Source organism: Mya arenaria, chromosome 13 (assembly GCF_026914265.1).
Source record: "Mya arenaria isolate MELC-2E11 chromosome 13, ASM2691426v1".
Classification (NCBI taxonomy): Eukaryota; Metazoa; Mollusca; class Bivalvia; order Myida; family Myidae; genus Mya; species Mya arenaria.
In genome coordinates this window covers 4735011-4807099 of record NC_069134.1, presented here as the reverse complement: position 1 = coordinate 4807099, position 72089 = coordinate 4735011, and the positions used below count along the sequence as shown (strand labels likewise).

The following is a 72089-nucleotide window of genomic DNA, read 5'->3' as shown; positions in this document are numbered from 1 at the left end:
GCTGCTGTTTATTTTTCATTATTATGTTTCAAACATTATTGAGTAATATGATAACAGAAATATGTTACTGATGCAATGGAGGGAACGATTATTATACACATTAGGTTGGCATTTCTTTCTCATTTTCTTTTAGTCGGGCAGTATCATCAGCCTCGAACCATTGGGCATTTATAGGTGCATGGCCGTTTATTTTAACTTGAACTTAAACAACAATAGAGAACGGAGAACACATTGTCATAGCTCAACTCATTTTTCTACTCTAAAGAACGATGTAACTCAAAATTACTTATCTATTTACTCTTTTTAAAATTTATTTTTTATCTTGTGCATTATGCAGATGAACAAGCCTGTTCAGTATTCTGAAGAATATAATTTCGAGAGCACAACATGATCCTGACTAATAACTAAAAGTAATAATTTGAACTCGAGTACAATTTTCTCTCCAGAAACATTTCCAACAGGGTATATGGTTTAATTTGCCCCTTATATACCATAGTGGAGCATCTTCTTACCGTGTACTATATATATATAGGGGTGGAAATGACTCCGTGTCTGAATTGCAGCTGTAAATTATATGAATATGTAACAGTGGCTTAGTAACAAGTTGAAAAATAACATTCAGAAAAAGTTTTTCCATTGTTCTCAGACAGAGTTATTCCTAATCGGTGGTGAAACAGAAAGAAATTACCCTGTTCATTTTATTTCAATGTCTTCGCGACTTTAAAGATCTACGGAACTCGACGGGCTGTATGAATTAAATCAGATATTTACACCAGTGTTATGCATTAACTTAATGAGAACACGAATAAAGCGGGGCTTAATTTAAATAAATCGTACTGAATTAAGATAAAATAATTGCATTTATGCGTTCGCTTTTATTGTAACAGTTTTAAGGAGATTCCAGCAAGGAAACTGTTTGTGCGGTGGGCATTTAAAAATCGATTTTTTTTTCGTAATATGTGGACTTTTCAATGCATTTCTTTAAAACAAGATAATACAACCGGTAACTGAAATCACGTGTTATTGTCTGCAAGTTATTCATGAATATTTGTCCAAATTGTTCGTGACTTAAAACCAGCGTGCATTCTACGCCAAATCGATAAATATTTCGATTTTCGAAATATATATGATGCTAAGCAGGCTATTCCGATTTTGTAGGATAATGTATTAAAGTAGCTTTAAAAATCATACATCAATACACAATTATCGACGTGACTAAATCCATTATCTTAATTCGGTGTGCTATCAAAGGAAAACGTTACAAAGCATTCATTTGAAGCTTAAAAATTACGTTATATGGGAAAATGATATATCAGATTTAATTCCACAAGTGTGAGCAGTAAAAACAAACTAGTACATTGATATATTGTCTGTGAAATTTAATTCATATTTCTGGAATATTAAATTTGCATCTTCCTTTAATTTCTCGTTGAAAGCAAAAGAGCATTTGTCTGAATTATAAGTTTAATTCAAAGTTCTAAGATCCTTTTGGAATTGTTTGACAAAACAAAAGATAATTACACTTGTAGAAAAAGGCGAATTAATATTACAATAATATTAATGAAATCAGAGCTTGTCGCTTTGCTTTGATGATTTATAATACTTTTTTCAGTTGATATTGGTTGAGGTATGGACATGCGTAAATAAGTCAAGATTTTGATGAAAGAAAGTTCCGAAATATTTCTTCATCACAAGTGTTTCAATGTGCCCATTGAGTCGAGGAGTACTTAAGGTGATTTCAAAATTAATATGAGGGTCTTTAATTTGATGCCGGCTTAGATAAAGCTTACATACTTCCGATTCCAATGGGGGTGCTAATGCCTCCCTATTATATACTTATACCGATATTGACATAAATAGTTTGTTGTTTTGTTGCATTTCTTGTCAAGTGGTTGCTTCGACTTGATCCTCCTTGAAACAGGCTTTTGGGTCAAATATCCCCTAGTTGAATTGTCCGTGTAGTTTAACTTTGGTGGATGACCACTGTTCAAAACTCTGGACTGTTACGAGGAACGAAAATAAGAGAACGATAATGTGCACCTCACTTCTTAAAGTTCCTGGACCGTTTGTTTCAAAACACTTTGTCATGCGTTACAGCCAATGCGGTTTGCTTACGGAGAATGCTTCAAAACTCGCAACTAAGCTTTTGCCCTTTAATGAAGCTAAACGAAAGCTAGTTTGGGATGCATTATGTGATATAAGTCAAACGTTGTTCTTAAAAATATTAAACATTAATAGCAAAGAACAGTGTGAGTTCATTTTAAAGTCTTCTCCATTTTAACGACGCAATTTCGCTGTGCAGATTATGACCTTAGCGCTGTGCCGATATCGTATTTATTAGCCTGTGCTTCAATGTCTTAATTACGATTTTCGTTAAGACAACCTTGCCACTGGCTGTAAACTAGAGCTGCGGCTAGTTTAGAAACTTATACTTGAGCTTGAATATGAATCGGTACCGTCTCTAAAACGTATTTACAAATTACTCGTACAATCTTTAAATATCATTGTGTGTTGACAGTACTGTTATCAATGTTGTGTTATATTTTCTGTATATGTATACATGTAAATTGCAATAATATATATACCCACTGTTGTAATTAATCTGCTGTATATGTATATCCGTTTTGCTCTCCAACTTGGAGGAATAAAAGCTATCTATCTATTTATCCGTCCGTCCGTCCGTCCGTCCGTTCAAAGATTATGATATTGTATGGATATTTCAAGCACAAAAAAGTCATGTCGGCCGATCAACTTCGTGAATTTGCAAATTGAGATATTGTGTACTTTATTTACGAGATTGTCTTTGCAAACAATAGCTGTATGTAGTTAATATGTATGTGGCGCGATTAATCTCATGCAGGCTTTATTTCTAAACGCACTCTCACTGATTCTTGGAAAATACTAAGAATACCAATATTAGATTTATTCAGTGAAACATACCGAGCCTTGGTTTCATTCCAAACGTAAGGAAACTCGCACAAAGAATTTAATACTAAAATAAATGATATGTGTAGTATTTATTTCCTTCAACACTGTATCTTAATTGAAACAGTATATGTTTTTTAATCACGCTTTTCGCCTACAGAATATCATTTCGTTCTAAAAATGATAATTGTTGGAATGATGACCATAGTCAAGGCCATAGGCGCATGCCGGAAATTTGTTGTCATAATACGTCAGCTGTAAATGGTTTACATTCTTATGAAATATGGGTAAGGTAATGATTTCCGAGCAAACACGTAAAATAGCTTAATGATGAGCAATTAAAAATCACCAAGTTTAATAAACGGATTGTACAACAGAAAAAAAAAACATTTTTTTTTAATATGCGACATAATATTAATAATAACAGCTGAGTGTCATAGATGGTATTATTTTTATTTGTATGTAGTTTTAATCATTAACAACGTTGTATATCGGTCAATGGTCAGCTCGCCATTTCTTAATTCAGAAAAAAAACAATGGAAGCTACAGGGACCAGCCACCATAACGGTTCATTCTGAAAACGAGAAAGTTTGCGGCCATTGTCAGATGTTCTAGCTACTTTAGCTTCTCAGAGGTCACTGCTGGCGACTTAATGTCATGAGAAATGTTACTGCGGGCGACGCGTTCCCTCCCTTAATGTCATGACAAAAGTCACTTTGGGCGACGCGTTCCCTCCCTTAATGTCATGACAAAAGTCACTTTGGGCGACGCGTTCCCTCCCTTAATGTTATGACAAAAGTCACTTTGGGCGACGCGTTCCCTCCCTTAATGTCATGAGACATGTTACTGCTGGCGAAAAGTTCTCTCCCTTAATGTCATGAGACATGTCACTACGGGCGACGCGTTCCCTCCTATAATGTCATTTGAAATGTCATTCCTGGCGACGCGATCTCTCCTGGCGATGCGATCTCTCCCTTGATAACACGAGAAAAGTCATTGCTTGCAATGTCATGAGAAATTTCACTGTGGTGACGCGTTCCCACCCTTAATGTCATGAAAAAGTCACAGCTGTAGACACGTTCTCTCCCTGAATGTCATGAGAAATGTCACTGCTGGAGATGCGTTACCTCCCTGAAAGTCATGAGTAATGTCAATGCTGGTGACGCGTTCCCTCCCTTAATCTCATAAGAAAATTCATTGCTGGAGACGCGTTCTCTCCCTTAATGTCATGATAAATGTCACCGCATGCGACGCGTTTTCTCCCTTAATGTCACGAGAAAGAAACTGCTAGGCGACGCGTTCCTTCCCTTTTTGTCATGAGAAAAGTCACTGCGGTCGTGTCGTTCTCTCCCAGTATGTTATTAGAAATGTAACTGCGGGCAACGCGCTCTCTCCCTTAATGTCACGAGATGAGTCACTGCGGGGCGAGGCGTTCTCTCTCTATGCCATGTCATCGCAAGCAATGACATAAAATGTCGTCCAATTCGCCGTTAAGCACCAAAATAAATTGAACTACATATTACATACGTCTGATGGACATTTAGAGTTAGTTAGCGGCATATCTTACAGACACGTTCAGGTTTTCTCAAATCATTCTGACCGGTAATTTTATGTGCAAGTAAAAACATAAATAAAAGGTTTTTGATTTTAACCTGTTTGCAGCAAGCAAGGAACCAAACAATGATTACATGTGCGCTAATTTGTAAAACTAGATATCTTTACGATTAACCGTGGTACTTACTAAGGTCGATTCCGTAGGCTTGAAGTGTAGGTTATAATCTGATTACCATTAATGCTCGCACTAAAAGCAAAAATGCCTGACTGACAGCAGAATATTTATATATCGTCTAAGCAAGACTACAAAGTGAGATAATGTCAGGAACGCTTTAGCAAGACACTCTATGTCTTTCGTCTTAAATAATACCGAACATTTAACTTGACATTTTGCTCTTACACTTTTTGGAAGAAAAAATACATTATATACTGGTATGTCAATGAACCGTGTAGTACAGCCGGGAAAACTAGTTGATGTTATTATTATAAGGAGTGCTCTCATCTTACTTAAATGACTGCATGAATATAAACGATTTGTAAATATATTTTCCCGTGAGTAATCTATTTAATACTTTAGGGTTTTATTTTCAGGTCACCAATTCATCCCTCCATGAAACGTCCATGATTTTTAAATGTTAGGCTACTATGATTGTCCCTGTAAAGGCCATGATTGTAAAATGTAAGGCTACTATGATTGTCCCTGTAAAGGCCATGATTGTTAAATGTTGGGCTACTAGGCTTGACCCCGAGAGTCCATGATTAATAAGTGTTAAGCTACTAGGCTTGTCATTGTTAAGTAAATAATGGTTAAATAAGAGGCCACCATGCTTTTCCCTGTAAAGTCCATGATTGTTAAATGTTAGGCTACTATGAATGTCCCTGTAAAGTCCATGATTGTTAAATGTTTTGCTACTATGATTGTCCCTGTAAAGTCAATGATTGTTAAATGTAAGGCTACTGTGAATGTCGTTTTAAAGTCCATGATTGTTAAATGTTAGGCTACTATTATTGTCCCTGTATAGTCTATGATTGATAAATGGTAGGCTTCTAGGTTTGTCCCTGTTCAGTCAATAATGTTAAATTAAAAGATTAAAGATTAAACAATTACCATGCGTTTCCCTGTAAAGTCAGTCCATGATTGTTAAATATTAGGATTCTAGGCTTGTCCATGTAAAGTCCATGATTGTTAAATGTTAGGCTACTAGGCTTTTCCCCGTAAAGTCCATGATTGTTAAATGTTAGGCTACTATGATTGTCCCTGTAAAGTCCATGTTGTTAAATGTTTGGCTACTATGATTCTCCCTGTAAAGTCCATGATGGTTAAATGTTTGGCGACTATGATTGTCCCTGTAAAGTCCATGATTGTTAAATGTTAGGCGACTATGATTGTCCCTGTAAAGTCCATGATTGTTAAATGTTAGGCGACTATGATTGTCCCTGTAAAGTCCATGATGGTTAAATGTTTGGCGACTATGATTGTCCCTGTAAAGTCCATGATTGTTAAATGTTAGGCTACTAGGCTTTTCCCTGTAAAGTCCATGATGGTTAAATGTTTGGCGACTATGATTGTCCCTGTAAAGTCCATGATTGTTAAATGTTAGGCTACTAGGCTTTTCCCTGTTAAGTCCATGATGGTTAAATGTTTGGCGACTATGATTGTCCCTGTAAAGTCCATGATTGTTAAATGTTAGCCTACTAGGCTTTTCCCTGTAAAGTCCATGATGGTTAAATGTTTGGCGACTATGATTGTCCCTGTAAAGTCCATGATTGTTAAATGTTAGGCTACTAGGCTTTTCCCTGTAAAGTCCATGATGGTTAAATGTTTGGCGACTATGATTGTCCCTGTAAAGTCCATGATTGTTAAATGTTAGGCTACTAGGCTTTTCCCTGTAAAGTCCATGATGGTTAAATGTTTGGCGACTAGGCTTTTCCCTGTAAAGTCCATGATGGTTAAATGTTTGGCTACTAGGCTTTTCCCTGTAAAGTCCATGATGGTTAAATGTTTGGCGACTATGATTGTCCCTGTAAGGTCCATGTTTGTACTAGGTTTGTTCCTGTTCAGTCAATAATGGTTAAATAATAGGCCATCATGCTTTTCCCTGTAAAGTCAGTCCATAATGGTTAAATGTTAGGCTACTGTGCTTGTCCGTGTAAAGTTTAATGTGTTATTTCAAAAGGTGCGTCAGGAACACGTTATAGTCGATTAATCTAGTTTGCCGTTTTTATATTTGATACAAGAAAAAGGGCAAAGAAAAAAATAATCAAGCTAATACAAGCTATAACCTGGTATCTGATCAAACAAGAGAAATAATAAATCCATTGGCGTTTTTGTTTCATGATAACAAAGTGTCCTCAGTTTTATCAGGACTATCAGACATTTTTCAAAGACATTTCCCTTCGTGCTTAATTAACGTTTCTCATGTTGGTTCTTTAGGCAATAAGAACTGAACCCCTTGGGAATATGAAGAACAGTTTGATACAATAAAAGACATGGATCTATTATGAACTGTGTTTAATGGCTCTACTTGGACCTCATATCGGCCATTACTGTCATCTATTTCTGACAAAAGAACTAACAATTTTCGAACTCAATCCGTTATTATTACACCGAGAAAAAAAATTAAAATCAAAACTCATGGAACAATACTAGCCTTGTGTCTGAACTTACTGAGATATTGAGAAAATAAGTTTGTTCAGCATTAAATCATTTCATTGCAAATGTATTGAAGCACTTCACGAACTCGTCGATAATAGATAAGGTACACATACTGTGACAGGACAAGAAATAAACAACTAAAATATACTAAATACGCATTTGACATAAAACTTAACGAATGATCTGTTTTAGAGCACAAGGCCTAAAAGACACTTAATCGAGAATAAAAACACATAATATACAAAACAACACTTACAGACCACACACACGATATGTATTAACATATGTATTAACATATGTTTGGGCTACCGCTTTGGTACAGTCGTTGAAACAGAAGCTCACTGGTATTTTAAACTGATATATATTCGCACCACCTCACACTTGTCCCAACAATCATCAATATTTTAAAAATAAAAAAGGCCTCAAAACTTGCTGTCGTTACTTTGAAGCAAGTTTTTGTCTCACTAATATTTATTTTACCATATTAAATTAGTAGTTCATTGTTCTGGTCTCGGCTAATTTCCTGCCCTAATCTATTAACAGATCTACCTCAGAGAGTATTTATTGTTACACCAATTACTTTTTAGCGAATATTTGAAATTCCAACAAAAAGACGTTTCGTCTACCTTAAATGTAAATTATAAAAAACGAGTTGCATTTATAGGATTAAAAAACTAGAAACAAAACAATATATATACTCTCATTTAAGTTGTCAAAGTCATTAACCTCAAAAAATGTAAAGCGAATATAAGGGTTCTGCAAAAGAAACTTTTATCGAATCATGAAAATTTTTAGTTGGTATGTCAACGTTTTAAGTGTAGCACATCCTATTTCCGCATTCCGTACCGCGACTGTTATTTTCATATACGCTCTCGGTGTGAAACCTTTTCTATAAACCTTATATATGACCAGTTTCTAAACTTCTTTTTACTTGTTCGATTAATTAAAATATAACGAAAACTATCAAAAGAAAAACACTATTTTGACAAACGGAAATTAAAATCTGATGCTATTACAGCGTGTTGGAATAAAATTGTCATTCCGTTCTATACGGTTTTAGAACAATGATAGATGGTTTTGTTTACGTGTAGACATTTGTGTTTGTATTGCAACCAAATTGACATTATTCTTGTTTCGTTGTCGTTTTGTAATCTGTGTACATTTTACCGCTGCCTTAGTTAAGTATATTGTACTTGTATTTACTGTACTAGGATGCTATTTCGATGTCACTGTACAATTAATGCGGAATTTTGATAAAAAAAATTTGGTTTCTCAATCCATGAAAACATCCTTACTAAAATTTGTATACCGATTCTTTTTCTTAATTAATACAGTACGAAACTGTGTCGTTTTAGTGAACAATGATTAATAAAATTCAGCCCAATATTCGCGGCCATGATTCTCTGCGAAGTCTTTATATTCCAATTGTGGCTTTTTCTTCTCTAATGGGTCATGGAACATTAGTCGTCGCTAGATGTAAATTCAACAATCAGCAGCGATTTATATAAGGCTGGATAAATTTTCCTCACGTTTTCACTTGTTTAGTTTGCCTATAAAATCAGTTGAGTGGATCAGTAGTAATTATTGAATCAATCAATTACCATTTTAGCTTTCTTTAACCAAACCAAAATAATAATCAGTTTAATGAATTTGGCGTTTGTCGATACTCATATGTTTCTAATTTGAAAATGATTTCAAACACGTGATGTCATTACCTAATGGATCAGTTGACACATTTATTGTGTTATCATACACACCCATATCTCGATAGGTTTCTAATAAGTGTGAAGTATTTCCAACGACAGCTACTAGTATTATTCATTATTTAATGATGGTTTAATTTCGAATTTATCTAAAGAGTGGATATCTTCGAGATATATAAAGTGCTTTAGTTTGTGCTAGCGAAAGATCTGAGGCACCTGTTATAATATCGCATAGTATTTTGTCCACACCTCTGTTGCTAATGTCAGGGGGGGGGGGGCAATCCTAATGATGCATGCTTTTTCTATTCGAACTATCTCATTTCCACAAAGACTGGGATGACGACAACCTCTATTTCTTTTATAGTTTGTTAATTTCCACAGGGGTACTTACAGCTCGGGGTAAGAGTATTGATGACTCATTCCAAAAGAAGGCTAAAGGGGCTAAGTCCCCTCGTAAAATTGTTTCCAAAGTCAATTATCTGATTTCTCCTGTTTTTGTGCAAATATCTTCGCATGTGTGATATAGAACTTAACATTCATCAATAAAGATCTTTATAGGCCTTTAGCCACTAGCGTCATTTGTTTTGTAAGCAATCAGGCATTCAGATGAATTGCTTCTTAATTCAATTTTCGTCTCGTGTTGAATGGACTATTCCTGGTTTCCATAAATAAGTCATTGACGTTCATTTGAGAAATTGATGCCATAATAGACATGATGATATTGACTTAAGGAATGAATTGCGGGGTATGAACGCAATTGGGCTGGACTAAGTATGTGGAGTCCGAATAGTTAATTATTAAATTAAAAAAAAAATGTTTAAAAAATAATTCATTTCAGTAAAATAAACCTACCAGTAACCTACCAGTAATCGTTTCGTACCCATTCTGTAAATCGAACGACCCGACTGTAACCGGAAACATTTTTCTTCAAATGACGTCACAATAACGCGGGAAAAGATCAACCACTTGAAATTACTTTTAAAGGTAAAATTGGAACACTTATGGCAACAATACATTTAAAATATAATAATAAATTAACACTTTCTAAAATGTTAATTTATATTTACGGGACCTGCTGACACAATACAAACAATAAAAAGATTAATAGTGTTCAAGTTTATTGTTATGCTATGAATTGCGATCCGAACATATCCGAAGATGCTGCGTTCATCGATTGATAAACGCAATTGCCCGATACATAAGGCAGTTCATTTAAGGAATGGAAGTTGAGGTGTAAATATAGTTTTATAAACTGACGTTGTGGGAAAAGGGAAAAAAGGATCAGTATCATTTTGTCTGAGAGACCCAACATTTGTTTTATATGTGTATGCTCTTACTTGACCACATATTCGCGTTGTGTGCCCAGAACCCTCACAAACTGAACCGTTTTAACAGTATTCTAACATTTATTATTACTACAGCATGTTTTCAAAATTATATAAAATGGGAAATAAAACAAATTGACGCATTTGCCAAAACAATGGCAAAGTGGCCGAATGATAAATCACATTAGCTCATGATTAGAAACAAATTGCCAACATATAAAATATCCACACTGCCAGTCTCAGGATTTAACTGTTTAAACAATTGACCAATAAACCTTGCATGAAACCTTTCATACAATCAAATTCACCCCTAATGCTGCTTTTTGATGATGACATACTCTTAACGTTTATGTAGACAATTAGTATTTGCATCAGTTATATTCAAATATTTATGCAATCAGTGTACGTAAACGGTTAAGAACAAGCAATGACTTTTCAAAGGATTTATGTTTAAATTTTACATATAAGAGATGAAGAGACCATTGAACGCGCGCAAATTCAATAACTAAATCTTCAAAACTGTTTTAGAACGGATTAAGAATAAACACAAGGAATAGCTCAAAACTATATTAAAGCACGTTACACACTTCATTTTAAAATAAATCATCTTTTACTGATGCATCCATTTGGCAGTCCACCAATGCAACATGTTTTGAATGCTCAAGTAGTTGCAGCACTATTTCTATGATCAGTGCTACATATCTGTTCTGCACCACGAAACTGTTATATGTAGAGTCAATCAGTTTGACAAAGCTTCAAAAACACCAATAGTGATTATCCTTGTGAATGATCTTTATCTGATCATGTCTGCTGCGTACATTTTGACAGTCGTGATGTTCCACGTTATGGCGTTGTTATTCATTCGTTTAATGTATGCAAACTTATTGACACGTGCTTAAGAAGTTGAAAATTAATATTTGATGAAAAAGAACGGTACAAGGATATCTTGGTTAAATCTCATTCCACTAAGAAATTAAATAAAAATAAATATTTTTACTGCGCAAGATACATTACAGAAAGTCGTTACATTCTGGCAATCAAAGGCAATTTTGATAAAAAAAAGTTCTAACTCTAAAAGACAATGATAAACAACGTACAAGGATGGTGATAAAATGTAATACACCAACAGCGTTCCGTGAGACACGCTGTTCTCACTTTTGTACAGTTTAGTATTAAATGTTTTTGCTGTTGTTGTTTTTCCTCAGATTCAGTTGCAATTAGTAACGTCACACATATCTAGGCAATTTAAAGCATTATTTAAATTAACGAAGATTCTCAGAATGTCCTTTGCTAAATATTAGGCTACCGGACTTGTCACTGTAAACTCCAACATGATATTTCTATGTATGCACGAATACAACCTGATCATTCATTAATCTGATTTGCCGATTTAATATCAGGATTCAGGTCAAAAGAAAAAGTAATTGATACATTGGCAGTTTTGCTCTATAGAAGTGTCCCCAGTATTATCAAGTCCATCAGACACTTTTAAAAGACATTTCCCCCTCGTGTTTAATAAACACCTCCTCGGCTGGTTTTTACAGCAATACGAACTGAACCATTTGGGAATACGATTAACTGTTTGATACAAGGAAAGACATGGTTATAGAATAAACTGTAGTGAATACCTCAACAGGGACCACCTCATGGTCGTCGTTGTCATATTTTTAGACAGTCGAACTAACAAATATAGAATTCAATTATTTATTATTAAACAAACATAAATCAATGGTAAAATAAGATTATACAAAAGGAACAATAGTACGTTTGTGTGTGGTACAGCATGTAAATTATAAGCATAAAAACTGTTTAAAATATATTATAGCACTCAAGGATTGGAGATAAAAATACACACAAACATGAAACCAATAATTATAATTTACAAAACTTAAAATTAATTAATTAGAATAATGTCTGGCAAATATTTATTTCTTCTAATTAGTTAATGGCATGGAAACATCATCGGTTCGATTGATTGGTGTATTTTATTGTTAACAGCTTTCCCGTTTAAGCCAAAATAATATATTAAAATCGAATTGCTACTAATTAACTATAGAAAACCGCAAATAAACGTTCGCCTAAAACATATGGTGCTTTAAGATTTAATTGCTTTTGGCGATAAATAAGAGGAAGAACAGCTAAAAAAGGTAATCAAATTGATTCTGTTTATCATGTACTTTGACTCTAGAGCATATGATCTATTCTCATTGTTATAGAAACTTCACAGAACCCAGAGACCAAATATCACTGTAACCTATTTATAATTTAAATTATTGGAACAAGAATCAAATGCTTTGAACATTTGACAAACGATCTAAGATTCAAACGCACACGCAATTGCTCCATTTATATCAATAAAGCTACAAACGTATTTATATAAAAATGCACGTAAGATTGGTTACCTCTTTGGAGCATTCCGTGAAACCAAAGACGTGCTCATGGGTTGGAACGGTCAGTATCATGGTAACGCATTCAAATAAACAGTATCGTGGTTTCGTCTTGAATCTATCAGTATCGTGGTACGAATCGGAACTGTCAGTATTGTCTATTCTTATCGGACCGGTCAGAATTGTGGTTTTACATTGAAATGGTCAGATTCGTGTTTCACATTGGTAGGCCAGTATCGTATTTTGTCTTCAAACGGTCCGTAACAAGTTACGCATTGGAACGGTCATCGTGGTTTCGCATTTGAGCAATCAATATCTTGCTTCACTTTTGAACAGTAAATTGTGACATCCAACAGGTTTTCCAGGACTTAGCCTTACACTTTTTATTATTATTTATATAAATGTCACAGCTACAGGATAAATTAGTTTATTTGACTTTATATTTATTTGCATACAACTATGACGTTAAAGAAAGTGCTATGTCACAAAAATTTGAACTAGGATTCATCGACGTTAAAGAGATATGTCTTGTTTATATATCTCGCAATAAATTAGGAAACTTTTCTCATATGCTTATACTCTCCTTTTTATATATGTACATTGAGTACATTGAATGCCAATTTATTTGTTCTGTATGTAAATATATATATACTGCGTGTAATGAAACTTCCGTTCTTGATGATGACTTTCCTAGTTTGAGAACGTAAGCGCCTTATAGATAGCGCAGTTTTAAGATATCAGTTAAACTCTCATAGTCTGATTGAAATGTTATATTATTAATCTTAAACATTATCAAAGGGCCGAAGGGCCATATATGTTAAATAATATTATTTTCGTCAAAAATTACCTTAAGAGTCTGATTGAAATGTAATAATATTACTTTTTAAACATTATCAAAGGACCAAAACGCCATAGTATAGAGTCCAAGTTATGTGACGATCACCAGCAATTGATTATATACTAGGCTTATTTATATACTAGACGATTTTGGTAGCATAAAAAATCTTGAACACCTAATGGTGTAATACCCTCGGGGATTAGCTAAATACTTAGTAGATACATATTTAAAACGATGAAACTCACTTTACTTCACGGGAGGTTGATATTTCGAATGTATTACATGTTATATATATTAGTATATTCTTTGTTTGTGGCACATGTCGCGTTAATTGATTATTATTTTACTTACTCACTAGTACTTATTATTTCGGCGGTAGTTGTGTAAACCTTTTTCTTTTTAAACATTACCCGTTAGTAAACGCAATCATTTGATTGGACATATTCCGCAACAACTTCCATAAAGACCTCTTAAACAATACCTTAAGCATACTCATTCAGAAAAGGCGCCACTGTTATAAACTGGCGACAACCATTCCGTAACTCATAAAATATGTTTTATGATATTTTTGGATCTTCTAACGTCCAGCGGAATTTGACAATTGTGTCAAAAAATGCGTGATGTGGACTCTTTTAATATCAATTTATATGCATAGCGCAATAGGATTTATATGAGCAATTTTCCAAAAAGCCACTGGAAAACGATTTGTCTGTGACAGTCTTGAATTGCTTCCTTCTATATTTTATACGCACGGAGCCTGAAGGAATGGCTCTCTTTAAACAGGCATAACGTATGGTAATGAAGGATCTTACGGATTGAAATTTTGTTGTTAAAGAAATTTTATTTAGTAAAACAATTGCTGTGCAACTTTGCATAGCAGGCACTTGTTATTTGATATTAAAATAACGAACAACATGGGATTGTAAATTTCCACCCAGCGCGTCTTCGAGATTTTTTTCTACTTGTCTCCTCTCATGCATAAACATACCATAGTCATTCGTATTATGTTCAATACAAGCTCTCTGGATTCGCATTCAGATCGAAAGAAGAGAACTTTATGTTATTAATTTATTGATGTTAGCATGACTTAAATCTCTTTCATCGTAAGAGTTAATAATGTTGGTGAAAGGTTAATATATTGTCATTCGATAAAAACATATACAAAATATAGATAAGTAAAATATTATACACTAAGAATACCGGAAAAGAGGTGGCAATGGAACTGTAGCGAAAAATGGGAGAAATTTATTTGAATGATTCATACAAAACAACGGAATTTGAAATAATAGATTGTGGTAATAGTAGCACTGTCATGTCGTACTCCACTTTCGATGATGAGTATTATGATTTTTACGAGGACTATGAATATGACGCCGACCCCGATCACGTGCCGCTGGACCAGATGATTCCAGTGGCCTTCACCTACGGCGTTACTATGTTTCTTGGACTGCTAGGTAACAGCCTAGTGATCCTGTCCGTGGCAAAGTTCAAGACCATGCAGAACGTGACCAACATGTTTCTGTTGTCCCTGGCAACGGCAGACCTTCTACTCGTCCTCATCTGTGTACCTGTCAAGGTAAGACTATGCATATGTAGGTCGTTTTGATGGTTTCTTTTATGAATTATTATTTTTTGACATTTAATAATGCAAATGGTTTCACGTTAATCTTTTAATCATCATGTAACACCTGCTATTACCACAAAACGTCAAAAATAAATTTCAAATATTTCTTGTTGTTTCTGAAAAATCAGGATTAAATGTTAAATAGAATATTCTAAAAACAGGTATTGCAATTTTATGGGTTTTCTTTTGCTATTTCTGAAAGGTTTTGTGCATACCAGATATATTCTTTCGAAATGCAACTGATGACTTGACTTGATTTAAATAATGCCAGCCACCAAACAAGACACTGGCAAAATCTTATCACGTAATTTTCAACGTTCTGCTTTAAAAGCTAATGGGATTGGGATTTATTTTAATTATGATAAGAACATGTGATTTACGGAAAGAAAATAGAAATGCCATAAAGTCATGGCTTGTCATGTCGAGTGGAATTGCGGAAGTACTTTTACCCTGCTTTCACGCCACATTCACGAGTATACAGCAGACGTTCATCGATAATACTGGCAAACAGGTCATCGCGGATATTTTAAGGGGTCATTGCAAGATAAAAAAGATTCCGTATCAAATATCAGTTTTCATTTCAACCCATTCACCGGTTTTAGTCTAGGATTGACTTTATGATGTCAAACTATAATCAGTCAACAATTGTAATTGACTAAACCTCTTAACAGATTGTATAAATATATCATCTATCCTGAGAACAACACATATCTTTCATATTTGATGTGTGTGAAAAGAAAGTAAAATGCATAATAAATGCATAATATCTTTCCTTCTTTATTAAGGCAATGATTTCCTTTACGTTAAAGGGAGATCATTATGTAGGAGAATTTAGAAAAAGATCCTTCCGTGGACAAAGAAGCTTTCCGCTTTCGAGTCGGCTACTTTAATATTTTGATTAAAGGTAATTACAACATAAGTATCGCAAACAGTTGAGTTCATCATGATTTGTTTATTTGTCATTTACGATTGTACTTAATTTGGGATTGTTTGGGTTAGAGTCAGGTTGTGCACAGAAAGTAGTTTAAACCTCCAGAAAATTACCTAACAATCCTTGATATACACCCTTGGCTATATATATTTCAATATAGGTAGTGGTTTATTTGTGGAGTTTTGTGCTGTTGTTTCATTTTTCTGGTTTGTATTTGTTTTGTTTTTTGTGTTCTGTATCGTTGACCCTGTGCCATTAAACGGGATTAATGCTTTAACTTTCGACTTCTTGACTTGTTTCTGTAGTTTTTCATATCAATACTGAGTTAAACAATTGTAGTTTGCAATAAGACAGGTGATAGTGCTTTACGTTCAGCATACGGGGGTCAGTGGTTCGAGCCCTGCACTCGGCAAATCTTTTGCCGGTATACACGTTAAAGCAATGGTACCGAGAATAATGCGTCAATACAAGAACGTCTTCTAACATGTTTCGATACCTGAAACTAAACAATCAGTTCTTCTTTATTTGAAAATATATCAACGATGAAAAAGTTTGTATAAACTACTATCTGCATGTAAATAATTGTAATAGAACATAATGAAGGGACATAAGTCACCAAATTATCTTCCCACATCCGTCAATATCTCAAAACAATGACATCGTAATTAAAAAAAGGATTTTGGATAGCTATAAAGCAATACTTCGTTTACATGATTTGATTGCGAATAAAACTCCATTGTATTCTACAAAAACAATAAGGTTGAGAAAGAAGGAGTTTTTGTTAGAAATTTCCGTTTTGGCAATTTGTAACATCCAAATAAAACAACAAGTGAAAACTTTAGGCCTGATCAAGGATGAGATTTATGAAATAGTATGTTTTGCTTCGTATTTATTCCTTCTAGAAATTAATCAGATAATTAATTTGCTATGTGTTTTTCTTGAAATTAAAGTAATTCCATTATATTAGTTCCTCCAGCATGAACAGTTCCTCACTTTTTTTAATTATTAATATCTGTATCATCTCAGGAAGTTTAACATTAATTGCAAAACCACACTACATATCGACAAGCGCTTTCTGCACCTAAATAACTAACAAGCAATCGTTCAGTAAATAGAATGTGTTATATCATAGTGTTTCTATTTCTTTCAAAATGTAGTTATAATTAATACAAAATTGCAATAAACAGATGAACCAACCAAAGGAATGTAGCTAGGAATGTTATTCCTAGTGAATATGTTAGCCGATGATAGGTTATTTTTTTGGTGCAAAGATATTGTTTTTGTCTCGTGTATTTCATCTGTAAAGGACTATTGATAATTTGCAAATAAACAATCTGTAGAGACAGGAATTGGGCTCTTGCTCAGTTATCGTAGACATAACGAATGTCTGCTGTACGGACACAACACATACTGCTACTGATACAATGCATTCCTCATTACAGAACACTTGTAGTTATCATGACATTGTTTATGGTGTTATTATTGAAATAATTACTATACTTATATTGTAATTCTCCGTGTTCCAGGTTGCAAAGACAAATTATAAAAATGCATTGAAATGTAAAAATAACGTTCGGTATTATATATGTTATCTCGCTGTGCAAATAGGAAATCGATATAATAAAAAATATTTTTTTAATAATTTATACACCCCGAAAGGTGAATCCTTCAGCAGCGCAATACAATGATCAATAAGAAATGTCATTTTTATTTATATTTCTCCAAAGAAGAGACTTCTTAAATAACAAAACATATAAGATTTGGGACCATAGCACATTTTGTTGGTGTTGTTTTTTTCGGAAACAGGGATTTACATAACTAAGAGTAGCGGTTCGATTTATTATTGCATGATACATCATGTTTAAAAAACAACAACTGACAAACTGGCCACATTTTTTGTCCACTGACAAAAGCGCATATCTCGTTTCAAATCTCGATTTACATGTAAACGTTAATTAATCTTGATCGACAGTAAATGCCAAAACAGATATCAACTAGAATGACAGCTGGTAATCATGCTGCTGAATGTTTCTTAGAATGGAAGAAACAACACGCACTGTAGTGTATGAAATGAATGTCGTGTGGAGGGTTTCATTTATACCAATAACAATGTAATTAACCCAGATGAGATGACAACGCAAGCCACCATGAGCCCATATCAATCAAACCATTGTGAACATAATACGGTGTGCAATGGACCTTGGTGGGAGGCTTTATTATAAAACCACGAAACGACATATTAGGGTTCCAGGAAAACAACGTGAAGACAGGTACAAGATACACGCATACACGAGGGGCAAGGCACACACGTCTAGAAGAGGCGACATGATGTTTTTGGTTTCTAACGATGACTGAATCGTATCTTTGAAAAGTATTTGCATTAGGTGCTCTGAATTGTTTCCCTCCGTCTGCAGATAAAGTTGGGATCTCTAATCATTGAAGTACTTGGGGTTTACCTTTTCGTTTTTTATTATTATTTGTTTTATTGATAAGATTCCTCAATTTAATGCATACTTTGATAAGATTTACCTTTTGCGTTTTATCTTTATTAAGAATTGTTGGGATAAGAGTGAGGTTTGTGCACATGAACTGGTTTAAACCCCCAGTAAATTTTCATTTTACTGACCGTTTCAAGGTGGTACCTAACAATTCTTGATAAACATATCAATTATATATATATATATATATATATATATATATATATATATATATATATATATTTGTAGAGTTTTGTGCTGATCTATGTTTCTTGTTTGTGAATTAATGTTCTATGTCTTTGGCGTTTGCCCATTGCCACTAAACCGGGTTTATGTTTAAACTTTTTGCTACTGAGCATGTTTCTGTAGCTTTTTGCATATATAATGAAATAGCATTGTATAATGTCATCATGTGTCAATAAAACCGTGAGAAACCCGGCATCATACACAAGTATAGGGACATTGTACACACGTCCAGTAGATACATCAACAATACATACAGATCAAGGAGAACGATGAACAAACCGGCAGCATACAACGAATATATAAAAGCCACGTAGTTAAAAATGGGTTCAGAACGCCGTCTTGCCTTTCGCTCTTCACTTAGGAATCGGAAGTTACGGTGTTTATAGATAGAGTGTGTCTCGTTTGTCCACCCTGGATCAATTGGTTTTATTTGAGACCGGTGACAATGTAAATATCAAACAGGTTTACGTAGAGAGTATTGTCAATAACAATATCAGTTGCCACTAGCTTTTTAAAGTTTCAAAAACAAAGAATCCTTTATAAAATGACTCGATATGCACTAAAATTTATTAAATTTACACAATTGTTTGATATTTTCATAAATGCCACAGATGTTTTAAATCATATATATCGTGGTTGGGCTACGGACTTCGTAATCAAACGCGTTCCATTTCAAAGGCAAGCCTATTGGGAGAACACTTGACAACATTCTAGGATACGTCAATATTGATGTCATCTACCGTTCTTGATTAAATCTCTTTTTAATGTAAGCTGACAACTATACAATTAAACTATGTCTTCGTCACGACACCCAGCATTACCAGGCAATATGTCTTTCGAAACGAACTGAGGAATCAGTTGTTCAAAATGAATTAAGTTTCTATACCGTTGTAGTGTTTCATTGTGTTTATCTCCTTCGAAGAGATTTTTTAAGTATTTCAAGGAAAATATAATTGAGTTTTCACGAAAAATAAAGACCAACATAATTGATATCGGTATTCATTTAAGAACTGATCGAAAAAATTCTTGCGCATATGCTGTATGAACGCAATCGGTCACGCGATCAAATTCAATGAAGCGCACTAGCTAACGACAACAGAATTGAAATAGAAGTTACGGACAAACATGATATTTTTTATGTCCTCTATCCATTAAACAAAAGTGCGGTGATTTTTGGCTGTTGTTTATGTTTAATTATTATGTTTCAGTTACTGACACAATGGAGGGAACTATTATTATACACATTATAAGATACTAAATACCTAACTTTTGTCATTTTTTATGATTTTGTTCACAATGACTCCAATTCAATCTTAAAGCCGTTTTGTATTCAATAATGGTTTTACTCTAGAGATGATTCATTAAGCGATCGTTTTATTTATCTGTTAAGAAAGTTTGATATAAACATTATTTTTAAAGAACTAAAAACGAAAGTAGTTCTTTATGGACATACTAGCCTCATCGACATACTTTCTAACAGGAAAAAATACCACAGAAACGGAACTAAAATATATTTTTTTCGTTATTATTTATCTAGGTTTTGCATTTCTTCCTCATTTGCTTTTAGTCGGGCAGTATCATCAGCATCGAACCATTGGGCATTTATAGGTACATGGCCGTTTTTTTACTAGAACTATAACAACTATAGAGAACGAAGAACACATTGTCATACCTCAACTCATTTTTCCATTCCAAAGAACAATGTAACTCAAAATTACTTATCTATTTACTCGTTTTTAATTTATTTTTATCTTGTGCATTTTGCTGATGAACAATTCTGTTCAGTATTCTGACTCCGTGTCTGAATTGCAGCTATTAATTATATGAATATGTAACAGTGTCTTAGTAACAAGTTGAAAAATAACATTCAGAAACAAGTTTTTCCATTTTTCTCACCAAAGATATTCCTAATAGGCGGTGAAACAGGAAGAAATTTCCCTGTTCATTTTATTTCAATGTCTTCGCGACTATAAAGATCTACGGAACTCGACGGGCTGTATGAATTAAAGCAGATATTTACACCAGTGTTATGCATTAACTTAATAAGAACACGAATAAAGCGGGGCTTAATTTAAATTAATCGTACTGAATTAAATTCAAATAATTGCATTTATGCGTTCGGTATAATTGTAACAGTTGTAAGAAGATTCCAGCAAGGAAACTGTTTGTGCGGTGGGCATTTCACAAATGAGGAACGCATCGTTAACTTTAAGAATCGAATTATTTTCGTAATATGTGGACTGTTCGATGCATTTCTTCAAAATCAAGTTAATTCAACCGGTAACTGAAATCACGTTTTATTGTCTGGGAGCTATTCATGAATGTCTGTCTTAATTGTCCAATGTGCATTCTACGCCATTTCGATAAATATTCCGAGTTTTTATATTTATGTTGCTGCTGAATATTCACGTTTTCATATTTTTATTTTATGTGTTCATCTTATCTCATAAAGATTTTTAAGTTTTTAATTTTAATGTAATAAGAATTACAATGCGAAGCTAAGCAGGAAAATCCGATTTTGTAGGATAATGTATTAATGTAGCTTTAAAAAATCATATATTAATATACCATTAACGATGTGACTAAATCCATTATCTTAAGTCGATGTGCTGTCTAAGGAAAACGTTTTATAGCATTTATTTGAAGTTTAAAAATGACGTTATATGGAACATTGATATATCAGGTTTAATTCCACAAGTGTTAGCAGTAAAAAAAACTAGTACATTGATATATATATTCTGTGAAATTTAATTCATATTTCTGAAATATTAAATTTGCATCTTCCTTTAATTTCTCGTTGAAAGCAAAAGAGCATTTGTCTGAATTATGAGTTCAATTCAAAGTTCTAAGGTTCCATTGGAATTGTTTGACAAAACAAAAGATAATTACACTTGTAGAAAAAGGTTTAATATTAAAATAATATTTATGAAATCAGAGCTTATCGCTTTGCTTTGGTGATTTATAATATTTGTGTTTTAGTTGATACTGGTTTAGATATGAACTTAGTTGATACTGGTTTAGATATGAACATGAGTAAAATAAGATTTTTGATAAAGGGTAGTTCTAGGCTGAGCTAGCGAAATATTTCTTCACCAAGGGTGTTTCAAAATGCTCATTGAGTTGTGGAATACTTGAGGTGATTTCATAATCAATTTGAACGTTTAATGTTTTATACTGTCTTTAATTCGATATGCCGGCTAAAATAAAACTAACTTTCTTTCGATTCCAATGGCCATGCTGAGGTTTCCATATTATATACTTAAACCGATATTGGTGTAAATAGTTTGTTGTCTTGTGACGTTTTTTGTCGTTTGGTTAGTGGTTGTTTCGACTTGATCCTCTGGTCTTGAAACAGAATAATGGGGCAACTCTTGCCTACCTGTATTGACCATGTAGTTCAAATTTAGTGTATGGCCACTGTTCAAAACGTTGAACTGTTGAAAGGAATAAAAATAAAAGATAGTGTGCACTTCACTTCTTAAGGATGTTGGACAGTTTATTTCAAAACACCTTGTTATGAGCTACAGCCGATGAGGTTTGCTTACGGAGAATGCTTCAAAACTCGCACTTAAACTTTTGCTCTGTTAATGAAGCTAAAAGAAAGCTAGTTTGGGATGCGTTATGGGATATAAGTCAAACATTGTTCTCACAAATATAAAACATAAATAACAACGAACAGTGTCAGTTCATTTTGAAGTATTTTGAACCTGGCAATTTCGACTTGCAGATTACTACGTTAACGCTGTGCCGATATGATATTTATGTGCTTAAATGTCTTGATTTTCGATTTTCGTTAAGACACCTTTGCCACTGGCTGAAATATAGAGCTGCGGCATGTTAAGAAACATTAACAAGTAATGATATTGCATTATAGTATGCCATGTGCTAGTTTGAATATGAATTGGTACCGTCTTTAAAACTTCTTTGCAAACTACAATTTATAAATATCATTGTGTTTTGACAGTACTATTATCACTTTTGTATTTTTTTTCTTCTGTATATGTATACATGTAAATTGCAAGAATTCATATGCTCACTGTTGTAATTAACCTTCTGTATTTGTATATACGTTTTACTCTCCTACTTGGAGGAAATAAAGATAACACCGAATGGTTGATAAGTGTTAGGATATGTCTGATGTTTATATTTCGGAAGGATTTAACCCTGTCCTCTATCCAGTAAGCTGTTATTATTGTCAGTGAGTGACTCTTGTTGGTTGTCGACAGTGCGGCGGCGCACGTTAATTCTTGTACAGATAATAACTTAAGTAGAAATAAATCGTAGAACACTGATCCAAGAAGAACCTTAAACAACCAATTAAATTCACGCATAGAACCATACAGAAATGAAACATTGAACCGAGAGTGACTAAATAAATTTGAGCATTATGACGTGACGTGCGTGACGACTGAGAGATCGGTTCTTGAAGGAAAATACTGGCTGTATGACTGTGGGTGAATCACAGACTAATGAGTTTACTTTAAAAATAGTTCTCCATTATCCTCAAGCACAAGAATATCGTTGTCAAGAAAAAGCATCAGTTAGAAACGTATATATGTAGTAAATAAACTTAGATACAACGTGAAGAAGGTGGAGCTAACCTGTAATGAAACATGTTATGTTAGGATATCATTTTGTTTTATTTTCCAACGGTTCTGTTCATTGTTTGGAAAAAGTTTAACATGTCCAATAATGCAATTGAAACTCCAGGGACAATATTGAAATAATTCAAATTACAATGTTAAATTATTCCCGAGGAGACTACTTTCTTTGTGGACGGTCGACACACCGTCTGAGGAAGTATATTGAAAACCTGCACTAACTCATATAAGGCGTCACGTAACACGATGACGCACTAGATCCATTTCTTGTTGGTGAAACGGTCAGCTTAGTAAATCATCATAAACTTCTAGATAATAAATCGTGATATGAACCGCCTGCAAATATTTTCATATTACTTCTCTTTGAAGGCAAATGAGAAATAATGAATAATATGGGATTTCAAACCTCCAATGTTTATTGTTACTGACCAAATGTTTCCATAAACAGATTAACCGCAATTCTCACATATCCAGTGTAAATACATGCAGTTGTGAATTTTACTTTCAAAACTTCGCTACAAGGTTCCAAAACAACTGAAAGTAATTTACATATAGCTGTGTGCACAGCGGGTGCGTAAATGAGTAACTGGTGTTATTCATGTAACATACAATTTACAACAATATAACATTATTTGCACAGCGTCGACTTTGTAAAATCAGAAGTATTCCGAAGGTATTGCGTTCATCGACACATCAATGCAATTGGAAGGTAATAAGTTATTCTAAGGAATCACAATAGGCGTGAACATCTCTTAAAATTGTAAAAGCGTTTTGTGATTAATGCTTTATCTTCAATACAGCAATGAAAACCACATTGAATTACTAACATATTAACAATTTTCTTTAAATGCATATGGTTCATGGCCTAACAGACACAACGTCTCAAGACGCTTCACGCGAATTGCAAATTGCAAACACATCTACACATCGTTATCAGCAAAAATTGGGGCTGCCGCCTAAGAACGGTCATTAAAAACAGATCAATGGGGGTTTGACCGATTTGCGAGAACTCAACCTTACACTTATCCCAACCTAAGAGCAACACCAAGTTGGTGGTTGATACATGCTTGTGGAGTTATTTTTAAAATCTTATGCTGGCTCGTGTCTACGAGATTGTTCGTGATTTTATCGATTAATTCCGGCTTATATCTCGATGGATATTTACTATCATTTATATAGTTTGTTTCGTTGTTTTCTATTTTCATTAAGTGATCCTACTCGATTGTATAATGATACTTTAATTCCCAGACTTTATACTTAGTTTTAAATCTCACTAAGGCAAGCTCTGTTAGATAGCTGTTTTTTATTGACTTTATCGTAGCACTGTTGTTTTATGCTTTCGTTTGTAGTTGATGTAAATATCCGATCGTTGAGTACTTACCGATAAGTTTTTTACTCGTAAATGCGTGCGTTTTTTTACTTTATTCATCAGTTTTCAAGTTGATTTTGGAACTGTTGAGGCTTAAAATTTTGATTTGTATTTATTGATAAATATTGGGACAGTGAGCTTATGATAATACCATGTACTTTAAGCCAGCAGCAGATTAAAGGGGCGAATCTAGAAATTGATGCTAGATATTGACGGTGCCATCCCCCCTCCCCCCGGCACACACACACTGGATCCGCTAGAGGACATATGTTTCAATAAGACTGTGTTTCAGTTGTTTTTCATTAAAAACATCAAGCTCAACTGGATGATAACACAAAAGTAATCGAATTCTTGAAAGCTTTGCTGTCTTCTTAATAATATCATATCAATAATTTACACTTCAAGCAGATGTCTGCCGATCAACTTTTAGAATTTGCAAAGTTAAGATATTCTGTACTTGATCTATGAGATGTTCATGGCAAACAATAGGTGTATGTAGTTTATAAGTATGTGGCGCGATTAATCCCACAGAGGGTTTAGATCTTAACGCACTCTCATTGATTCTTGGGAAATACTTCGAATACCAATATTTGATTTATTTGTTGAAACATACCGAGCCCTATTTTCATTCCAAACATAAGGAAACCCGCGCGTAGACGCTCATACTTAAATATATGATATGTGTAGTATTTATTTCCTTTGACAGTATATCTTAACTGATAGATAGAATGGCACACATTTTAATAATATATTAAGAAACAATAGTGATATGCAACCCATGTACTCTTCTTCAATTTAACGCTAATTTAATGGGTCAATGACGTCATTTTGAAGACGCAGTTATAAAAATATGAACATGGTGAGTTACATTGAAGACAGATAACGTTAAAATATGTTAACTAGTTGTACGACGTGTGATTTATCGGTATTTTAGGCATGTGTATGTATACTCAATAATTATATGTTATTTTAACATTGTCATTTTGCCTACAGAATATAATTTTGTTTTTAAAATGTAAGTTGCTTGATGACCTTGGTGGAGGTGATAGGCGTGTAGCTAAAAATGGCGACATGATGTCGATATGCGTAAGCTGTAAATTGTCTACATTCTTATGAAATATGGCTAAAGTAATGATTTCCGAGCATGCACGTTACGTATTAGCTCTATGATAAACAATTCAAAATCGCCGAGAATCATTTACGGATTTTACAAGAGAACAAAACAACTGTTTAAATAATACAGTCCAGAGGGGGTTTCTGTGTGCATGAAAGATCCCCTCAGCATTACTAGTATTGCTGATTTTGTTAGAGGATGGTTATGACCATGATGCGGCACGATCAACCTGACTTTTCTAGCACCTGAGCCCATCCTCTAACAAAACCAGCAATGATATTGAGGGGACCTTTCATGTACACTGACACCCTCAGGGACTAGACTAAAACACATATGGTTTTGTTAGATTTGAACAAAAATGAGACAGGATAAATGTAATAATAGGTAAGTGCCGTTGATGTTTACAAATTTTCTTGCTCGGCTGTTGAATTTATCGGGTTCGCATTTGACTCAACAGAATAATTCAAATACTTTGCAAAATATAATTTCGCCATTGACGGCTCTAACGTACTGTTCTTTTAATAATATATTATACATACTCGACAGGTTTGACTCAGATGCTGTCTGAACCAATGCTCGCAATTTTTATTCATAAGTAATTTAGAAGAAAGATGATGTATTGTTCATATGTTTAATACGATGACAATGTATTTCACTAGACAAATATCTCGGTGAAATATGAAACGATGGTGGTATATACTTTTTTATTTGTATATAGTTTTAATTATGAACGCCATTGTATATCGTTCAATTGTCAGCTCGCCATTTCTTTCGAATACCGATATAAAACAATGAAAACTACATGGACCAATCCCCAAAACAGTACATTCTGGAAACGAGAAGATTGCGGCCAATGTCAGAAGTTCCTCCTGCTACTCTGGTGTCACAAAAGTCACTGCGGGCGACGCGTTCCCTCCCTTAATGTCATGTCATAGTGAGTAACGGTAATGACATGAAATGTCGTCCAACAAAATCCGCCGTAAAGCATCAAAATAAATTGAAGTATATATTACTTTATCATTGATTTTAAGGAAACGGCATCGGCTTTATATGTGAATAATGCTATTACTTTCAACATTACTGTGGACAACAGTGTGTTGTGCAAATTAAATACATATTGTCTTGTAAAGGTGTGTTAATCAATCAATGCTAATCGTTTTATTTAAACGCAAATAGAAAATGAGCGACAAGGACGTCTGGTGTACATTTAGAGAGTTACTTAGCAGCATATCTTACAGACACGTTCAGGTTCTTGTAAAATAATTATGACCAGTTAATCTATATGCACTTAAAACAAACATAGTTGGTATAAAATGTGTTCAAGTAGATGGTAAGTGTGTGTTTTAAGTATGTTTATTGTCAACCATCTCGCAAGTTAGATATAAATTTTAATGGCATTTTGATGTTTCTAATGTTCTTTGTAGATTTTATAGAATTTTAATTTCATGTCAAATCATATTAAAAGGAAGTCGTGATTACCTTCTGGCATTAACTTTTAAAGTTTCCAAACAAATAAATAAATCTGAATTAAACAATACGAGCGACATGCCTAGCAGTCCAACGTTCAAATATATAAACCCTGTTTAGAGGCACTAGGTATGATACACGACCACACACGCATTGAAATAGCTTTACCAATAAATGATGGGAGTACCACATTGGAACGGTCAGTGAAACTAGAGTTCACAGGAACACGAGTCTACTTGGGAAAGAAAATGGTTTATATTTCCATAGCCTCATGTAAAGTTTTGTGTACAGTTTGTTTTCCAGCAAGCAAATTACATATATCCTTATATTATCATTCTTTGGGTTTATTGAACAGATTTTTACGACAGAGGAAGTTAACAGAATTAGATTAAAAAGCGACAAGGACGTCTGGTGTACATTTAGAGAGTAATTAGCAGCATATCTTACAGACACGTTCAGGTTCTTGTAAAATAATTATGACCAGTTAATCTATATGCACTTAAAACAAACATAGTTGGTATAAAATGTGTTCAAGTAGATGGTAAGTGTGTGTTTTAAGTATGTTTATTGTCAACCATCTCGCAAGTTAGATATAAATTTTAATGGCATTTTGATGTTTCTAATGTTCTTTGTAGATTTTATAGAATTTTATTTTCATGTCAAATCATATTAAAAGGAAGTCGTGATTACCTTCTGGCATTAACTTTTAAAGTCTCCAAACAAATAAATAAATCTGAATTAAACAATACGAGCGACATGCCTAGCAGTCCAACGTTCAAATATATAAACCCTGTTTAGAGGCACTAGGTTTGATACACGACCACACACGCATTGAAATAGCTTTACCAATAAATGATGGGAGTACCACATTGGAACGGTCAGTGAAACTAGAGTTCACAGGAACACGAGTCTACTTGGGAAAGAAAATGGTTTATATTTCCATAGCCTCATGTAAAGTTTTGTGTAACGTTTGTTTTCCAGCAAGCAAATTACATATATCCTTATATTATCATTCTTTGGGTTTATTGAACAGATTTTTACGACAGAGGAAGTTAACAGAATTAGATTAAAAAGGTACTAAACAAAGGTTTTATCAATATTAGGAATAGCTTCAGGAGAGGTGGTTTTTCATCTGTTATATATTGCAAATTATCAATCGTCCACGTTTCTAGACAGATTTTCAACGAAATCATATGGATTATAGAATTACAAATCGGGCGACCAGGTGGACGCTCCGATGTCCTTAACAATTATGTGTTTAAGCGTGTATGCCATGTCACCAATTCAATAGATTGTGAATTAAGAGTTATTACACTTGGTCAGGATAGTGTCTTTATGTTGTCCTGAATAATTATGAATGGTTACAAGGCCACTTGGTCACATCTTAGAGAAACATACCCATCATTTATTGAATAGATTTTATCCGATTGGTATGAAACTTTTATGAATTATGAATGACTCACCTTAGGTAAAAAAAAACCCAGGAAACTAGATAAAAAAATCTCTGTCATACATTAGATAGTTTTTATCCAATTGTTTTGAATCTTGTTTTGAACATTTGCTAATATTGGTTACCTCAGGTTAAAACTAAGTTACTATGTCAACATGAACATGAACAATGAACATTGCAGTCATCTCGCAAATTGATTAAATGAAAACCAATATTGGCTGAGGGCGTGTTGATTAGTTGTAGTATGTAAAGTAAGGCAGGTCTTTAGTCAATACATTTCCTTTTTCTGTGTGTAATCGATCTATTCTAACCTTTCGCCCTCGGTTCTTTGTATTTTTAACTTTAGCCTGTAGGCTTGAGTTCTTCCATATACAAAAGGCAATTGACAACATGAAAATTGCGACGTTCCGACCGGCCCCTTGTCTATAACCAACTTAGGCATTGACTTATCTAAAATTCCTTCATATGGACACGGAACAGAAAACTTGAGCAACAAGAGCTAACAAATATACACATAGCCGAAATGAGTGATAACTGACCACTTTAAACATAACGCTGAGGTAATTGGTGTAGCCTCGGATAGAGGTTCAAACGAACAACGAGTTTATTTTGTTACTGTGAATGATAGTGTTTTTAGCAACCGATTGCTGAAATTGTTAAATGATATCACAAAAATGTTTTTTGGATAACTTTCTACCAAAGTTGTGGAAGTTATCGCACTACTTAAGTATTATGACCGGTAGTGGACGTTTTTGCCGCTATATGGCTGTATTGAAAATATATTTTGTAAGAAACAGATGGAAATATTTATGTATCATTTTTGGAAGATGACACTAAGTCAAAATCGTTGAGCCGACAATTGTAAATGATTTTAAATCGAAAAATGGTAAATTGAATTTCAATATTGCTCAAGCAAAATCATTGAAACTCTGCTAGTCTGAAACGGATTAAAAGACAAAAAAGAACCCTCTCTTATAGAGCCGGTGCAAAGCACGTGCTCTTGGGTCGGATTTTTATATCCGAACGGATACACATGACATATATTATTGATCCGGTTGAAACAAATGTTTTATATACATTTCGAAAAACAATACAAAAGAACAATAAAGTTGTGTTTTTAAGTTCGTTGATTTAAATTCTACATGACTAGCTGTAACTTTAGAATGTAGTTTATAGGACTGATATGTATGGAAGTTATCCCAAATCTTACGACTTGTGGTATTTAAAACATATAATTCGTACATTCATTTTCATACTCCATCCTGAACAGTGTCACCTTTTTGGAAGTGTTGCTACTGGGCGTGTCCCTGTGCCTAACAATGAATTATCGTTACTGTTTATATTGAGGTTTTGACAGTGTTATAAACCAAGACCTCCGATACAGGGTTGAAAATCTTGATACAGAGCTAAGATTGGCAACCTCTGTTATTTCTTCTGAATTTGCACGTCATATAAGTGAGAAGCATAGCTCTCAGTGATTTCCCAAGTGTTTTCACGATCGGAGCCCCCTGGAATGTATTAACACACATTAATGGTTCGGATTAGTATATCTCTTTGTATTTATTCGCGAAATTTGAGTTCTGATTTGAAAAATGAATACAATGGGAACGACAGGGACAAGCCATAAAGTTTATGTACCATAAGTCACGATCAGTGTATACAAACTGCTGTGCTGCTGGTAGCATTCACTGAAATAGATCAACACGTGTTTTCCTGTGCTTTCATCTTAAAACCCGGAATTTGAGTATTAATAATTGCAACTTATCAAATAATAAATTATCATCTATGTCATATGCTTATAATGTTACAGTCATTCCTTCAGGGAAAATTACCAAAACAAAAAATCATTTGGAAACAAATTAAAAATATGAATTTTCATTTTAATTGAAAGAGAAACGAGTTTAATATACCTAATAGATGGATATGTTTTATAGTTTCCAATTTGACTGTGACGATTGGGTTTATTATTGGCAAACGCGTGTTTGGTCTGTATCAAAGAATGACGTCAAGACAATATGTAATACGAAAAAACGTTCAAGAGCATTTTGCTATGATAGCGCAGTTGTCGTGAAGACGTCTCAGAGGCTATTGCCAGAAGAGATAGATAAAGGCTTGAAATTAATTCAGTTGCTATGAAAACACAATCGGAATTATTTAGGACTATTTTCAACGGGAAAAGCAAATGCATAAATTCAGAAGTCTAGCCAGAACGATCATGTGCACATAATGCGTGTGTTATGGGATATTTGACGAAGTGAATATTTAATAAACTGAGTTTAAAACAAAAGGAAAATAAAGTAATTCAGCACATTTGGTTTTGCGCTTGTGTGGGGTAAAATAATTGAAGTTGAAGAAAATATATCTTTTTGTAATTATTTAATAAAGATCGTTTTAGTGATACCAATGATTAGCTGTGTTTGTTAAATGGATCTCACAAAAATGAATTTTGTGGAACCTCATAAAATGAATTTTTCAAAGGAATATATTGCAGAGGCTCAGACTATAGATTTAGATTACTACTATAGCACAGTCTACGAGGAGTATGAATATGACACTGACCCGGGCGTCATTCCGGTAGAACAACTTGTTCCAGTGTCCTTCACCTACGGACTACTTATAGTTCTTGGGTTGCTTGGAAACAGCCTCGTCATTATTGCAGTAGCAAGGTTCAGGAAGATGCAGAGCGTGACAAATATTTTCCTTCTGTCACTCTCCACGGCTGATTTGCTCATTATTCTAGTGTGTGCACCGATCAAGGTAATAAAACAAACACATCAATGCGCTAATTAAAAATAATTAACTTCGTATGATATTAAGTCAAATTATTGATTTTAATACAAACCAAGGGAAAATCCATAGTTAAAAAGAGCGACCTTAATGTCTCCACGATGTGTTCACTTTTACACTTCGATCTGTAATTAATTAATCAATCAATCGATAACACGATATTAAACACATGTGAACAATTTCTTGTATTATGCTATCATATTCTATTTCGATATGTATTGTTCAAAGAATAAGAAAGAAAGAATTTTGTGAAGAGAATTGATACTTCTTCTTGTCTCTTTGTTGATGATGTTGTTGTTGTTGACAACTGTTACTAAATTTAATTCCTAAGACATTTTCTAGGAAGTTGCAGGATGATAAAAATCTTATTATTGTGGTCATATTTGTTTGCTAAGATGTACCATGTGATCAAAGTTTCCACGTGTCCCGATAGTTTTGGTTTGGCCTGATAGTTTTGGTGTGACTAGATGGTTTTCGAAGATGACACTAATTTAGTCAGTTGTAATATGACTAGATGGCTTATGATTGACCAGATAGATGTGTGTGCCCATATATTTTAGGTATGATCGAATACTTTTGGTGTGATAAAATAGTTTGGGCATGTCCGAATTGTGTTACGAGATAATTATGTGTGACCAGATTGTTTTTGGTGTGACCAGATTCGTTCAAAGAAAAGTATGTTTGAAAACTATGCTGTAATTCCTGTGTATTGGTTGGTTGTTTATGGATGGATTGAGGCACTGTGTGTTTTAATCTTTGAGCATGGATGAGTGGAAATTCGTAACGACATTGTCTTAATCGTGTGTATATGGTTGAGTTCTGAGACGTTACATTTAAGGTACATTTATTCTACATTGTATATGCAAACTGTAAATGAGGAAAACACTGTATTTCAACCTCTCAAAAGCAACTCAATGTTGTACGATTACCTTTTTACAATTCTGTTTTCCACTAAATCACTCAGATACCACACCTGTATAGAGTTATCCGGTTATCAGAACTGTAATGCTTAATTTCAACTAAAAGTCAGATTCAATCAGCAGTGACGATTTGTAAGCACAACAGATACCCAACATATGAAAATGAAAGCGGTGAAAGGCTGAAAGCGCGATAAGCCTGATATTCCTCTTATTTACATTTCTGTTAACAGGCAATAAATATCGAATCCTGTCATTGGGGAAATATAATGTTAATACAATTAGATAGTTCATTAACTGCAACTGATAAACCTTTATCTACTAGAATGAGCATTGCTTTTATCTCCAAATTTATTACTACTGTAAAGTAAAATAAAACCTGAAATTGGCTGAGGAATGATGGAGTTTGAATCCCTGTGCATTAATTATTTTAACGATACCTGCTTTCGATTTGCGGTACTGAATTTTGTAGGCCTGTGGCCTACTGTTCATTGACTTATATGTGCAGATCCCAGTTCGCAGCCATCCACCGCCTAAATGGAAACGTCAATGCGCCCGACGGCCAGATAATACGCTACCCTGTTGCTTACGGCCGTTTTAACCAGAAGAGGGGCAACTCGATGCCTCATGGCAAATACGAACATAGGAACAGTTTGATCAGTTTCAATTATATGACGTAAAATAACATTAAGACTCTCTTAAATACCTTTTGCGTAAATGCAAATATGCTATCGTTCTATAAAGTAATTTTCTTCAGAGGGTTATCAAAATGTCGTTTATCAGAAAACTCAACTTTGTCCTCAAATATGTTTCTGGGGGACAATGTCGTCTTCGCGTACGCTATATCTAAATCAATCTGTCGCCATTGCTATAAGGTTTTCTAATCTAAATTCCTCTTTCCACGGCTAGTCCTTAAGTTAGACATTTAGTTTTCAATCAATCAAATAATATTGTCATTAAGGCGTAGCATATCTGACGTCACGGATCCTGCTTTATAACAAAACTACGATGCCAACTGCAATAAAACGCCCAAAGAATAACACTTAATGCAAGTAATCAAAACGAATATTACCGAAACATTAAATTATTCGAACAACTTTTCTCATAAAGGTAGCAGTTTTTTATATTTAATGCGGTGGATCTGATCCTGTAGTTAATAGTACAAACGACGGGGCATAAGTGGGGCGAGTCAAGCGTCCGTTTATTTTTATAATTTTATATTTAATAAACTTTCATCAGCATGGTGTTTGAAATTTTCGGCTACGAACAACTGACTCCGCCAACACCGACGCATTGAATGTGCCAATAGTGTGTGATGCTATGTTTTAAGCATCGTCATGCAGTGCCGTTCGCAAAAGAACCTCAGTTGAGTGTGATTTGTGTCTTTTTAATATATTGTATTAGTATCAATGTTAGTTTTGGTACAAATAAAACAACAGCAGGATAAGTTCTATATGGCTTAAAACTAGTTCAGATAACGCGATATTTACTTTCAATATCAGACTGTGACAGAACGCATAATACGCTGTGGAAAATGACATCGCTTTGCGCGACAATATGAACAAATTTGCAAAGAGATTTCTCATGAATTGTGATCATTTGTTGGAGAAAACAATTAAAAGTCGACGTTTTTTTCATATTCAAAGGTGGTAAATGTTCATGTGGTCAATTTAATGTAGAGATAATTTAATCAGCAAACGACACCAATTCTGAACCCTTCAATCGGTCTTGATTGGAGTGTGGGTTTCCTTGAGAACGCTTGTTGTAATGTGAATTTGTGTGCCTTCTGTAACATATTAATTCACTACTTTAATTTCTGTTACCATTTGATAACATACTTATTGAATCGCAATAACCACCATTGTTACCTTTAGACCGAACATGTTATATATTGAAATCATACCATATCTATATCCAGTCTAAACTACAGAGGAAAACCTGTTTGTTCACTATATTTAAATGGTTAAAACAGCGAAAATATCAATTCAATATTTTTTAATGAAATGTAATTAAATGCCTTTTAATTCCAGTTTTATCTGTATAATAATAAAACAATTGTTGTTTCAATTTGTTAGATTGATCGAGCGTTTACATTGCATGAATGTATGCAAAATACGAACTAACAGTTTTTACCTTTTTCTGTTTTCTTTTAAGTCTTCCTTTAAAATATGTAAATTATTCCTGGTATACTTATGGGTTTGAATCTGAAATCGTCATAACGTCTGTTGAAATTAACATCGTATATTCGGAACGTCGTTCAGCATGTGTCAAATGGCGTTGCGATTGTCTATTCATAATACAACAATGAAATCAACAAAGACATCATATCACCGACTGGCTCATGCAAAATGAACGTTATAAATGACTAGAACAATGTAAATACGATTATAATATTGATATTCATGTTGCATGTCAACAAAATGTTGGGATATAATTGATTGTTCTGGTGTGTGCTTTGTTCCGTTAAAGTTCGATGATTGTTTGTCCGTGTGTCGTATGTCATGTTACAGTGCCATGGCAAAGAGTAGTGCACCTCGCAGCAATAAAGTTTGAGTGCAGTTAGCCACAGGTGCATGGTGCGTTGTAATGCCACACCTCTATGTCCACGTCCTACAGAGCCGTGTACACGATTTTCAATCTTTATTATTTCTTTACCACAAATGCCGACCTTGGATTGTTTCTAAAGTTCGGTGAAAGTAAAATCTATCATTTCAATACAAATTGTACTTCACAGTATGATGAAAGTCTAGTGTATTTATATCAAATAAAAAATAGGCTGAGAACGTTTTGGCTATTTGTAGGTAGGTAAAGTAAATAAACGACAAGTTAATTCAAAAACGTTCATAAGATTTCAATGTTAATGTGAATCTGAGAGAGAGCCGAAGAATCTTAAATAAATCTTTGTATGAGATCAAAGGGGAACATTTTAGTAGAGATAAATAGACGCACAGCTAATCACACCCCGAATGTCATTACAATGACACTACAACTAGTTAACTTTAACACTGTCTGGCACAAGTCTAGTTAAATTACACCAGCAATGTGTGTAGTTCAATTATAAAGCATAACTGTCTTTTGTTAGAGGCTGGCAAGTAAAATCATAATCGTTCAACATGTATGCATAAGTCGTAGTTTGCAAAACAATTAAATGCCAACCAACATTAATAAACTATTAGAGTACAATTTTGCATTCTGTGTTTTTTGTGCCTTTGTTAGAATCGATCTACGTAAAATTAATGAACAGAAAAGCACCAAACACTGAATATCACTTAGAATCTTTACTTGTACGGTTTGTTGTTTCTCTGATGGCTTTACGTTTAATCAGAAATGACATTGTTACAAGTATACAATCTTACTTGAAAATGTCCATTTAGTAAATTGTGAATACCGTTGGCTTACTGAATAAAACTTGAAACTGGTAATGTAAAGTGTTTTAGGTTGTTTTCATCGTCCCTAACATCAAAGCACTAATTGTAAGATGTTTCATTATTGGATATTGAACATGTCTGTAGATGCCATCGGTTGTCCAAAACTTGTATCGTTTCAAATCATAAAGATTTAAGTAACTTAAAAATTTAAGGAGATGATGGAAATTATTTTGATAATAAGTTCCCTTTATAATATGTGTGACATGACCGAAAACTCTAATTTCGTACTTTTGTCCTGGTATGCCGTTGTTTTGCATGTGCGCCCCCTTCCCGGAATGCAAATATATTTAAATTGAACTTTCATTGAAAGCAGCTCGCAATGAGGTATGCTTGACTCGTTTATATATTTCATCATTATATATCATTAATGCATTATTTGTGTCGACCTCCGCATTGGGACATTTACAAATCATGTTTGGCTACTTGAAGATTTGGTGTGTGATCTTAGTAGTTAAACAAGTGATAATCGCTATTGAGGGGATATTTGTAATCACCTGTGCTTTTGTGTGATGCTGAAAATCCGAATTATCATTGGCAAACTTGTTTGTTTTCCTATATAAGAGCGACGTAATTACCAATGTAAAAATATTTCAGCTGAATGTAATGCTGTTACAGCGCAGACTTCTGAGAGAATTTAGCCAGAAGGGATCAATCAAGGACTCGAAACGAATTCAGCTTCTTTGAAAGAAAATCGGGCTTATTCCGGAAAATTAGATGCAAAAGAATCATAAGTCTCGATAGCGAGATAATGCACACAGTCTGCCTATATGATTGGATATTCTTTCAATGCTATAAATCGAATTCACTACGCGAAGAATTGTACGATATTGAGATTTGGAATTACACTTATTTTTAATAGAATTTGTGGAAAACATTGCTTTTTTATTTTTAAATTAAAAATAGTTAAACAAATGGTTGGCTGTATGAATGAAAAGAATACAACTAAAACCACTTGAGCGGAACTTTAAAAAATGAACTTTTCAAAGGAATACATTGCAGAGGCTCAGACTATAGATTTAGATTACTACTATAGCACGGTCTACGAGGAGTATGAATATGACACTGACCCGGGCGTCATTCCGGTAGAACAACTTGTTCCAGTGTCCTTCACCTACGGACTACTTATAGTTCTTGGGTTGCTTGGAAACAGCCTCGTCATTATTGCAGTAGCAAGGTTCAGGAAGATGCAGAGCGTCACAAATTTGTTTCTTCTGTCATTATCGACGGCTGATTTGCTCATCATTTTATTGTGCGCACCGATCAAGGTAAGACTACGAAAACATAAATGATATTTGTAAACTTAAGGACTGGTCATTATTATATTATAAACAAACAGTTAACTCATATTACATAGCTTACCAAAAATAAACAAAACGCATCGGCGCTGAAAGCAACGTGGCTTTCATACATAAAACCGAACATACCAAAATTAATGTGTTTCATTGATGATGCTGCCGAATCGGCAAAAGACGTACTTTCGACAATCGGAGAGTTTTCTTTACCGCCGACATATTAACTACCGTTACAAAAAAGTGCGTGTAGTACATTTTGAAGCAGAACGCAGAATTCCATAGATGAGCTTGCGGACAAACTGTCGTTTAAATGTCTCAGCTTTAGATTGTTTTACAAACGCTACAACGTCGTTATACCTAACAGTGACGTCACCTCGTTGTTAACTAAAAAAGCAAACTTCGCGCGTATTAATTTACGCGTTTGTTTTCTTTTCGTCTGGCACATATACATCTTGTTGTTTTTGAGCTTTATAGTAATGACTCATGAATCCTAAGTTCGGAATGCGAATCAGGTCGGCATTAACATTGAATAGGTCATAGTAGACTTATGTTACACAGATGCGAAATCTGACTGATGGGAATAACTTATCAAACAATGCCACTTCTTCTTCTTATTATTATTATTATTTACCAAACTTATATAGCGCCCTTTTCATATACACGTTCAAAGGCGCTTTACAACGATATAATCTGAAAGCTAACTACAAGCAATATCATTAAAATACAGCTTTTGAACAATAAATGTACAACATACTAAAAAATATGAAACACAATAAAATGAAATGTGGTATTTAACTGGTCGTCTGAATTAAAAGCAATAAATATCAATATCATACGATAAAAACATAGTATAGCGAAACTTTGAAAAAATAAAAAAAATGATATTAATATAATTTACGCCTGACATCTAAATTACATTTATATATTGTATCAATAGTCTAAAACAGTTTACATAGGATATGTAACTGTACTAAAAGATCATGTTAGAATTAAAACAGGTTGTAAAATTATGTTTAAAGTCACATAATTGTCACACAGTCTTCGGGAATCACTGTCACAGATCATTCCTGGTAAAAATGCTACTCATACGCCTGTTTGAAATAGTGTGTTTTAAGTGCACGTTTGAAAGAACACAATGACCTTGAGTCTCTCACACCGGATGGTAGGTCGTTCCACAGTTTCGGAGCTGCATATTCAAAACGTCGGTCGCAGTAGGTTACAGTTTTGCTTTTTGGTATCACTAAAATAAGTGCTTTGTTTTGAGATCGCAGATTTCTTCGTGGTTTGTAAACACATAGCATTTCTTCCAAATATTCTGGTGATTTTCCGTTTAAAGCTTTGTAGGTATGCGTTAAAATTTTAAACTGAATTCTGTATTGCACTGGAAGCCAATGTAATTCTTTAAGTACAGGTGTGATATGATCGTACCGCAAGGTTCTGGTGATGATGCGGGCAGCTGTATTTTGAACGATCTGCAGTTTGTTGACTAATGTTTGAGAAACTCCATACAGTAGTGCATTGCAGTAACTTAGGCGCGAGATAACCAATGAAGTCACAAGTTGTTTAGATGCATCAATTGTCAGATATATCTGAATTCTGCCTATTTGTCTAAGATGTACATAACATGATCTGCATACTGAATTAACGTGATCTTCCATGTTCATGTTTGAATAAAAGATGGCACCTAAATTTTTTACATTAACAGACTGTTTAACTTTCGAGTCACCGACGGTTACCGATAGATCTTCAATGTGTTTGGAGTTATGAGGAGATGAGAACATGATGACTTCTGTTTTATCAGTGTTAAGTTTGAGCATGTTTAGATTTATCCATGATATTATGTCTCGAAGGCACGCTTGAATGCGTTGTAATGTTTATTCCTTAGAAATGCCATCTAATGGTTTGAAAGAAAAATACAGCTGTGAGTCATCGGCGTAGAGATGGTATTGCAGCCCATGCTCTTTGCAAATGGCACCAAGGGGTTTAGTGTACATTGTATAAATTTCGGTCCTAATACGGACCCCTGTGGAACACTAAAATTCAGTGTGACCGGGTTTGACAGCACCCCATCAATGTATACTGTCTGTTTTCTATCTTGAATGTGTGATGTTATCCATTCCAGTGGTTTTTCAACGATTCCGAACACATTTTCAAGTCTTTGTAACAAAGTTTTGTGTCAAAAGCTGCCGATAGATCTAGCATTACTAAGATGGTTGCATTACCATAGTCAAAGGATTTAAGAACATCATTTTGGACATTGATAAGAGCATTTTCTGTCGAATGGAATTTACGATAGGCTGACTGATGTTTTTCTTGAAGTTGATTTTCTTTCAAGTGTTCATCAATGCGAGAACTCACTACTTATTCTAGTGTCTTTGATACAAATGATAGATCTGAAACAGGTCTATAATTGGTTTTTCAAAAGAGGTCGAACATAAGATCCTTTAAACTCTGATGGAACGTTTCCTGTGCTGAGCGAGATGTTGATAATGTTCGAAAGAAATGGTAAAAGATTATCGATGCATGCTTTTAATAGCCATGTTGGTATCGGATCCAGTTCACATGATTTATTGGAAGATTTATTGATTATTTTCATAACTTCTTCAGCTGATGCTGTTTCAAGGTGAGTGAGACCCTTTTTTCAACACTCAATTGTTCTGTCTCTGATTCGACTGGGTTAAGAACTAATTTTGATTTTATCTCATCTCTGATGGTTTCTTTTTTCTTAACAAAAAAGTCACTAAACTCTTAACCACAAGCTGCTACCTTATCCAAATAATGATTCGCTTTAGCCTCTACCAGCATATTATTTACTTTTGCACATTGATTTCGGTAAATTTCGTGGTCAACAGTCAGTTTAGATGATTGCCACTTTCTTTCTAACTTACGCCGCAGATGATTTGCGTCATGTAACTCCTGAGTATACCAAGCACAAGAAAGTCGTAACACAATTGTCTTTATTTGAAGTGGGGCATGTTTTTCGAGTAAGGTGGATAATACATTTGTATATACTCCTACAAGTTGTTCGGAATTTGTGCTTTCAAGATTGTCACGTAAATATCTGATGATTCAATGTCACGTTTGAAGGAGTCTATATCAATTGAGTTCAGTTTTCTATATGTCACTGTCTTTCGGAGAGGTGGCGGTTTTTCAGCAACGGTATTGAATATAACAGCATAATGATCTTTTGTCACTTTTCCCGATTTATTGTCAGACAACCCTGGATCAACAACATTGATGTTCGAAACTGATGAGTCCGTGTCTCTAGTGATGACGACGTCAAGTGTATGTCCAAGCACATGAGTTGGTTCTCGTACATGTTGCACCATTCCACATGATTGTAAAATGCTTGTGACTATACGAAATGCTTTTAAAATCATATCGCATATAATATCATTGCTAATTTTGTTTATGTATGTATGCGATGTTTTGTTCTGATATTGTACAGCGCAACCGAATATTTTATACATTTTTGCGCTATATAAATGCTTTGTATTTGTATTTGTATTTAATTGTGTCCGATTGAGTGGGGATATCCAGATGGAAGTTCAGGTCTCCGGTTATTATAATGTTCGTATCAGTCACAGCAAATTGTGCTAGAAATTTTGCCTATTCTTCTAAAAATACACAAGTTTTAGATCCATTTCCTTTAGATGGGGTGGTCGGTAAACAATAGCTAACCTCATTGAATAATTTTTAATTGTTATCTTGCAATCCAAATGTTCAAATGTTGCGTAGTCACTATCATTAGTTGAGGTTAGAACCTGAACGTTAATGTTTGACTTATAAATCAAGGCGACACCACCATAACCTCTTGTGTCAAAGACAAACCCAATGATATCATATAGCAACCTTTAATTCCCAAAAGTATTATTCGTATTGTTCGTACAATTTGTCGTGTCTACCCCGGCTCTGATCCGCTACCAGCAGAAACACGTGATATCAATATAAACACACATAGGTGATATCATGTGTTCATTATTGATATATAAAACAGTTTTATTACATAATCGGAGCCTTGAAAGAAAGTTATTACTTTTACATTTATATAAATAATAGCGATACATTTTATGTTTAAACATAGTTTAAAGTTTTACATAGATCAAACAATATTTAAGGCATTCTATGGTGCCGTCGGATAACTTTGTCAGGTGTGCGGACAATCCAAGAATGCGCATGATTTCGCAAGTCCGTACTTACACATACATGTAGTTGTATTTAACTTATATCGAACAGTAATGTTTTGTCAAGTATGGATGCATTCATTTGATATATTGTTAAATACTATTTTCAATTACGTTTATCTTATGTGACCATTTCATGTGTTTGTACAAAAGACAGATATTTTAAAAAGATAATTTTGAAGATAACTTTTTTTTAATTCAATGGAAACGATTAATTCAACGTTTTGATTTTATTTACAATTAATATTTATTTTCCTATTCTTTAAACTGTAGCTTGATATGCTCTTTACGCCTACCATTGAAGGTAATTTATGTTGTAATAGCAACTGAGATTAAAAACGATATATCATACTAGTTCACTTAATTACAAAGCGAAATGTTGTATTAACATTTTACAGCGGTTTCTTTGGTTGTACTTACGGTGTATGGCAATTGATTCGGAATCGCACAAAAGTTGAATAAAATATCATACAACCAGTAAAGATAACGCGATAGATAGATAAAAAGGTTAAGATCGATTTATTTCGGCAATGAGTGCATAATATGGACAATCAAAACAACATGTACAGTTAATATAAAAAATATTACATACATGCATATATGAATGGTCCATGCTCTGCACACAAGCACCAAGGATAACTCAAAAACGGGTCGCAGACAACCCTTATTATCCTTGAAGTCACTAAAAATATAGACTGTGTTAGTATGCACGCTATGCATAAAGGAATGTTCTTCGGAAAATGACATGGCGCTTATAACGATTCTTACGCACTGATGTGATTATTTTGAAAACTAGATGTCTATTCAATATGGGATGCAATTAAAGTAGACGTGATGAAACACAAAAACAAGGATAAAAACACACGAACAAAACGAAAAATTACCTTTATTATGTTCGTAAATAAAAATAGAAGTAGGACGATGGCATTGACCTGAAGCTTTATATTACCAAGGTAGAAAATGTCTCGTGTACTATGTATTAAAACATGAATTTTATTTATTCTCGAATGCCCGTTTGTTTAATGACATAGGAAACACATATATAGATTTATATTACTAGAAAAAAGAAAATGTATCCATTTTTTTAAGTAAATGCAATACGAATAATGAAAGTGAATAGAAAATTAGCCATGTATGTTAATTTTGCATTTAGTGTAAGAAAAATCGTACCATTGCTACTATCAATAAAATGCATTTTTAACGTTAATGCGCGCTGATCCCTCCCTGTCACACACTTGATATAATGACATGTTTTGTAGTGTCTATACCTCTATAATACTCGTTTGATTTTGTAATACTTGCACGTTATATCATCTTTAGACGCATAAACTTATATTGCATTGACCTATTGACTGTTTGTTAATATCCATATCTTTTCACAAATGTATATTTATTGACATTGATTACATATTAGGTAACCGAATTGACATGGTCATACAAGTATAAAGGCGTGGTAAAACCGAACGGAACACTTTTAAACCTGAAAAATACCTTTTGATAAGAAGATCATTCAACACCACACATTGCACCTCAAGTATAATCGGAACTGCACACACTACATCCCAAAGTGAACACAACAACATACACTGCATCTGAATTATTAGCACAACAGAATATGATACATCTCAAATATGAACACATATTCACGACTCAATTTAAACACACCAGCACAGGGCTACATTTAAAATATTTTCACACCAGCACACACTACATCCCAAATATGAACACAACAATGTACTTTTCATTTCAACGATGAACACAACAGCAACCAATGCATGTATAAACACAACAGCACATGCTACATCCCAGAAATAAAAGCAATAACACTCAGTACATCTCAACTATGAGCACATATATAAGCACAACAACACACACTACGTCACACTTACACACACTACATGTTATGTATGAGCACAGCAGCACACAATGCATCTCAAGCATGAACACAACAACCCACACTACATCTCAAGCATGAACACAACAGCACACACTACATCTCAAACATGAACACAACAGCACACACTACATCTCAAACATGAACACAGTAGCACACACTACATCTCAAGTATGCACAAAGTAGCACACATTTCATCTCAAGTATGCACACAGTAGCACACATTTCATCTCAAGTATGCACACAGTAGCAAACACTTCATCTCAAGCATGAACACAGTAGCACACACTATATCTCAAATATGAACACATGAGCACACACTATATCTCAAATATGAACACAGTAGCACACACAACATCTCAAGCATGAACACAGCAGCACATATTACATCTTAAATATGAACACAATAACACTACAGTCAGTCACACCAGCTAGTCTATAACTTCAATGTCAATGTGTTTACAAGAATTAGAACGTTGTCAGTGTTGTTATACAAGCCTTACTGATGAAAATGATTTGTGTACGATTGTTAACTTTGTTATTCAGGGGGATTTTGATTTGTTTTTGCATTAGCGAACACCATAATATATCGATGTGATGAACCCCAAATGCCCAGGTCTAATTATTTAATGTGGAATTGGGAAATGCTTTTTATTCCAGAAATTACTTGTTAAGATTCGTTTTAATTCGATAGTCAAACGTACAATGCTATTTTACAGTTCGATAATTCTTGTATATATTTATGTATCATTATTTATTTTTAAACAAATAGAGCAAATCAATATTTATCTAATTAAACCCAACCACGCAACACAAGTTGGCGTCCACTTGGTTTTCGTATGCCCTTGATAACCGCCAGGTTTAATTTTCTTCGTATTATATGTTCTCGTCATATAATCATGTTTCCTGTCACAGCAACAATCTTTTAAGCCGTTTAAACATATTAATAACATCTCTAAACTAAGGGTATTATTGCTTTAATCAAAGTCCAAATGCAATTAAAAAAAACAATTCCCAGTAGCAAATAACAACACTATCTGGCACCAGTCTGTCCCGTCGCTTTGTGCCTCTAGAGAGGGTTTTTGGTTTGTGTTTCACTAATTGGTTTGATCCTGTAGCTTTCATTGTTTTATTAATGACACCGACATAGTGTTTCGTTTAATAATACGGCATTAATGTTTATTCTTTCTTTAGAGGCTGTAGTGTCTTGGCGCTTATTTTCATTCCGAAGAAAATAACTTTGGTCTTGCAAAGCCGTATATATGAAACGATGAGTGCATACGCCCTGCATGCGAAGGTACATATAAGAAAATGATAATATTATTAAAGAACGAACTTGGTAGTAATGTAAACATTATAATTATCGGAATCGTCAACGTGATCGTTATAGTCCCATTGTCACCAATCATTGCTGCCACTATTGTCACCAATCATTGCTGCCACTATTGTCACCATCTCCATCTACATCGCCGCCAACTTTATCACCATCGTCGCCACCATTATCACCATTGTAGCAACCACCGTAATCATCGCCGTTGCCACCATTATCACCATCACAACCACCATTATCACCATCGTAGCAACCATTATAATAATCGCCGCCACCGTTAACTCAATCGCAGCCTTCATTATCAGCATCACAGTCACCATTATCACCATCGCTGCCGTTGTAACGTCATCATTATTACCTGTTTTGTAAAGTGCTTTCCTTGCATTTTGGAACCCATTATTTTTCAATACGCAATACTACTTTGCATACCATACATCCATATCGTCTATGCAGACTCATTGAATAAGATATTCATGAGTTTTTAAATGGTTTGGACGAAAAATATTGAAAAAAAGATTTCCAAGAGTAAAGACATAAAGTTTAACTGCTAAATAAAATTACTACGCGATCTACTTGCAGCGGACTGAAACGTTGAGTATGTAAACCGTCCAAATACATCCGAGGTTGTTTTTGAAAATATGCACTTCTGAATCAACCCTCGAATAATAAAAATATAATATCTTTGCTCATTTCTTTCATTACATATCTTAATTGTATAGTTAATTAAACTTACATCAATTAATACAACTCTAAAAAACTAAATTTAATTATACTATACTGAAAGGCTCAATAACTCATTTTGTTTTCCGATATACAAATGAGCTTTTCATTGAGTCGAACAATTGGAAGTAATGTTCATCGCTCATCGTTCATGTCTGGTATTTGGTATCGTTTGAAAAAGAGTTGCTTTCTAATTATTGTACAGTAAATTGTTGAAATATCAGTATTGATAAAGTTATTTTAGTTTATATTGTGTATCCTTTATTTCAATTGAAAAAGGACCAAAAAAGCTTTGTTGTACTATCGTTATCGGTAAAAGTTTTAAATACTCTTTCTCTTCTCAAAACAAAACAAAGATTCGAAAACAATAGTGGGTCACCGGGCATCCAGACTTCATATAGAGGTACATCGGATTCCTGAAGTAAGCCGAATTTGGTAGTCACAGCAAAAACAAATTATTCTATTCTTCCGACTCTGTTTTCTTCTCATTCCAAGACGATTTAGTATGCATTGCGCTTTTGGAAATATTAATTGTGTCTCTTTGAGGTCTTAACCTATCTACGTTTTGTGGCCCCCTAAATGCCTATATTCCTTCCTGCTAAAAGCATCATTTTCCCACATCGTAATTACTTCACTAGAAAGAAATATCAATATAAAGGTTATCGGGGATGGATCGCAATAATGTGCTGCCGGTCGAAAAGTATTTTTTGTCATTTTGCTATAATAGGTTAATGTTGGTAGATGTGTCAGGTTTACCAACGATCTCATATACCGGTTTAAATCCCAAACGATTTCCTATTAATCTGAACGTGCAAAGGCGGTAACCAATTTTTGTTTTCAAAAAAGATATCATGCTATAGTTTTGTACCGTTAGTGTCACTCATGAAGAATCTGGAATGCAAAAGCATCTATGGAATCTAATGTATACATGAGCGAGGCTGAATCAGCAGACAAACTGATCAGTTGTGTGGCTTCTATTACAGGTAGACATTGTCGCGTTTAACCTTGTGAACCTGATGTATTGTAGTATTTTTCAAAAAAAAAATAATAACAAGGTTAGAAGGCTATGGTTTATAAAGATCGAAACACAAGGGTCTTTAATCCCAGGTAATTATTATTTCATTTTCTGAACTAATCAATGTGAATTTCATATAAGTACAATATTTGCATTGTTTTTGTTTAAACAAATAATAATAATTTGTTAACATTAATAACAATATCAAAAATACTATTTTCTAGATATTTATCCTATAATATTTATCTAAGGATATATTATATCACAAAGTAAATCAGTTATAACGTCTACTTTTTTAACTTTTTAAGCAACATTTTTGAGAGCAAAAGTGGTGTCAATTAATATGATCAATTGTCGGTTACTTTACCTAACATTGACTTGATTTGATTGAAAAATCGTGTCGAATGAAACAAAGGTACTTGTTATAATAAATAAACCACTTCATGTTCTTTAAAATTGCATTCTTATATTCGGAAACTGTAAGAACAGGTTTTAATTGCCACACAGTCTAATTGGTTTGATTAGGGTTTTTTCCTTTTTTGTTGACAGCAATAATGTGGCTGTCAGTCAGAAAAGACAAAAAAGGAGGTATTCAGATGACACCTCCTTTTAAAATTGTCGTTCATTATGCCTGATTAAAAATGTCTCAAAACAGATTTACTAAATTATAACGGAGACTAAGGAGACTAAAAGCTCCCAGTCGTGTAGAGAGACCTCTCAACGATTCTTTCAATTTTGTATAATTGAAAAGTTAATTAACTGTATGGGTTTCCTGCGCATCATCTTTAATCAAAATAACATTATCATTTTGGACAGACTCAGGAGGAAATATAGTGTAGTATAGGGACTTTAAGAACACAAAACCTGCAACCGACGTTTCACCATTTATGTTTTTATTTTTAAAACGAACCCACCTCTGAATTCGGAACTCGTGGCCAAATTCCAATTTAGTCGACATTTGGTTAACAATGATACTTGTAAAGGCGGATATATGAACGCGAAAATAATCTGAAAGAACCCCTTTAAAACAAGATTTTCTTTTAATTGGTTCGTAGTCTTGCAACAATTTGTATTAGATCGTAATCAATGATCATTTTATGTATTTGTCTTTTTATCAATGTGTTGGAGTCAATTTTTAAATTAAAAAGAATATTCTTTAAGTTTGCTATGGTTTTACACTAGCTTTAGAATGCATGGTTCATAGAAAAGTATTGCCATCAAAAATCATATGCGTAATGTGTCCTTGAATCTCTCTATATAAACACAATTCGATCGCAAAAAGACTATCCACTAAGCACACCTCATTCCAAAGTATGAACTATTCCCTTGACAACAGAATCACAAACTCTTCTCCGTCATTGTCTCTCGCACTAAAACAGTTCCTTCGCTGTTTCAAGAATTTAGCGCTTAATTTAAGCTTTAAGATGTTTGAGGATTTTCTCTCTTTCCAAAATATGCTTAAGTTCAAGTTTCATCCCTTAGCAGCTATATTACCCAGCTATTTTGTAATCCGGAACAAGTGGACCCCAACATTCAATATAATTCCTATTTAAAGCACTTTAAAAAACTCTAAATAATTTATATTATAGGCATTTTTAAAATAAGCAAAGTTTTCTCTGACCATGCCAATGCGGTTCTCAAACATTTGCTTACAACGACTGTTTGGTAATTGTGTAACTTGCTTGTTTCTTATGCATTGTATGTAACCCGATTGCTGATTATTCGTCCTTGATTCTTCATGAATATGACTTATAAAGGTATTTATTCCAAAATGTCCATCAATTAATCGACGCTTTGAAAGCAATATTCGCTGCAGGACATTCGTGCTAATAGACAGTAACAAGGTATGATACAGAAACTAGAAATCAAGGTTGCATTACCGGGAAATTGACACATATGATTGGCTTAAGGCTATTCGGGCCGATATGGAGTCCAACCAACGTAATTTTTTTAAGGGGAGTGAAATAGGACGAGTCCCTCGTGAGCAAAATTACATTATTCTAATGTTACTTTCTTCAGGAAATCTATTCATACCACCATATCCCATTTGTTGGCTTATCTTCTACGTAAATGACATGAAATTATTAATATTTTGGTAATCCCATTTGACCTGTAAGATAATTTTACGACCGGGAACCGCTAAACAATATCAATGAGCTATTGTATGGTTTTCATTTTGTGTTGGACGTTCGAATAGTTATCGTATTCTTTGACTTTAATTTCATAATTTTACCTATTTGTCTAAAACAATATCAAGAATTTTTTAAACAAGCACATATTGCTTTTAAATGAAACATATATTTGGTTTTGTAGAGAAAATAATTTAAAAAGAAATTCACCTTCAAAAGACACCACAATTCGTTATTTAACTAAATAACGTTAGTTCGTATGTCAACCGTAATAGGCGATCCAATAATCAACGCGATGAAATTGCAAAGTTTTGCGCCCATATTGCTTATCATATTATTTCTGTACACTTTACCTATGCTTTTTACTATCATTTTAAGACATATATGTATTGCTGTTAGGATTATCTTGAAATAATGTATAGGATACTGTTCTGATTCAGTGTAAGATCGCAAAATATCTCACAGAGTGAGTAGAGAAAGCTATTTTTCACGAGGTAGGTAGCTATTAGTCAATTAGCCATTTACTTATGGTTTTCAAGGGGCGAACTTCATTGCAACAAACGATAAAAAATGGCAGTTATTTGTAGTTCTTCTGAAAATTGCGACAAATTGTATGCGAACATTATATCCTTTCAACAATGACGTCGTTGAAATTTTGTCACATCCCTTTGTGCTATGACGTTTTGGTTTGACTGGAAACTGAGTGCGGGCTAAAATACAGTGAAATAAATCGCAGCCTCTTTTGTCAAATGCTTGAACTGCTCGTGTATATTGTCGCGTGTGATACATAAGTTGTATGAGCGGAGTTTTGTATTTCACTACTCTAAACTTCTCGATAGATAGATAGATTTATTTCGGCAATTAGTGCATAACATGGACAATAAAAACAACATGTACAGTAAATATAAAAAGATTACATACATGCAAATAGGACTGGTCCATGCCTTGCACACCACCACCAAGGATAACTCCAAGAAGGGTCACAGAGAACCCATATTTCCATTGAGGTCTTTAATGTCGGTGGCATGACATATAGAGGCATTTTTAACTTACATAAAAAATAATTAAGACTACACATGTATATAATCATATTGCTTTAAATAAGTATCACAGTAAGTATTTGTTCGTATTTTATCACAAGTATACCAATACTTACATACAAAGCATATCGCAGAGTTTGGAAAAATATCACAATTTAATGTATGCACATTTAATAAAATTTAAAAGATTATTTTAAAAGTTACACAATAAGATTTTATATAATTATGCACTTGCGGAAATGGCCTTAAAACAAAACCACAATTTTTAAATCCTCCATCGATTTACTTGTAAAATATTATTATAAAATGAAATCACCTACACACAATATTTAAAAATGAAGATGTCACAATACTAAATTACCAAGCATATGACGCTTAACAGCAACCTTAAAATTTGCTAAATGAAAATTTTGGGTGATACTTGCAGGCAATTTGTTCCAGAGACTACAACCTAAGTAATAAAATGTCTTTTTTAACCTTTGGAACAGCACCTTTTTCTCTAAGTCTCGTTCTATAAGAGTGAAATTTGTCTTGAGATGTAAAGAGTTCTCCCATATAACATATAACATTCTGCAAATTGCAATAATTGTAACAATTTTCAACCGGAAATTTTCTGATTTGACTTGACGGAAAAGGTTTTATCACATGCAAAAGTTAGCTGAACTCTTGATTTTGATCTATAAGTCGTGGATCATTTCTCTTGTTTCTTAATTTTGTCGCATTTTTAACCGCCTCGGACACTTTTAACAATGGTATTGGTGATGGCGGATTTATCAGCTTACGGAAAAGGAGACAAAATAAATCTGACAGAATGGATTCGAATAATAGTTTCTGCTACTGGGATTGTAAACTTCAAACAGTTTGTATAAGGTCATTCTCATTTACGTTTCATGCATATGGTTATTCATAAATGTGTTGAGAATCAACATTAGGAATAAATGCCCTTTACATGTTTCGGAGGTTTAGTGTTAAACTCTTGCTTTAAAATGCATGTTTCATAAAATAGTATTGCTTTCAACAAAATCATGTGCATAAACAATTCGTGTATGCACTCGGTAGTAGCGTTTCTCCATATATAACCACGATTTGATCAACCATCTTGCGTGAGTGGTAAGAAGAAATGCCTTATAACTATAGAACGCTCAATGCCTTCTTAAAACATTTTATGATGATTAACTAGGAAAAACATAAAATGTGTATGGTGTATGGGCCCGAAAAAGGGTATTTTGCAACTGCAGCGTTTGAAACTCGTTCCATATGTATACACACTTTGTTATACACAGTCATTAAATATAGCAAATGAAGAAAAGGTGTTAAATATATTTTTGCAAGTATGATCAACTTGATGTTGGCAATAACCTATATAATGCCTTCGAATAACAAAACATGAGTTAATATGTTATTACTTTCAAACCAAAACAAATCACGTCGTTTCAAACCCTGTTCGAGCCTTTTTGCAATCCGCAAACATTGAATTGCGTTCCTCTTTGGATGGTTTTAGTGTGTATTCAGTTGTCAGGAAGATTAATGTTGTCCTCCCAATATTAAGCGATGAACCATTTTCCCCCGTTGAAAGAACTTCACTTCAAAAGCGAATGAATATTTGACGGTTTTCGAAGATGAATCGCAATCATGTATTGTCAGTTCGAATAGCTTAATCGAGGGCACTCCGTTATGTTCTTCTGACAAGGAAAGAAGAAAAAGATTGATAGACAGCTTGAATTCATGTTATAAGTATTATTATTTTCCCTTCCTATAGCTCTGTACAAAATGATGTGTTTACTGTGATATGTTTTTGGAGTTATAAAACTAGGGCAATTAAGGCATTTTTTCCGTGGGTCAGAATGTATGACATTACTTCGGATTTTTTGTCTAAATCAAAATATCCTAGGTCATGCTTTACTTCTTACTCTAATTAGCTACTTAAATCACCTGTGAACATGGTATTACATTCCCCAGTAAGTTCTGACATTTTTCTGACCGTCCCAACAAGGGGCAGGGTGCGTTGTTTTGACACGATCATTTGAAAACGCCCCTCACTTTTAAAACAAAATAATCCCAGGCTTTAAAGAATGATGGGGAAACTGTAACTAATGATTTATTTTATTATCTTTGTAAAGGGTGACGGCTTGCCCCTGTATTTCCCAATTTTTGCTGAGATTTACATGCTCAAGGGGCCATGAATTTGTTAAATCTCAACTAATTGTACATTTTTATAAGTTATCATAAGTTACACTTCCGCCATCATTATTCAACAAATTATTTTATATCAAATTTACATTCTAGGTGGAGTATCTTGTTCAGTTTTTGATCGAACGATTCTACCCGCAATGTGTTTGGATAACACGGCGTTGTTGGGGGTTTAACATAATTTGTACGGCGATAATCTCACACTAATCTCAACAGTTATTAATTACAAAACGAAGATATTAGCCACATAAGCCATGTCAAGGCATGCGAATATTTTATGAGAAAATAGAATTTCTTAGTAGATTCAACCATATCGGACACTTTTACAAGTTTTTTTCACAGTTTTTAAATTCAAAACGAAAGAAGAGGCGGTATCGTACTTGAATGTGTTTTAGCAAAAAGTAAATTTTATATAAAAGCTGTGCAAAATCCATACGCTATGCTGTATGGCATCGAGTGAGTTTCAGAATAATTCAATTCCCTTTCCTGACTTTACAAATATTCATGCAATCGTCAACACCAAAAATGCAAAAAAAAAACATGCCAGCGATTCAGGAGCAAGATTCAAAAGGTTTATGTCAAAACGGACGCCTCATTATAACCACGAAATGTATACGATGTTATGTATCCACTCGTTATTATTAGCTATGTTAATATTGGCAAGTACATTCTTTTACTTGTAGAATATTCCGAAATGTCAATCAATTGCTCAGAATTGACCAAAAATAATTAATCGTTGTTAGGCATTCGTTGTAATTGACAGTTATAAGGCATTAACCGGATACAAAGTCAAGCCGACGTTTTTTATCGTTCTAATACCCCGTCTGTGTGTAGTTATTTTAATTGCTTTGATTTAATTGCTGACATAACACGACATTAAGTAGAAAAAATACCGCTTTAGTTTTTCCTAGGGGATTTTCAAATTTATGAATAATGGATATAATCTGTTATGTGCATTTAATAAATGCAATTTCTGCTTGAAAGATCGCTCTTTAGTAACAAATGTATCAACTTAAATTATTATTTTTTGGCTATTTTCTTCCGGAAATTTATTTAAACAAGCCCTTTTTTTTCAATGACATTGACTTTAATAATTGTCACCTCACTCTTTCACATCGTTTTCAGCGTTTGTGTTGTGTTTCCGTTGTAGATGTAAATGTTCTTCAGGGATTGACTCTGATGTTCCTTTTGTAATTGTTTACTGTTTTCTGTTGATGATGTCGATTGTTAATCAGTCTTATGAAACATACTTGTAGCGTTGGGTATATACAAGATGTTTTATGTATAAGGTAGTTCGCTCATTACCTCAACAGACATCATCCGGTCAACCAATCAAAATGACAAAAAAAATCTCTAAATAAATGTCGTTTCTTCACCACTCTAGACTATTGAGTCTTATCTATTATTATATTGTTGTTGTTTTTCCGGGGCCTTGAATTAATGAACGATTATTATTTTCTAACAAGCATATACTGATTTTGATCAAAAGCTTTTCACAAAACAAAGTGGACATGGAAAGCCAAAATAAAAAAAAAACGTTTAAAAATTACTTTGGTTGTTGAGTTTTGAGTTAAAATAGTTTCCAAAATTAAACGTACATGCTTTGCAACGTGTTTGGGTGAAATGAGGAATTGTGTCAATTTTACGAAGGAATAATTTATTTGAGGACACGTGCTTTATTCCTGCTAAATACTGAACCTTTATACTTAATAATTCTTACCAATTGTTGTCTTTGAAGCCGTCGGCATTCTAAATACCCTTATTCTTCTCTAGAATCTAATCATTGAAGGCAACAACGCATTCGCTAAACAGTGTCTAAAATATTAAACGGCTTCTTAGGTATCACGTGATTGGGCGATCCTGTAGAAAGATAAGTAGTTAAAAATATAGTATATATTTAAACACTGTCTTCGCGGACACGTTTGTTGATTTGAACTCGTCAATGCAAAGGCATCGATGGAATGATGGTTGAGACCTTATTTCGTATATAATTATATAAAAAAGTCACCATACATTCAAACTGGCTAAGCAGTTTTATGTCAAATACAATTATATCCTTTGGGTTTGCTTTCTGCTAGAGTTATCTAATGTAAGTTCTTTTTGCTGTATTTTGTTTGTATGTTTGTGACATGACTAAATTTGTTAGTGGGGCTAGACAACAGATGGTCCAATAATCGAGAATTGTCAATGCAAGCTAGTAGGAGACAGATAATACATCACTTCACTTTGTAAAACTAATGAAAGCAACAATCATGTTGCTGATTTATCTACGTTTAACTTATTTAAATATAATTATAAACATTTCGTAACGGCAGTGGCTGGGAGTTCCATTACCATATATAGACTGTATTTTCAGAGTGCATCTACAGTGCAAGCATACTTTAAATCCACATATCTTTCTAAATTATAGCACTAAAAATACTTTTCACAAAGATAGAGCAAATCGCTGCATGTCCGTTTATACACATTAACGAAAAAGTCGTTCTTCTGGCTTTAAATACGACTATTCAAAGTTCATGTGTTGGCCAATTATGAATTGAATTAATTGACTTAACTGTTTTATATAAAATACAAGTATATCCTGTGGGTTTGCTTTCTGCTACAGCTATGTTATGTAGTTTCTTTTTGTTATGTTTTGTTTGTATGTTTGTGCAATTGCTTATTTCATTTGCATATTCGAGAGGTCGTGTGTCTATAAAATGTCATAATCCTATTTCATCTTTAATACGTACAAATGATTTACTTTTTTGCAAAGCGCTTCTAACTCGTCCTGTTTCATAAAAACTCAAATCTGTTCGCCTATGAGCTCTGGGGAGCGATGTCGTTATTGCGGACGCTATATTTGAACCATTCTGTCATCAGTGCTGTGTGGTTAATATCACCGTCTGATGATATTGAAAACGGTCGTAATTATGGTTTCTCTCCACTTTACCGCAAATTCTTGTGTTGCTGGACAATCTTAGCACATCCTTTATTCACGAATCGCTTGAAATTTCCTTTGTTGTCCTGGAAATATATCGTATTAACGCAATATAATACAGCCCTGATGAAGTAAATTTAAACTTGATGTGTGATGAAGAAGCAACTTCATTTGTAACAAAAAATATTTAATGTGCTCGAAAAAGAATTACTATAGAAGCGTATACCGTCTATACCGATGATGTGATCATATATATATATATCACAGCAAAACAACTTGTGTTTTGACTAGTGATATTGTGTGTTATTTGTTGGGCGTATTACTTCAGTTGGCATCGTATTTTGTTATAAACCAGGAATCGTGACGTAAGAAAATTATATGCAACGCGTTAATGACAATACCTAATTGAAAACTAAATGCCTAACTTAAGGATTAGCCGAGGAAAGAGGAATTTAGATTAGAAGAGCTTAAAGCGCTCACGACAGATTGATTTAGATATAAAGTCCGGAAAGACAACGTCCGCAAAGACGACATTGTCTCCCAGAAACATATTTGAGGACATAGTACTAAACTATTTGGTCACACAACAACTGCTGGTCACACAAAAACTATTCGGTAATACCCACACAATGTGGAAAAACAATAAGTATCTTTTCACACCAAACCTTAAATCACATCGTAGCAAATTACCACAATGATATAAATGGATAATTCTGTAATTTATAAAGTTTGGTAACCGTTGTCAGCAACAGTATCAACAAAGAGACAAGACGAAATACGTGTATTTTGTTGTCAGGAAGATTATTTTTGTCTTTCAAATTTTGAATGATGGACCATTTTCTCCCGTTGAAAAAAACTTTACTTCAAAAGCGAATGGATATTTGAAGGTTTTCGAAGATCGCAATCATGCATTGTCAGTCCGAATGGCTTAATCGAGGACACTCCATTATGTTCTTCTGACAAGGAAGGGAGGCATTGAATAGCTGTGAATGATTGATAGGCAGCTTGAATTCATGTTATAAGTATTTTCATTTTCCCCTGTTAAAGCTCTGTACAAACTATTGTGTTCACTGTGATAAAATTTTGTATTTTTATAACTTTGGCCTACTTAACACGTGAGACAGAATATATATTAAAACTCCGCATTTTTGTCAAAATCCAAAAGTTTAATCATTATCCTTCTTACTCTACTGAAATATTTTAAGCACGTTTGAATAAGGTATTACATTTCCGAGTGAGTTCTCAGTTTTTTTCTGAATGTACCAAGGTGGTTACATAAACATATATCGTTATTTATTCTGTGGGTTTGATGTCTTTTGCGGTTGTATTGATCTCGTTCAGTGGCTATTGACCTTTGTCCACGTGTTTTAAGTATGATCTTGGCTAAATTTAAGGAACCTGGGCCTGAGTTTTTCATATAAATATTGATATTTGTGTGAGTGCCATGTGGAAGCTGTAAAAAATCGCCCCGCACTTCCATTTAATGTTGTCAACATTTTCAGTTTTACAGAGACTGCGAACGGTAGTCTTTAGTTTACATATCTTTGGAGTTATTCCTGTGCCATGAGATGGGGGTTATGTTTAAAGCTATTGAGCTTGTTTATGTAGTTTTTCATATAAATATTGAATCTTCAGTTTCCATCTTGTTAATAATTACGTGTCAAATTTGCACTTTAAGGCGAAAGAAAGTAGTTGCTATCAATAAATAAATGTATTTCAAAAGGCTTATTTTAAACGAATTAAACTCAATAACGTAGAAGGACATCTCAGAACAGGCGCATGTATTTATTAAAGACACCCAGAACATTGCGACAAAATTACATATTTTGTTTTTTCGATCTGTTTCAAACTATTTAATTATGACAATTTATCTAATCAATGTATCAGTATTATACACAAACACATATGAAAATTATACATACTTTTTTATATCCAAAAATATCATATTTAGAGATCATATTGAGTTTGCTGTCAATCAGTGAATACAGACAATGGAGAAAAGTTTTTACTGTTGAGGGTTATAACGTCTTGTGAATGAGATGTTAAAAAACAACAAGATTATATAATCGGTAGGGGATCGAGTGTACGTAGATACTCTTTAAATAGTCAGCCTAATTTGTCCAATTTATGTCTTCCTACATGTCTTTGTTTTACTTTATAATTGTGAACAAAAACCATGAGGAATGAAATTATGTATCTTTGGATAGAAAACTGTATTGTCTTAAGTTGAATATCTTGTGCATTTTAAATGAAACGATATAGCCGAAATGTGTTTGGATTATCAGGCGTTGTTGGGGATTGAACGTAGTTTGAATGGCGATACTCTGACACTTTTCTCAAGTTATCAATAAATTGGATTAAATTCCATTCCCTCACTTTACAAATATCCATGCATTCCTCAACACCAAAATTTCAAGACAACAACAATATATTCGTTAACAACAGCACATCGCAGCAAATCAGGAGCAAGATTCAGGGGTGTATGTCAAAACAAACGCTTATTGGAAACCACGAAATGTATACGATGTTATGATAACACTCGTAATCAGTACCAATATAGCTTTGTATTGGCGAGTACCAACGTTGTTCTTGTAGAATATTCCGAAATGTCAATCAATTGCTTGAAATTGACCAAAAATCATTAATCGTTGTAAGGCATTCGTGATAATTGACAGTAATAAGGTATTATCCGGAAATGTCACCAAATCAAGATCGCATTGCTAGGAAAGCAACACAGATGATAGGCTTAGGGCTATTTAAGCGGATACGAAATCAAACCGAGGTATATTATCGTTCTGATACTCCGTCTGCGTGTAGTTAGTTTTGTGGCTTTCGGGTCACCTTATATAACCAGATTTTATTAATACATGTCATGATGTTAAGTAATCTGTGATCAATAACGCTCTATGTATTGCTAGGGTATGTTAAAACTTATGCATAATGAATCTAACCTAATGTGTCGATTTATTATTACTGTGTCAATACATAACTTCAAGCAGACATTCGGCACATTAGTTGATTTTATGTATAAGTACACTCATATCATAACAGGCATAATTCACGCCATAAATCAACATATAAAAACCCCACGCCAATTCAAAGCTTCAAACCTTGTGAATGTGTGTTTCATTTGCATATTCGACACGTCCTATGTCTATAAGATGTCACAGTTCTATTTCATCTTTTATATATACAAATGATCCACTTTCTTATGCGGTAGACCGCTTCCTAAACGTCCTTTGACAGAAACCTCAATTTTTTCCTATTTGTCTCTTGGGAGGCGATGGCGTTTTGGCAGACGCTATATCTGAACCACTCTGTCATCAGTGATGTATACTTTATCATCGTCGGATGATATTAAACGTGGTCGTTATAACGGTTTCTCTTCAGTTTACCGAAATGTTTGTATTGTGGGACAATCTAAACACATCCTTTATTAAAGATTCGCTTGAAATTCCCTTTGTTGTCCTGGAAGTACATCGTATAACTGCAGTATGATCTAGACCTGATGAAAGAAATCGTTTTGAACTAGTTGTGTGATGGAGAAACAACGTCATTTGCAACAAAACGGCTAAAACAGGCCGAATAAAAACGTTCACTGTGATAATGTCTTAGGGTTAATGACCTCGAAAAAGCTGAGGATACGGAGACGGTTATCTTCTCTACTGACGGTTTGATGATGTATAAAATGCACTGCAAACAGTTCATCCTGTTATGTTCCATTATGTACAGTGGTAGTTACTATTTAACTATCTTTAAAACGCATCGCACACTAGTACACAGTATATTACCCGTGGTAGCATTTATATTGTTTTGTTTCAGTGCGCCGCATTTTTCTCGTACACGTGGAAGTTTGGAGCTGCGTTGTGTAAGCTGGTCCACTATGTACAGAACGTGTCCATCCTGTGTTCCGTCATGAACCTTACCGTCCTCAGTCTAGAAAGGTCGGCTATTTGCATATCTACAAGTCACATCTATTGATGCAACATGCCACTATATGTATCAAAACATTGTTTTGTTTAGTGTATCCTTAATATGTAGAGCAGGGTTAGAAGCTTAATCAACGTGTTGTTGCATCTTTACCACAATGGCAAAAAGGACAGGGTAAATCAATGAAGAGATTTAGGAATATATATTAATATTGTCATTCGAAGAAAGTCTGCCAACATTCCGTAACCTCTCGCACCCAAAACAATGGAGTCACGAAATAAAATTGCATAAGGAAAGCGCGAATATTGTTAATGATTTACAAAATAATAATGTCAAGAATATACATCTACCATTATAAATTCAAGCTTTATTATACAACAGATTTACAGTGAATGGTTTTGCTATTTAGGATAATAATTGATAGTAAGCACACGTTTAATGGTTGGTCACAATTAAATTATTTTTAGCTTTCAGGCACGGTGTTGTAAATCATAATACATTACGTGAAAATATTAATCAAGTCGTTAATTAAATTAATCAGATTCATACCAATCATAATGAAGCATCTAGAAAATATGCAATGATATTCAACATATTCACTAATTCAGACTTAGATTATCGCGATATGGTTTATTGAATGATTCTAATATTCTGCGTTTCAGATACTACGCCATCATCCATCCAATCCGGGCCAAGTGTGTCAGCACTGTGACATTGGCGAAGAAGATCATCGCTGTCATCTGGTTACTAAGTGCGATCATGGCTACTCCTATCATAGAAGGCAGGGTAGGTGTCCACTTCAATTTCGAATGTAAAACGAACGAATAACCATTACGTTTGATTGATATAAAGTTACAAGAAATACAACGTAGTGTTTTTGCTACATCATAATGAAAACAGCGTGTGTTGGAAATCTCTTAAACATATATGTATCATAATGATGAATTAAGAGAGACAGACAAACAAAATGATGGATAGATAGATATATAAAGACGTAAACAAACATATTTTAAATTCATTGGTATATTTTTCTCCATTTTCAGTGTTTATTTGATGGAATTTTAAATATCAATAATTCGTAATATTCATATAAACTCCATACATTTCAGAACGCAAACATAACTGAATTGCATTATGTTCACTTAAAAGCATTTTTAACAATTAGTTATCAAACAAACGACTTTGATTTTCTTAGGCATAACAATAGTATTTCATTGCCTTGTTTATAAGTAATAACATGTATTTCTTAATTTCCACTACTTATAACATATTTAAAAACATGCATGCTTCGAAAAGGAAGCTAGACCTAATTTCTTTTTGTGTTTGCTCACTGCAAACACCAAAATACATATTACAAATTTAATTACAAAGTATATTTTGTTAAAGTGCTGTTAAAGTTAACTGTGTCAAAATTGAAAGTAAATGGTCTATCACAGACCAAAGCATAAGATCATATTATAATTAGTTTTGGGGTTCAATATTTAGCAAGCATAATACATACACCCGTTGCAACTTGTGTAGCAAATATTAAGAAATATTTAAGTATTGATGTCTTGAGGCTTTGTGGTGAATTCAGCTATTTTAAGAAAGAAAGTTGCATTGTTGTAACCAGGAATTTATTCCATTATTTGTAAAAAAAATTATTGAATATCTTTCTTATTTTAAAATATATCACCAATAACTCACAAGACATTGTTGATTATGTAGACATTATGACCCAAAGAAATAGGCTATTGTCAGATGTTTCCGAAAACAATCCAAATGTGTATTGGTCCAAAAACTTTCTTTCGGTAAACTTTGTCAACTTCCTATTTCCCCGAAATAATGTCACAAAAGATGACCGATGTATATTTTTCTCTCTTAAAAGGCTTATTTTTTAAAAATTAAACAAAACATGACATTTTGAATCGTTTTAGTTTTTGACCTTCCCACCCACCTGAACCACCTTTTCACTATTAGCATTACCTTTTAAATGTCTAGTCCGTTATTAGGTTTATTCCAAAAATAGAATTCAGGCATATGTTTTAAAACCCTAAACAGTTTTTTGGTAGAAATAATAGAAAGGAGATTATAACGTAAAGATTTATATTAATAACGATTGTATATTGTATAAAAGCAAAGGCAAGTGTAAACAATATAAACGCCTTTTGCCTAATCATTTTCTGGTTACTATTACGCAAAATATTAAGTACAATTTTATCTTCATTGTACACTTTTAGGATTTTATTTGGAACATAGCCCTTATGGCTGAATATTTTAGCATAATATAAAACAAGTAAATAAATATGTTTTTGCCTTTAACACTTTTAGCAAGCAGATAAGAACGCATGATCAAACCTTTCTACTACGTAAGAGTACTGTAACTGTACAGTCCTTTAAAACAACATTTTAATGTCGAATGTATAGGCCGCAATTATAAAACAAATGGGGTGGAGGTGTAAAAACGGTCTTTTCAAACAAAACATAAATTCACTGCTAATCTCAAAAATGTATATGCCGATCTGTTGTGTCAATCATAATAACTGTTTATATGTAATATTGTAAGATTCGGACACATAGTAGTTGACAAAAATTAATTTATCTTGACACATCTTTGCAATTGCAGTTGAGCGTTTTGATAATTAATTGAAAAAGATAGTTCACATTGTGATTCGAAAACATGCTTGCATGTTTAATTTCAATAGTGTCTTAAAAATACATTTTGTACTGAGCACTGTCGCCGTGGTTTAGCTTCGATGTTTTATGGCAGAAAATGCTGGAGATTATTGATATCGTGACAGAAACCATAGTTTATGGATTTGATATCCCTCTGGTATTCATCACATATGTCTGTTACACACTTTTGCCTCTTTTCTGTTTTTGTTTTGCAACAATAATTACTCATAAATAACGAAACAGATGTATTAGGTCTTGTTTTACGCGAATTAATCTAGCGGAATTTAGACGTTTCTAGGTAAGCTGTCAGTAGTACAGTTTTCTCTTAGACAATTACAGGAAGCTTCGCATTTTCTAGATAATATTATATTTGCTTAAATAATACTAACACTTTTATCAGATAAGCATGCCTTTCGAATAATATTGAAAACATAAATAAGGTATCGTTCCTAAATAGACTCTTTTGTATTCTTTCTGAATATAAGAGGAGTCGTGTTTTAATGTATGGTCGATATGGAAATAAAAGCCAGTTGAACGTAATATATATATATATATATATATATATATATATATATATATATATATATATATATATATATATATATATATATATATATATATATATATAAGTTTATATTCTTTGTACTAAATATATTTAAAAGATTTCAATTTAATTAATTTAATTTAAAGGTATGTTAAATGTACACAATATAGGATGAAGAAAACAAGAAAGAAATAGAAACCGTGCAATGTAACAAAACCCACGTTCATAAGAAAATGACATGCAAATGGATTAGGCCACGAGGTTTTCCTACACCAATTTCAGCCCTTTCCGAAAACGTCACATGAAAAGCAAAACGAATACGATGTCACGCAAACTATGATGACAAATGTGCAAATGTTAAATGCAAAACTCTGTCACCAAATCTAACAGAGTACACAGCATGAAACTGAATTTACGTTCATGTTCTGTAATCCCAAAAATTAATCCAAACGACATGTCCATTTTGGCTTTCCCATTATATTTAGACAAAAAATAATAATTTTGCTTATTTGTTCCTGAAATAAACGCTTGTTGATTTTGTTATGTTATTTATTGTGTGTTCATAAAATCTGAAATCAAATAGATCATATATTTAAAAGAGATGCTGTTTTAACATATTATTCATTACTTAAGCAACATATCATGGGTCGAGTTAGAAAATATGCCATGTGTGTTTGTTTGTAAATGATAATTATACATTGGAAACAACACGGACCAGTACAATAAATTATGCTATTTAAAAACATTTGAATGTATGCTCATGCAATAAGAAAGACTTAATATTGAAAGCGATATTAGCAAACGTATACCCTATTGTGAATATAAACATCAGTTTGTATCTGAGTACATAATTCATTCACCAACATATCTTTCCACTGTTTTTAAAGATAAGTGCATACTTTCGGGCCGTTCTACCCCTTAGAAATGATGGCAATGCTTAACAAAACATACCTCCCCAGACTATCTCATTTTTCCGCTTTTGGAACGTGACAATTACCAATAAACGCGTTTTTCGATCGACAAGGTCTCCAATTATTACACAATACATAACTGAGCATTATCAAATCCATTTCATGTAAATGGCAATGCACTACAGTGCTGGTATGTATACAATGGGGGTATCGATTAAAATTATTATACTATTAATAAGGTTATCAAATCCATTTCATGTAAATGGCAATGCACTACAGTGCTGGTATGTATACAATGGGGTGATCGATTAAAATTATTATACTATTAATAAGACTAGAGAACCGTCATAACATAATAAGTTACCTCACTCGTTTTGTTAGATTCACAAGCATGTTGGCAATGGCAACAGGACTGGTTATTGGTGCTCGGTAAGCTGGGACCGGCCTGTATACGGGCAGCTGTACGGGGTTTACATGTTCCTCGCTATCCTCGTGATTCCGCTCTGTCTCATGGTGTTCGCCTACTCAAGCATCTGTCATCGCGTCTGGAAACTCCACAAACAGCGTCCTAACGTTGTCCAGCACAGGTGAAACAGTTCATTATTTCCTTATCCTTTTAGCCGACTTAATCCTTCTCAAGGTTTTCGTTACAAACCTATATTTCTCCGGGATTAAGCCACATCACATAAATAGCCAGTCTTTACGCATGTCAATAGTTTCTTTTGCTTGAGCCATATAAGCGGTTGTGAAACATTATTTGTAATGTTACCTAACTGTGAAGCTACCTGTTCAATTAAAGGCTACAGTTGGAATGTAAGACACAACAAAGCTTTCCTCGCTGTAATACACAACAAAGCTTTCCTCGCTGTAATACACAACAAAGCTTTCCTCGCTGTAAAAAACAACAATGCTTTCCTCGCTGTAATAAACAACAAAGCTTTCCTCGCTGTAATACACAACAAAGCTTTCCTCGCTGTAATACACAACAAAGCTTTCCTCGCTGTAATACACAACAAAGTTTTCTTCGCTGTAATACACAACAACGCTTTCCTCGCTGTAATACACAACAAAGCTTTCTTCGCTGTAATACACAACAAAGCTTTCCTCGCTGTAATACACAACAAAGCTTCCATCGTTGTAATACACAACACAGCTTTTATCGCTGTAATACACAACAACGCTTTCCTCGCTGTAATACACAACACAGCTTTCATCGCTGTAATACACAGCAAAGCTTTCATCGTTGTAGTACACAACACAGCTTTTATCGCTGTAATACACAACAAAGTTTTCCTCGCTGTAAAACACAACAAAGATTTCCTCGCTGTAATACACAACAAAGCTTTCCTCGCTGTAAAACACAACAAAGCTTTCCTCGCTGTAATACACAACACAGCTTTGCTCGCTGTTATACACAACAAAGCTTTCCTCGCTGTAATACACAACAAAGCTTTCCTCGCTGTAATACAAAACAAAGCTTTCCGCGCTGTAATAAACAACAAAGCTTTCATCGCTATAATACACAACAAAGCCTTCCTCGCTGTAATAAACAACAAAGCTTTCCTTGCTATAACAATGTTTAAATAAAAAGTTAAAACTAGCATTGCAAAAGCTTGCTTAATCTTGTGTGACGTGGATCTAAACATTTACATATGATCTCGTTATTGGCGTGATACATAATAGTCAAATCTCGTTAAAGTGGTGATTTCTAACCGCTCTTATAATGTATATTAACTGATATGCCCATATACCTATCATTCAGGTCTGTCCGCATGGAACACCCGCGTCTCGAAAGCACGACGACGCTGGAATCTCCGGCTGCCATAGAGATGCACACGCTGTCTTCATCTAAGAACGGCAAGATGCTTCGAAGCCTTACACACAAAAGCTCTGCATCTAAAGGGGAACACCACACACGGAAACAAGTAACTATTTAAGTATAAAATTATATACCCATCAAAACACAGACTTTTCAAATGTTTTTTTTGTACGTCAAAGGTTCAAGATAGTTTGAAACGTTTTGGCATAAAACATATTTATATTGACAGCAAACAAAATCTTGACCCGGTGCTCGTCTCACCTTTTATTGTTAAGGTGAAATTGTGTATGTAAATATTGGAGAAAACAAACATAAAATGAACAAGAATGAAGCCTTTTAGACAAAGACATTATTTTCGTATCGGAGAATCCCAGCGCCCACCATATAATGCATTTTAACCATATTCTTATGGTCAATGGGAAGGGGCGCATAACCAAAGTTGCAACCCCCGAAATCGCGGCCCTAAAAGGCCAAATTTTGATTTCGCCCCTGCCTTGGCAAATAATTGTACAAAACTCAATGAATATATGTTTCTTAATTGCTGGCGTTCCCTACGAGCCGTGTATCTACGAGGGCCCTAAAATGTGTGTTTCCCCTCAATGAAACAGGTGTCAGCAACTATGTATGTCTAGATGCCAGTTGAAATTGTTAAAATAATGGGGTTTTCATTTCAGGTGATAAAGATGTTGGTGGCGATAGTGTTGCTCTATCTGATATGTTGGGGACCAATAACTGTCAACAACCTGCTAGTGGCCTTCGGTTGCCTTGATGACCTCCATCTGGGGTTCCTCCGACCAATGAGAATCGCATTCTTTCTCATGTCCTACTTTAATAGTTGTACCAACCCTATCGTGTACGCCTTCATGTCCAGGCACTTCAGAAACACATTTAAACACACGCTCTTTATGTTATGTCGAAAGCATACAATCATCAGGCAGACGCGCGTCCGACGTAATCACGGGCTAGGTAACACGCGCTCAGCTTCGTTTTACTCTGGTCAACACACATCTCTACGAGCGAGTCGGACATTTCAGACAGTATATGATTTTAGAGATAGAAAACTAAAGCCGCATAGGTATGGTAACAGTGGAGGAACCCAGCTAGATGTGAAATCCGAGCCTCTTGGGAACAGATACACGCTAAACCTTGACTTACCACCGCCATGTCGTACCAACTGCGATGACGTTACTGTTTTGTCTGATACTGATAAAGAAAATATTAGACCAGTCTGAGAGCCTTACGGATACGCTCAAGTGGCATTTGATGGTTTACAAATGCAAAAGAAAAATTATTTTTTCAACGTACTTGGGGATATTTTTACACAATTTCATTAAACCAATATCGACAGAACAATGCGGCAATGGACGTTTTTTCAGCCACGAATCTTTTATTTATCATATCCGAATGCACAACAAATTATCTTATTAAAAGAGTGCGTAGATCTCTTTAATTTCCTTTTTTTCAAATATGAAGCAAACTCCCGCTTCCACAACGACTTTTGACTTTAGTTTGTCGTTATCAGGTAAAAGCAACTTATACTACAACATTAAGCGTCTTGAAAAAATATGACGCCATGATGTCCAGACAATGACGTTACAATTTGATGTGCAGTTGTAACATGAGGTTTGCATAATAATAATATACATTTATAATTATATACATGTACTAGTACAATTGTTACAGAACGTATGCAAATTAGGTTATATATGTATACTTTTATAAGATTGTGCAATGAACTCATTGTTAATGGTCATCACATTGTAATAACCTCCCTTGTTGAAGACTGTCGTCTGTAGCATCATAGAAACTATGTCTTGTGGCAATATTTAGAATGCTTATAAATTATTTTTTCCTTTCAAATGTCACCATAAAATAGTTTTCACGCACACTTGAAGAAATAATCCTTCACTCTCATCAGTTTAACTATTTAAAGACCGATTTGAGTATTAATATAATCTGAATTACTGCGCGCATATCCATGACAACCACGAATTATCACATATCCATACGCATTTATTTCACTACAAACAAAAGCGTTCCAGCAAAAATGCATTTCTAAATTTTGTTTAACTGAGGTGGGAGAAAAAGCATCTACCATAGCCGCTGTTGTAAGAAAGGTTCATCCCAACCTTTTTTTTCTTAATAGTTTAAGCTAAGGCATATCCTATTTTTGGTTTTCGGCTATATGCTTTATGTTTATTTTTCTCAGTATGTATCAGCTCGAACTATGCGGTTAAGTTCCGTTAAATCATAGCACTGGTGATGTTTGTTAGATATTGAATATACATGCTCATTGTGCTGTACTGTGTGCAGCTTGATAAGGAGGTACATTTAAAACAATGTGATTTGTTTTTAAAAAAAGGAGCGATGACAGCCTCGTACTTATGGCTTCCTCGGTACTTGGTTGGAAACCGCCCTGCAACAAAATCAATCATGTCTGTATGGTAGCATGCTCGCATAGGTCATGCTATCAAGAATAAAGTTAATATTGGTATTTAGTACGGTTTCGATCTTTGGCAATGTACATTTTCTTCGCACATGTCCATTTGACACTATGGCGATTAACGTGAAGCCATTGCTTAATAAAATCTTTAAAACACATGTAGTCAGTTTTGCTCCACTGTTTTTAGAGTCCATTAGCTGATGGTATGTTTCCTTTAAACTGGCGGGTATCTTTTGAGACACTAGGCAGGTTAACTGTTAGTGACCACTGGGTTGATTGCGAAGAGTTGATCCGTCTATCGCGTCTCCCGCCCCACACGTTTTAGCCGTAGATTTTTCATAAATATTATGAATCAATTGAAGCATAAATTTTATTTTCTGCTAGTGGCATTGGAATGATAAATTAGTAGGTTCAGACACTTTCATACACACAGAACCTGGTCTTATTTATCAACCTGTAGCCAGCCGAAAAAGTAGAATCGACCTAGTGACTTCAGCGCTGTACATTTATTTCTTCCTTATTCTACGAGCCGTCCGAAATTCTCGAAAATAAATGTTTCTCGAAACTTTCCATAAAAAAACTGCCATATCCTCCACCATTCCAAAACAACTTGTCCTATATGTTCATACCTTTTATTTCATAATGCAAAACTCATTCTACTACACCTTAATTGCTCTCTATCGCGTCGTCCCTTATAAACAAAACAACCGTAAATTTGGTGTGTAACATGGAATAATACAGGAGTTGTCATTCCGCCTTCTTTGCAAAGCCAGATTCCGATCCAAATCGGTCGGTATTCCGGATGTCGAGGTTTAGAACGCCAAATTCCACTCATAGAGCAGACTTGACTCGGATTTAATAAGGAAACAAACAAACAAATATAAATGACAGAAATGTACAATTACAAGCTTATCGTCAAAATGGCAACATTTTGTATGAAAACATGCATATTTCTTTCGGGGACAGCCCCAAACCACCTGTAGCACATTCAAACTTACACTGTCTGGCTCATGGGAAGGAACATACCCTTAGTCCATCGATAATTCGACCCAGGAACCGCCGAAAGCCACGTGATATATTTAAATAGTTAAGTGAAATGGATAGATACTTTTTAACTTAGCCGTTACATATTTACTGTAAAAGTAAACATCATTTTATTATTACAGTCTTATAATCGGGCCAATATCGGTCATGCTTTTAATATTCCGTTTTTGTTTGAATATGTGACCTAAACATAACAAGCAAGATTGTTTTTCCATCAAGTGTGTTTATTATCCAGTGGGATCAATATCTAATTCCAACCAAAGGAGGCGTTGTTTGACGTTGTTTTAATAATTTATAGCTTTTTGAGCATTCCAGGGAAAAATACAATCTAGTTTACTGCCGACATTACGAAAGTATTACAGATGATAAAGGGCATGAACTGTGACTTTATTTATATCAAAATTGGCCGTATTCTTATCAACTTATAAATGGCCATCAGTATTTCAAAAAAGCATATTTGAATTCGATTAGATATCTAAAGCATAAACACATTGATTTAAAGTACGATTTTATTAATAAAACTTACACCCGGGTGAAATTACCTATGACTTATATTGCAACCTTGTCCACGTTTTAGACAATTATTGTTTGATATTTTTATGTTGGATGACTTTTATTCGGCGAATCTTGGAAGGATAGGAAATACCTTGATTTCAGACGTGGGGTTTAAATACACAACAAAAACCATTTGATTTGGAAATATTTTAAGCGGAGAGGTACTAAAGAACATTGTCAAAGTGATTTATATTCTAAAACACATTTCTTTAGGACAACCACGCTAAAATATATTTCTCAGTCAAAAGGCAATTCAATTTTATAATGTTTGTTCTGACATTCAATACTAAAACAAACAATTACAAACCAGAAACATGAAACAACAGCACAAAAGCAAGTAGTATTTTCCTGTTTTAAAAATAAACACAAATACTTATTAAGATACAACTTACGTTTACATCCGATGCCATTGCACTATATTTACATTAACACTTCATTCCTTAAAGATGGTTGTTGTTCATCAATTTTACATTATTTCTGTGTAAAGAGCAATGGCATTTTCCATCGAAATCGCGTGCATTTGTTCGATACTACTGTCCTGTCATTAGGCGTAATAATACTAATGGGCGGGGCATATTTACTTCAGAACTATTTTATACAATGAAATCGTAGTAAAATTATTGGCAACATGCAAAACTTAAATTTGCAATACAGCAGTAAAAAAACAAAATAAACAACGATAATTTGATTGATTTAAATGTAGATTTTGATTTTATGATGCATGGAACTGTTGAAGAATTATAAAATGACAATGATGACGACTTATCGAAATTTGGAATTGACATTTGGTAATAATAAAGCATCTGACAAAACATGAAATCGAGGAAATGAAACAATAACATATTGCATTCGGAATTCCTCAGCCATTTTTATCGAAAACAACCTCGGATGTATTTGGACGGTTTACATACTCAAAAAGAGGTATGTTTTAGTCCGCTGCAAGTAGATCGCGTAGTAATTTTATTTAGCAGTTAATCTTTATTACTTAACGTTTGGGAATCTTAATAACGTTTGCAATAATACCCTTCACTGGCAATCAATTTAAACTTAGATCAATTAATACAACTCTTTAACACTACATTCAATTAATGATATAATAAAAAAATACGAACTACTTCTACTGATGTACCGGCATATATCCGAGGTTGTTTCCGATAAAAATGGCCGAGGAGCTCCGAATGTAACATATTGTAGTGCACCCAGCAACGTCCAGAAAAAAAGAGGTCAGTTCACCACTAAGTCTTCTCGCGTCCTCTGTCTTTCCTTCCACGAAAGTTCCCATTGCTAAACACGTTACTCCACCCACCACCACTGTCGTTTCATCCGATGTTAACTTCCAAAGAAATGACAATGCACTTGCTGATTTGACCTACACCGTATTCAACTATGGTCCATACACCAACTGATCCTTCAACATAACGCTCAACAAGTAGATTAACTGAATGCTCGTGACGTGACTTACAAACGCTAGTATCGCATATTATCGCGAGATATAATAAGAACTTTGTAGGTGGCGATATTTTTGTTGTTTTCTTGTTATTGTAAATTTTTCATAACGCCAGTTGTATTTTTCTAGCTGAAATACAGTTATAATACATTGGTAAAATATACTTTTCCTTGAAAACATAGATATTAAACACAATCCTCTTGAATAATTTATTTATTTTAGCAGAAATATACGTTTAAATAAAATAAATATGAGTATAAAAATTCGACATTTTGCCTTTTTTGGGTTATCGTAAGCAATTGCTGGTGGAGTCCCCATTGCATACCATACCCTAATAAAATGCAAAAGGTCGAATTTTAATCCTTAAATAAAGAACACTATTTCTCAAGCATGAACATAACAGTCTGCATGACATTTCAATCATAAACACAATATCAGACACTACATCTCAAGCATGAACACAATAGCACTCACTATATCTCAAGTATGAACACAGCAGAACTCACTACACCTCAAGTATGAAATAATGAACATAATATCACACTCTACATCTTAAGCATAAACACAATAGCAGACACTATATCTCAAGCATTAACACAATAGCAGACACTATATCTCAAGCATAAACACAATAGCAGACACTATATGTCAAGCATTTACACAATAGCACACACTATATTTCAATCATGAACGCAATAGCTCACACTACATCTCAAGCATTAACATAAGAGCACACACTACATCTCAAGCATGAACATAATATCACACACACTACATCTCATTCATGAACATAATAGCACACATACTACACCTCAAGTATGAACATAATACCATACACACTACATCTCAAACATGAACATAATAGCACACACACTTTATCTCAAGCATGAACATAATAGTACACACTACATCTCAAGCATGAACATAATAACACACACTTATTTTCAAGCAAGAACATAAAAGCACACACACTACATCTCAAGCATGAACATAATAGCACTTACCACATTTCAAGTATAAATGAAGCAACACACACTACATCTCAAGTATGAACGCAACATCACACGAAGCATGTTAGATATTTGTATTATTGCACTCATTAAATCCCAAGACACAACAGTCTCTGTTTATTGAGACGTCACTTGACATCCTGTCACTACACAAATCAATGTTTGATGAGTCATTTATTTTCGAGATGAAACGATTTTTTGTCGAGTCCTGAAATTCTCTTTAAATGATATGCTTTTGTAACAACTACAACTTATTTTCGTTCAATAGTACAAAACTACAGGGATAAGTCCAGTAGACAAAAATAACAAGAAATTTCGTAAGACAGTGCACTCGACTACGCCGCTTTGGCTTAGAAGTGAAAACAATTATGTAATTTGTGCCAGCCAAAATCAATAAAAAAAATCAAATTAAAAAGTAAATAAGAACCCCGATGTGACAAAACCGGGAGTTTTAATGATTGCAGGAGGAAATTCAGTTTCAGCTGCTTTCTTCTATTTTTGTAACTGTGATCTTGATGCTAAGGGCCCCAAACAAAATCCCATAAAAGTCTTCCATTAACTCTTCCTTCATATCAAGTTTAATCACAGTTTGTAAACCATAACTAAAACAGTAATCTATTTTAAGTAACAGTGACCTTGACCCTAGGGGCCAAAAGGCAATCCAATGAAAGCTCTGCATAAATTTGTCATATATACCAAGTTTGGTCACACTACGCAACCCTTACTTGAGTTATTCAGTACTTACCATATTTCTATTTTTAGCAACAGTGACCTTGACCTAGACCATAACTCTCGGGGCCCAAAACACTATCTCGGGAAATGTCTCTATAAACTCTTCCTTTATACCGAGTTTGGTCACAATATGTAGACCCTTACTAAAGTTATTCAATACCAACCCTTTTTCTATTAATAGTAACCTTGACCTTGAGCCTAGAGGCCTCAAATGCATTCACATAAAAGTCCTCCATAATCTCTTCGTATATACCAAGTTTGGTATCTGTATGTCAAACCTAACTAAAAGTATGCTATACATCGGGTGACAGCATAATGTGATGGCCCTGAACAACTGTGTGAAGTATAAAGTCAATTGAATGAAGGGTATTAGACTTATAAGTGAAAATCCCAACTTGCTCTAATACTTTAACCGGACGCCGACGCCGATATCGACATTGAACAAGTAAATTACTAAATAATAAGGCATTGATGTTAGTTTCTTTT

At 34.0% G+C, this 72089-nt stretch overlaps 1 protein-coding gene across 1 annotated transcript; it reads left to right on the top strand.

Annotated features, from left to right (window-relative positions):
• Positions 1 to 14700: 14700 nt before the first annotated feature.
• Positions 14701 to 65604, top strand: LOC128213811 (neuropeptide Y receptor type 2-like). The gene is made up of 7 exons (XM_052919867.1): positions 14701 to 14964; positions 31146 to 31424; positions 58336 to 58457; positions 59106 to 59229; positions 62935 to 63140; positions 64316 to 64478; positions 65047 to 65604. The coding sequence occupies exons 1-7, from the start codon at positions 14701 to 14703 to the stop codon at positions 65602 to 65604; spliced, it is 1716 nt and encodes a 571-aa protein (XP_052775827.1).
• Positions 65605 to 72089: the final 6485 nt, after the last annotated feature.

What these genes read in the sequence shown, in the direction of transcription:
- LOC128213811 (XM_052919867.1), top strand. Translation starts at nt 14,701, where the DNA reads ATGTCGTACTCCACTTTCGATGATGAGTATTATGATTTTTACGAGGAC. An exon ending in TCATCTGTGTACCTGTCAAG is followed by an intron (nt 14,965 to 31,145) that starts GTAAGACTATGC and finishes AATTTTTCAAAG; the next exon opens with GAATATATTGCAGAGGCTCA. An exon ending in TAGTGTGTGCACCGATCAAG is followed by an intron (nt 31,425 to 58,335) that starts GTAATAAAACAA and finishes GTTTTGTTTCAG; the next exon opens with TGCGCCGCATTTTTCTCGTA.